The 72,089-nt window shown below is 42.1% G+C and overlaps 1 protein-coding gene and 1 pseudogene across 3 annotated transcripts; one reads left to right on the top strand and one right to left on the bottom strand.

Moving 5' to 3' along the window:
- Positions 1 to 5,553: 5,553 nt before the first annotated feature.
- LOC147611925 (TATA-binding protein-associated factor BTAF1-like) lies at positions 5,554 to 48,761 on the bottom strand. Of its 3 annotated transcripts, XM_086783789.1 has the most exons (29): positions 48,449 to 48,713; positions 47,982 to 48,231; positions 47,635 to 47,729; positions 47,273 to 47,493; positions 46,750 to 46,807; positions 19,587 to 19,665; positions 19,098 to 19,444; positions 18,752 to 18,860; positions 18,034 to 18,637; positions 17,687 to 17,819; positions 17,500 to 17,568; positions 17,198 to 17,409; positions 16,855 to 17,095; positions 16,286 to 16,447; positions 15,757 to 16,179; positions 15,190 to 15,636; positions 10,226 to 10,345; positions 9,671 to 10,135; positions 9,015 to 9,556; positions 8,439 to 8,940; positions 8,140 to 8,208; positions 7,731 to 7,835; positions 7,410 to 7,634; positions 7,040 to 7,300; positions 6,891 to 6,940; positions 6,672 to 6,781; positions 6,503 to 6,585; positions 6,082 to 6,291; positions 5,554 to 5,997 (listed from the first exon to the last, which is right to left on the bottom strand). In XM_086783789.1, exons 2-29 carry the CDS (start codon positions 48,031 to 48,033, stop codon positions 5,821 to 5,823), a joined length of 6,171 nt encoding a protein of 2,056 aa, XP_086639915.1. In that variant the 5' UTR covers positions 48,034 to 48,231; positions 48,449 to 48,713; the 3' UTR covers positions 5,554 to 5,820. The 3 variants fall into 3 exon arrangements, with proteins under 3 accessions (XP_086639915.1, XP_086639914.1, XP_086639916.1); XM_086783788.1 differs by having other exon boundaries at positions 47,982 to 48,761; XM_086783790.1 differs by lacking the exons at positions 19,098 to 19,444; positions 47,273 to 47,493; positions 47,635 to 47,729; positions 47,982 to 48,231; positions 48,449 to 48,713 and having other exon boundaries at positions 46,750 to 46,788.
- On the top strand, positions 43,244 to 44,943 carry LOC147611926 (uncharacterized; annotated as a pseudogene).
- Positions 48,762 to 72,089: the final 23,328 nt, after the last annotated feature.

Consider the following 72,089-nt stretch of genomic DNA (forward strand, 5'->3'; position numbering starts at 1 on the left):
CAAGATCTGTGAATTTGGTCTTTGACCAATGGTTTAGATAACTAAACCCCAATGAGATGAGATCTTTAGACAAACCTTCATTGGCCAATTCTCTCTAATCAAAGCTTGATGGAGCCCAATATCTAAAATCTATAAGCTCAAGCAAGAAGAGGGGGAGTCCATATAAGAGATTATATTGCCAGAGCCAAATATCTTCTAATGAGGTGCAATCCTTGGGAAAAGCTCGATGATCAATGATTGATTAACTCATGACTGGTCTAAAAAGTAAAAGACTGCATGACCATCTCTATAGGTCTAAAAACTACACCTTTGATGAGTGTTGTTGTGAGGCAGAGAAACTAGTAGACAACCTACATAATAGAAATGTTGAAGTCATTCACTCAAATCAAGAAATAGGGAAAGGATCATCTAAGGCCTTCAGTCTCAAACGAATCCAAACATCAAAGGAAAATATGCTTGTCAAGGACATAAGTATTGAAGAGCTGACTGACAAATTGCTTAACCGCCTAGGCTGACAATGGCAAGGACAGCCTCAAGGGCAACCTCAAGGCACTCCGCAACCCCAAAACCCTCATACCTTAGAAGATACATGGTTTGGTGTGCTATCTGTTGAAGAAATCATACAAGCATGGAGTGTCCAATGTTAAGACCTAAACCACAATAGTATTGTGCTCATTGCCAAAGGTATGGGAGTCATGACACTGCTCATTGTTGGTACCAAGGTAACCAATGTCCTACACTACTTGCATCGAGACAAGTCCTAGCCTTACCTAGTTCCAAAAAATAACCAACAACAACAAGAACAAAACCAAGTGCCTATATACCAAAACCCTTCACCCCCCACGAATGTATAGACAACCACAAATGCCATTGCCACCTCCGGTATTACCACCTCAACCAGTTCCTCCTAGGACAACACCAGTACACAACAATACTCAGTGACGTTACCTACAAATACAGAGAATCCATAGCAAGAGATTCGCGAGTCAACAATACTCAGTGACGTTACCTACAAATACAGAGAGTCCATAGCAGGAGATTCGCGAGTCATATGACTCATGTGATCCATTGTTAGCATAGGCTTGCTAACATGGTGGAAAACACATGCTTCTACACACATTAGTCATGGAGTACACATGCATGGAGTAAGAGACATGGATCAAGAACAAGATAAAGACACAAGCAAAACATCAAAGTGTATTCTCCCTCCAATTTGCATACAAGAGGGGCTTTATATAGCCATCCAACCATGTGACTCTTGGGATACCCATGTGGCTATTGGGCTCCCATAACCTCCATAAGATCCTAACTCCCCACTAGCCTTCTTCTAACCACTTCTTGATATAACATCTTTTGATGACCAAATCCTACAAATCATTAGCCTAAGCTAATGCGAGAAATGCTAGGGGGTGTTTACACCCAAACTAATGCCAACATGCTAGGGGGTGTTGACATCTATCAACACCTATCTTCCCCTTTTTTAATTGGGAGTGTACTATCTCCTATCAATGTCAAGTATATCATGAAATGTGTGAATAAGTGGCTGCTAGAAGGTAGAATGCAAGCCATCTCAAGTCACACAATATAATCATGTGGAACCACATAAAACTGATGGTAGACCAAGGAGATGGTGGGAAGATGGGATTTCACCAATGCGATGAAGAATCCACAAGCATATGCCGATGAAGAATTTCGTCTATGGGCACCCAAGTGTGCTACCATCTGTGTTGGTGAACCTTGCCAGCCTAGGCCATTAACATAGGCCTCCAGATACCATAAAAAGCACTCCATGAGGTAGGCATAGATGAGTTGGATCATCAAAGCCAACATGTTAGAAGATCCCTATCCACAACATGTGGAACATGTACATGAAGAAGTGACCTCTCAAGAGAGAAGTCAAAGCCCAAAAGTTGAACTAGGTGGTGTCATCATGGAAAGACCATCTGCCTCTGGCACGACTTCAAACAAAGAATCATTATGAGCATCATCATTTAAGATATCATAACCTCATGGGTATCATCATTACATGACACATGGTCCTTATATGAGGAATCTTGGCATCATCAGTATTATCAACAAATCATATTACCGTGTGTAATAACAAAATCATAAATCATCCTTGGATCTATGTCAATGGGATCCTTAACTTTTGAACAATTATCATGTGAGTCAACACCTCTTTAGGTTTTGATATTTTACTGGATTTATAGGCAATTAGCTCTATACCTTCTTGGATTTTTCAGGCAACTTAGCTCCAAACCTCACTGGATTTATGAGTAGCTCAGTAGGGACCTCTTTGGGCCCCTCCTCCGGCTCCAAATCTTACATTGGATTTATAGGCTCCATACCTTCTTGGATTTACAGGTAGCTTAGCTCCAAACCTCACTTTATCATTTAACTTTCATTTTTAACTTAAACTTTCATTTTAATGTTATGAGCAAAGCATGTGGACAACTTAGGAGCTTTTAGAAAGCACCATTTGTATTATGTAACAAAATGTGCATTAGCCACATCATCTCATTATGACATAACCTCAAAAAACATGTGCATTAATGTCATTAAAACATCATCGTGTGCATCAATATGTGCATCATAAAGCAACCATATCCTACATGACATACTTTAAATCATCACATATACAAATCCATCACATGTAATCACTGTTAGACCCTTATCATTAGGATCCTCAACCAAGTAAGCAATCTCATTGTCCTTATCACATTGAGGAATGCCATGCACAAGGTTAGATGCATTTAAGGATTCTCTTTGGCTTTCTTGGCCAGCTTCGGCCTTCTCTTCCTCTTTGTGGATGTGGATGTAGTCATCCACAACAACTAGCTCTATAGGTAATTCGATGTAGCCACCTGTTTCTGCTCCATGTGTCTAGAAAGTCAGCTTCATCTTTGAAAGTGTGTCTCCGAGAGTTTGAGATGTTTCCTTCTGCTTCGAGTGTCCACAAAGTGAGTCCTCCCTTGGGTCTTGAAATTACAACACCCAACAAGTAATTGTGTTCTAAAAATAATTACATTATTTTTCTCTATAATTTTATTATGCTTTTAACATTTTTATTTTGGTTTTCTTTCTGTTTTTCCTAGACTTACAGGCGACTCGGTAGGGACCTCTTTGGGTATCTTCTCCGGTCCTCATGCCTTATTCTTGGACTTATAGTAGTAGGCGACTCGGTAGGGACCTCATTGGGCCTCTCCTCTGGCCATCATGGCTTATTCTTGGACGTTCATACAACTCAATAGGGACCTCTTTGGGCCTCTCCTCCGGCTTTCATGCTATTTTCATTTTAATGCTTCAATTAATACACAATTTTCTTGATAAAAATAATCTTTCAAGGCAACATACAACAAATGATGTATTTGGAATTGGCCAATTACTCACCATCTATGTCCATTAGGTCATCCACCTCAAGTTTCCATTGGAGGTGAAAGATGTGTTCCATGTACTTCATGCACCCATCATTAGGGTCTATCTCATTAAAGTCACATGCCAAATGCAAGTGATTGTGGCTATGATGTACGTGCAAGTGCATTGCTTCTCTTAGAAGCAAGTTGTGAAAATATGCGGACGTCTAGAATTGATGATGATGTGAATCTCCCTTTCTAGTGCCTCTATGCAATACCTTGGCTTCATAATTGCCTCATGCTCTTGACAATAGATGCAAGTACAATTATGTCTGCTTTTCCTCTTTCTCTAATCCATTCTAAGGTGTACTTAAGTGAGTGGGGTTGCCCTAATTACCGGTTCAGGTTCACCTAAAAATGACCAGCCTAGGCACACTTATGCAAGCTACAAAAACAATGATTTGGCAAAACTCACACTACCCCGTTCCTTGTTTGGAGTTTCGATTGATCAAAGCTCCCGCAACTAGGGTACCACACTAGTGCGAGACCAAGTGTGCTTGCAACAAGGAGAGCTTGGGGCAATACCAAGGTCCTTGATGTTTACATGCAAGGTTCCTTGACCTTAATTTTTTAGGGTTTTCCATAAAAATTTCCTTGGGCAAAAACTTCTTCTATAGGAAAATCCCTCTCAGACTCTTAATTGGACACTATTAGAGTGGAACCAGATCCTATGCAACAAGATCTTCTTGAGACTCAACTTTTACGGTTTCAAGATAGACATGATGTAGACTTTGGCTCAGTACGAGCGCATCTTCAAAATGCGCATGTGAAGCTCGTCAGTTGGTGGAAAAAGCACGGTGGAGATTAACACATTGCCTTAAGGGTTCTCTCACAAGATTGTTCATCTAGAGCTTGTGAGAGAAATTGCAGTTTGTTCGCAACCATACACACCAAAAAAAGAAACCATTTATCTCTTGCATAGTTGAAACGCCTAGTGTTTGTGAGTTCTAATCTACGGCTCCTTCAAAAGAGGGAATGCACAAAATCCATAAATGAGATCAACCCTAATTCCTTCAAGGTTGAGATTCGTATCGAAGAATTGGTGCACCCTACAAATGAAGACAATAAAGTGTGGGATTTTCTTGCAACAGACAGAGCACAACTTCAACACCAAACTAGGTCGAGGACCAACACCATAGTCAACGGTAGAGACAAAGGCAAAGGTAGAGGATCGACACTAAAGCCAAAGCCAAAGGTAGCTAGCAATTGAAGAGTCAATGAGGAGGATGAGCATGACTATGGAGGACATGATGATAGGTCGAACTTTGAGGAGTGAAGCCAAAGACTCGAGACTCGAGCATCTTTCCAACTTTTCTAATCTTGACTCATTTTGTTTTTGGATTTGAAATCTGGATATTTATCATATTTTGTAATTCTCAAGAGTTACCTTTATAGCTCTATTATTTATGTCGTTTGCATTAGAGGCTTGGTATTTTAATTCTTGAATGTTGAATCCTGATTCCGGAGTCCTGATTATAATTCATGATTTACCAACCATGGATCATGCTTACTTGAAATCAATGGTGTTATATGTTTAGTGTAATTCGAAGCATTCAATTTTTCAAATGTCCATTCACAATTTTAATGTTGTTGCACTGTAGTCTATGCTGCATGCAATGTGCATAAATACAATTGTCAATGTTTACATGACTTCTCTTTGAAGATTAAAGTTCGTAAATATTTAGTACTGTTTTGGTCCTTAGAAGTCAAGAAGCCTCATCTATGATTTTAATATTTATCATCTATGATCTACTCGACAAGACCATTCCCCTAGGCCCTTCAAAATATATATTTTTTAAAATACGTATTATATTTCAATCTGCCATAAAAGACGTCGAGTATGCGTATTATACTTCGCCGTATTATACGTCTCGTCCCGTACCTGCCTTCTATGCCAGGGTTGCTAAAAACCCTACAAGATAGACATCTTGTTTCTTTATTTCAAAATAAAGCAGTTGGGCAGTGCCCCTAGGTCATCCTACTCATCCCAGAAATGCAGGTTTATACACTGACAATGCTGGTTTTCCTTTTGGGACACAATGCTCTCCCTCCTGGGACAAGGCTGCCACACAAAATATTACTCCGCTGGTAGACTAAAAGCTTCTCTATCCCCCATCACCTAAACCATATAGAGCTCAGGTTAAAAAAGGTCATTGAATCTTCAATAGATTTGCTTTCATACGCATGAAAAGATTGGTGCATACAAGGCTTGCTCCCACATCTATCGAGCTACCCTATCTTCCTCTCTATACAAAACTGGGGGCACAGCTTGGCTTTGTGGGAACAACTATATTTTACATTTAAAGGCAGTGCCCCCTGTCACCTATAATGACTCCAAAATTTTTTGTCCAACTCTGTACACATGAAGTATGGTATGATACACAGGGCAGCCGACAGCCTGGGAACTTCACCCATTAAGGCGCGCTACAAACTGATCCAGATTATATTCCTCATTGTATTGTGATTGATCCCAGAGTTCCTCTAGTCCATTCAGCATTGCCTTCAAGCCTTTGCCAGCACCTGTTCCAGCTGAGGCAACAAACTGATCCTCCTCATTTCCAGGGTGCTTTGCTTTCTCAAGGGTCTGCACAAAAAAATATCACAAATGAATCTTTTTTCTTTGAAAATTTCCTGAAAAGTTCTCAAAGCAGCTTCAGATTGAGCATACCTTTCCAGTCCCAGACATCGTAAAAAGGTCCAGCAGCTGTGTAGTATCCATTTTATCAAGGCTAGCATTCTCAGCATTTATGACAGTATTGACAACTGAGAGCTTAAATCGTTGCAAACTCATGACCTTTTCCTCCAGTGTGCCTCGCATGATTAACCTGTGAACATTGACAACTCGTTTCTGTCCCAATCTGTGTGCTCTGTCCATTGCCTACAAAAAAGCCCACCAAGTCAATGGTGTAGTTTTACATGAAACCCCACCCCCTCTCTTGCAATACATCATCTCCTGATAAGAGTCTTTGAGCAAGTGATAAGGCTTGTATGAGCAGGCACGCCTCAGGGCTCCCTCATGTGCAGCTGCTCTTGATTTGAAACTAGCATAGAAATTTCAAATGATATGGATCTTTGTGCATGAATTGTACCTGGAGGTCCCGCATGGGATTCCAATCATGCTCCATAAAAACAACAGTATCTGCTGTTGTCAAGTTCAGACCAAGGCCTCCCACTGCAGTCAACCCCTCAAGTATGAATCATCTATGATGCATCCTCTTGAAACCTTTCAAGCTACAAAATCAGGTGTTTGAGGATTACCATGTGTTGTCAAAAGAAGTACATCAATGGTTGGATCAGAGTTGAAGGCTTTGGCAATGTCAAACCGTTTATTGGGTTCTATCGACCCATCTAATCGTAAGTATGTCACACTGCAAAGCAACCCATATTGGGTCAGTCCCAAGTGAACAAATGCCAAGAAAAGAGCACAGTTAGTAGCATTCACAAGCTAAGTACTTTCAAGACGGATTAGAAATAGACCTCTTCATATGGGTTTGGAGAAGATCTTTTTCAATTATGTCCAAAAAGCTCTGCACAATCAAAACAAACCAACATAACTCCAACTGCAAGCTAGAAAACTTCCACTTGTTAAACCTTAGAAGTTGTCAGACAACAAAAGCTTGACTAACCTTCAGCTGTGCAAATATGAGCACACGGTGCTGCCCACCTTCACTTAAGGCAGGAGATTCACCACTTCCAAATTGAGAACCTATGCCACATTCCTCCAGAACATCCTTGAGTGCCAGTAGTTTAGGAGAGTGGTGCAGCTCATGCAGATTAAGCTTTGCATCTTTGCCAGGATCTGATTGTAAGGAACCGTCTTGAACTTGCTGTTTATCATCTAGGACCAGCAACGGATGGCTGCAAAGCTTCCGTAAGTACTGGAGTGCCTGAAAAAGAGATTATTCTGCTTCTTAACTACATTGCAACCAAAACGATGCTTCAACTGGGAATTAACCACCAGCCCACAAGATAGCAACTCATGTTTAATGGAAGAACCTGGAAAACGTGTGTTGACATCCTGGAACTTGACTCTTCGACATCACCTGAACCGCCATACTCTTCCACAATATTTGCTACCTCAGCTTTTGCCTGAGAACGTGAGAAGTTCTCATAAAGCTTCAGTTGAAGAGGGCTTAAGTCACAATATCTGTCTTGAATTATCTTTGGCGGAAGATCAGCCAAAACTTCATCCTTAGTGCGCCGCAGAAGAAAAGGCATGACCTTCGATCCAAAAGTAGTGTAAAAAAGTGGGTTAAAAAATGGGTTTGATTCATGGACATAAAGGACAAGCTTTGTTATCAGGAATTGTGAGGGTACCTGTTTGTGTAAGGCTTCCATGGCTAGTGCACCTGCCTCAGCTTCCTTAGCTGAACATTTTGCATCTCTTGCTGCCAATATTGGCTTACCATAGGTAGACTGGAACTGAAACCAAAAACCATTTCCCCAAAAAACAAGCCAATGATCACATAAAACAAAACACCGTCATTTGAGCAATACAAGTGTCGAGGATTAGAGAAATTTGATTAAAGCTTTGGTCTTATATCAGTAAATGTTTATACACAATACAGACATGAAAATTAAACTTAAAACAATGAAGATATTTATTTGCTTTTTCATTGTTGTAACGTTTTCATTACAAAATTACGTTTGAGACAAAATTGTTCATTTCAAAAGGTAATCAATCCAATGCTAAAATGCTACTAGCATGCACTACTGCATATCGTACCTGCCGCTCTGTTCCAAGAAAGCCTGGCATGAGAAAGTCGAAAAGAGACCAAAGCTCCAGCACATTATTCTGCCAACAAACAAAGGCCATGCAAGTGTCAGTTTAAAGACCTGACAGTACAGGCACAGAATATGTATTACAGCACACATATATACCACTTCAAATAATAACACAGCTATATTTCTGTTTCTGATGGAAAAGTATAGCAATGTTTCATGCATCTTGGACAAAGATATATGAGTGATTTTTTGTAAAAAATACAGGCACATGGAAATCTCACAACCAACTGTAAACAATACCTGAATGGGGGTACCACTCAATATCAAGCGATGCTCTGCTTTTAGCTGCTTAACTGCTAATGTAACCTTGGATTTAGAATTTCTAATGATGTGACCTTCATCCAGGATGCAGAAATTCCAAACAAACTTTGAAAGGAATTCCACATCTTTGCGCAGCACATCATATGATGTCACAATAAGGTTGTGCCAGTTAAGCTGGGGATGCAATTGAAGGCGATCTTGAGGTGTCCCTATATATTGCAAAGGACTGATGATTGATGTTTGCAGAAACTTTTCTATCTCAAACACCCAATGACCAACTAGAGTAGAAGGGCATACGATTAGAGATGGCAATAGCTTTATCCCTGAGGCAGATTTTTGAGCTTCTAGACGTTCTGCAATGTCAGAGGCTACTATAGCTGAAGCTTGCAAAGTTTTTCCAAGACCCATGTCATCACATAAGATACCATGCAACTTGAATCGCTTCAAAAATGCTAGCCAATTGATACCCTCTTGTTGATACCTGCATAAGAAAAACGAAATTTAGCTGATCACAAGAAAAGCTAAAAAGAGCGAATGCATTGGAGCACACATTACCTTCTTAAAGGAGTCTTCAGGTCTACTGAAAGCTGGTAATCATCCACACGGCTGTTGTCAAGGAGTTGTTCCAAAAACCTTGAATCTTCTGTGCTTCTTGATAACAAGGAATCATTAAGCCCCAGTGGTGGACCCACTCCCTTTGCCAAAGGAAGCAAAGGAACAAGGGCAGCAAAGCTGTGCGTAGCACTTTGCCTTACAATGGCATCCATATCACTCATGCATCCCAATAAAGGAATAATTAATAAGGGTGCATATGGAACTAAATTTGCCCCAATATCTTTAACAAGAAACATCAGCAGCATGCTTGCACCTTGTCTGGCCTCGACTGAGAATGAATCGTCAAGCATCGGAACACCATTTTCCAAAACAGCTGCCATCAATGGTTCTCTCCAAGCTTTTGTCATAGCTGTTAAACACCTTGTTGCGGTCAACCTAACAGCTGCATGTACATGGCGGACACAACCAAATATGGCAGGCAAAAGCATTACAAGCTTCGCATGTAAGCTTTTACCCAAAACAGGAGTGATGGAGAGGAGGACCTGTAAAACCATATCCTTAAAATGTAAATTGTGTGCGCTTCTTCTGAGACAGACAACGACCATAGAGACTAAGAAAAGATTAATTCAACTTATGCTACAGGTCCCAGGAGTTGCCTGAAGGCTATTGATCAGTGCTTGGGGTTCGCCTTGCTGGTCAAGGGTCCCTGCACAGGTCAAAGCTTCTGTACCCTCTGTTCCCTTTAGATTCAGAGCTTCAGTTAAGCAATCCCAGAGCTTTGGCAGTTTTTCAAACAGTGAACCACCAAACTTGTCACATAACGACTTCAACGCAAACTCTGCTCCGTGTCTGGTAATAGCACCCTCCATCCTCGACCTTTCTTCTGCAGTGGACACAGCTTGTGGCCTTTGCCTCGATCCAACAGCTTTGAAAGTTTCAATGTCATCAAGGTTAATGAATGATGCGTTAGCTTGTGTTGCCTGGGGGGTTTCAACTGGATCAGCACAAGTAAGAGTGCATATGTTTTTGGTCAGCTTCTCATTTGGGCTGGGCTTCCGTCCTATACACTGTGCAATGGTTTCTGCTAATGCATCAGCTGCCAACTGTTGAAGTAGATCCTCCTGCCCAAAGTCGGTCTAATTTCAAATGCCAACACATAGGACAACGCATGCTGACGATCTACATGTGAAAACTAAAGAGTAGTACCAAACCTGTTCTCTTTTTATTGCTGCCATTAAAGGTTGAATAACTGGATTAAGTTTGACAGGTAGCTCTCCCATCCACACTACAGCTCCAGCCACAGATGCCAGAACACTCACATGCAAATTGCTCTGAAAAATAGACACAAAAAAATTAGGCCAGCATTTTAGAGGAAATCTAATAACCACCCTTAAAAAGAAAAAGAAATCTAAGAAGTGCACTCAATTCCTTAGGGTAATCCAGATCATAGCATCCTCCCTACTGGTCAACCTTTCCTTATATAAAGACCAGGCTCCTGCGCATGCCTATGCTCAAACATTCACTACAACTGATGTCCTGCCCTTGACTGCTGCAGCTACTTAAACATGGAGAAGATATTGAGCTAATGTCAAAGCTAGTGTTTTTCCAGCTCTGGGAAGATACTTGGCGACTCCTGTAAGTCTCCTTCCCCTACTCCTATAGCCAGTACTTTTCCTCGCGGTAGTGCATTCCTAAATTTAAGCATCCTCAGTCTACAAACCCTAAATCTCAGCCTGTCACACTGTTAACACTTCCCGATGGTGTACAGAGATGGCTTTCCACTTCCTTCACCTCTCACCCATAACCTTAGCAGTAGTAAAACCATTGTACTCTCTTATTGTTTGCTCTTGCTAGATCTTACTTTATGCATGCATTGTCTAGTGGCTGCCAAGTAGCCTTAGCCTACACAACACTCTTTGAATTTTAAGCCTTCACATAGGGCCCAAAACTTGTCCCCTGAAACAGCTGGCATGCTTGGGTTGACAAGTCTCCTTTTGTACAAAATGCTTTCTTCAAGTGGCACACAACAGGCCCTCTCATAGAGATGGAACATAAAGAACCCACGAGGAATGCTTCCCCCCTCTGCCATCGGGAACAATCTCCAACCTGCCCTCACTATGAATCGGGATGGTGGATTTGTCACCAACAAAGATGTGACATGTTTGCCTTCAAAGATCCTATAACAACTCTCAAGACAGAGTCATGTGCCTGGAAGCACCACTATCTAGAATCCACTCTTGAGTATCCCCAATGGTAAGACCAACCGCCTCCCTGCTCGAAAAAGATGACACTTCGGTGTCCATAATCTCTTAGTGCACAAACGCAGGAATCTTTGCGGCTATAGCTGAGGAATTAGCACCTTTCTTAATGCTCCGCTGAGGACATTTCCTCCAATAATGACCCTTCTAGCCACAATGGTTACAGGTCTTCTCGGCCTTCAAAGCATCACGTTTTGAGTCAGGCTTCTTCTCAAAAGACTTCACCGGTGAAGACTTTCCTTTGCCCTTGTTGTTGTTGTTGTGCGGCCTTTCGATCGCTGACCAATCAAAGCCTCAGAATCTCCGCCCTATGGAGGGTTCAAAAACCACTCTTCTTGGTCCAAACCCATCGGCACAATCTCCTCCCATGTAATGGTGCTGAGCCTCCCACTGGTGATCAAAGAAAAATAGAAAGCTGAGTACTGAGGGGAGATAGATGAGACAGCAAAGTGATGACCATATCCTCTGATGATATCTCCTTCCTAGCCTGAAGAACCTCCTGCTGAAGAGCCTAGAGTTTGTGATGTGCTCTCACATCGTCGAAGACTTTGCAGGATTCATCACTCACATCTGCACTTCCAAGAAAATTCTCTTCATGGACGATACCCTATTGTACAAAAAAGCCAAGTGCTGCCAAATCCCTCGAGCCAACATCATGTATTTGATGTGGTTAATCACTTGGGGTGTGCAATTAAGGAAGATGAAAGAATGCACACGGGCATTGACACGATCCCACAACTGTGAGCAAATTTGCCATCTCGGGGGTTTACTTGGTCTTGTGAAGGGAGGCTGGGTGGGGAAAAAAAATATGAAGAAGAGGCTGCAAATAAATGCAAAGTGTCTGTCCAACAGTGATGCCGCCTTCTACCTTCTTTTCCATGTCCCGAACAGCCCAACTAAAACCGGCCAGACGGGCAGTGAAACAAACACTCGCACATAAAACACTTCAACGCCATTGAAGACCTAGAAAAGGAAAACAAACAGGGGGAGCTAGAGTGCTCCTGCGAACAGTACACAGACACCGATTGGCCCCAAAACGCAGTGGCGCCCCTTGCAGTATTTCTTTAATTGATTTTAAGAGCTTTGATTACAATAAGGCTGGAAACTCAGCCGTCACAGTAGAACCCCTGAAGCCTGCAAAGAACCTGCATCATGGCTTCTTGTCCACTCGGCATCCACAAACAAGTCCAGTCATTGTTCACATCGAAAGACTCTCAGAAGCTTTCTCCCATGATCAGGGCTGCCACAACCATCCATAGCCTCTCACACTATGAACAGCATCACACCCTGACACATCCAGTACTTGTGCATCACAACACAGACTCCCAAACTGTCTCTCAAAAGAGAACTCGTATCACAGCACAACATACCATACAATCGACACACCTGTACCAACCCTCTCTACCTTCCAAGGGTACTATCCATCTCTATCATGGATTCTCTGTCCCCTGCCCAATCAGTAGCAAGGCTGTACCAAACATGTCTCCATTCCTGTACCTTTTGCCTGCATGTGACCTATCTCCTGAAGAAACCCAATTCCTCGAGAAACCTACGACCTGTTTCCACATGAAACCCTTAGGCTTGTTTCCCTTTGAAACTTCTATCCTGTTTCCATACAGAACCATTCATGGCACCATTCAACAACAGTGCCAACAACAGCATACATCTAGTTACCTGTTCCCTCATGAAACATCTGGAAACATAGAGATGCCCATAATTGTAGGTCCCTCTGTTCCTTTCTAGCAGGAAGAAAACAATCTGCTCCATGAGCACGCAGCCATGCGAGCTTGCTTCACTCCCATGCCAAGAAACATAACCAAGTGACCTGTACTTGCAGCCGGAAACCCAAGTACATGGCTGAATTTGCAACCAAACAAAAACAGCCCATAAACAGTCTCAAAACATTCCTGTTGCAAGGAGGATCAGCACACTTGTGCACCTCTGCAGTCCTGGCCGCCTGAGAGTCCAGGGAAACCAGCCCCTCATTTCTGCAAAAACACGGCGTCCTCCAAAAAGCACACACCTGGCTGCCTGTGTGTCTAGAGAAACCAGCCTGTAAGCTGCAGCCTGACTCTTGTGCAAAAGAGCATGTGTTTCAGCCGTCTGCGCCTGCAGTCCAGCCCACCTTCTGTTCTGCAACCCAACAATCGCCAGACAGAGAGAGCACGTGTGCTACCAATCCAGCCCACCTCTTGTCCTGCAGCCCAACAGTTGCCAGACATAGAGAGAGAGAGCACGTGTGCTACCTGCAGCCGTACTTGCTCGCCTGTTTTTCCACCAGAGAGAGAAGCATGTATCTGCTCCCCGACTAGCCTATCAGCCTTTCCACACATCCAGTCGCAGCCGACTCTCACAGGAGAAAAATCCCCACACGTTGTTCAGCCCCTGCCCGATTGCCTTCTCACACACAAACAAGAGAGAGAAAAGAGGCGTGAAAGGGCAGTCCTCCCAAGCGGAAAGCACACCTTCCTCAAGAGATATGCGCCTCCCTTTTTTTCTGCCCGCCAGCCCCTCTTTTTTTCCAAAAAAGACACACGTGGCCCCAATAATAGCATAAGGGCCACGTTTTCTTTCACGAAGGGCATTAAAATATTTTTTAAAGGTTTTTCAAAACCTTTTGAGTTAAAGTCTCTTTGCCCCCTTCACACTTGGGATTGTCCACACATGGGCTTCCTTTTTACCTCAAATCTGATGCCATTCACACTGTCCACCATGTCCCCGTGCACACCTGCATACTGTCCAGAGAAAAACACAGGGTCGTGACACCAACAATACTCCAATCAGCACCAAAACGCAGAAGTCCCGAATGCTCTCACCATCTCTGAATCTTCAAGCCACTTGGGGCTCTGATACCATGTCAAAATGGGCAGCGGAAATGAGAGAGTACTGAGAGCAAAAGTACAGAAATGAAAGAGGAGGAGGAGGTATAAACTCTACTATATACACCAGAATCCGGTACAAGACTAAGTGGGGGGGCCAAGTGTGGTATATATACAACCTAGGGTGCTGGTCGACCACTGCAAAACAGGCCGATAGCAACAAGAGAGACACACGCCTTGAAAAAATACCAGTCGGCCAGCAACAAATGAGTCGGCCAACAGAAAACACCAGTCGGCCAGGAGAATACCAATAGGTACACCGGTCGGCCAGCTCATACATCCCCCCAACTCCTAGCAAAAACTGGGAAAATATGGACAATGAGGAAAAATGGAGAAACTCCTACACAAGCGGGCACACCCACAACAATGGCCCTCACTCCCTACTCAGTAATATGGTACAGACAGGAGATGACTGCTAACATGCTTGAGGTGACAAGTCTGCTTTTGTACAAAATGCTTTCTTCAAGTGGCACACAACAGACCCTCTCATAGAGCACTCAATTGCTGTTGCACAGCTTTCCTTAATGCTGGCCCTCTTCTTTGACAAATATTCCCAAGTATAACTTGTATAACTCATGGTACAAGAAGTCATACAGCCAGCACACATCAATTTCAGTAGGTTTACATGCAAATCAACATGCACCATAAATACATCGTGTGGGACAGTATCATTTGATCAAATACAGGCAAGGACATTTACAGTTACATGTAAAGGTAGTGCTCCTTTGAGGAGGGTCCAAGGTATGTACTATAATTCACAAATGTGGTCTGTGAGTTCTCCTGCTCTTATTGTTTTCCTCTTTCTGATGCAAGTTTATCAATAGGTCTTTTTCCACAGTTATAGGGTAATCAGGGGAAGCTAGTAGTTGATGAAGCCCTTAGTATTCCACATGAACCAAGAAAGGATACTTGACAGGGAGAATGCATTGATTGTCTGATGAGAGCATAACATAAACATCTACAAAACCAGAGAACACATCTTTCTTCGCTGCCACCTTCTCTGGGGCTGCTACCCCACAAGAGACGTTCAATGCATACCTGTAACAACTTCAAGTAACCAGCTGTAGCGAGCAAACGTTGTCTACAAGACTCAACAAAATTTAGACCAGAATTCTGCTTGTCATTCATGGAGCCAAGGACACTTGAGCCCTCAACTGTGACCTTCATTGCTATATCTATTGCAGCCTCTGCACCAATGGCTTCCAAAGGTGGAAGCCCTGCTGTAAACTCCTTTAAGCTTATTCCAGCACTTTCTGCATGCTTTAATAATGATGCTGCTTCACCTCGCATTTTTCCATAGGTTCTTTCTAACTCAGCATAGGGTAATTGACAATCCGGGGTGGGAAAAGTAGGATCACCGCATGCTAGCAGATTTAGAAGCTGTAAGCGGACCGCTTTAGTAGCTCCAGAAGCCTGAGCAAAGTTTAAATCGCTGACATTCTTTCTTAGTTCTCCAAACCACGATATCAAAATCATAGATGCAACCTGATAACAGACATCTGAAGTGAGGTCAAGAGGTTAAGGTGTGGCTTATGTTCACACACAAAACACCAAATCATTTCTATACTTGTATTTGCATGGGATAGCTGAGAGTAGCACTAATACCTGTCGCTGAACCCCCGAGGTTGAAGAAACATGTTTTGTAAGAACTTCAACCATCGTACTGTACGAAGAATCTGGCAGTGAGGCTGCCATGATTCCAAGTGCAAAAGATGTAGATACCCTCATCTGCACGACTGACTTCTCAGTGTCTGAGCCAACTACAACTTTTGAAATCCCAATAGCAAATGAAAAATTTGCATTCCTGGCCTCATCCTTGTTCCGATAATGGGCCGCATCTCCAGAGGCTGAACTCTCCCTTCTGACTGTCCTGAGCTTCGCAGCGGCTCTGTCATGGCTTCTTCTTGGGAGTGATGTTGGTGAAAACATCTTGGACGTTTCTAAGGGAGAACCAGAAGCAGTGCTAGCCAACTTGACCCAAGAAGCAAAGAATTTCTCAGTAGCTGCTGCCAAATCATTTTTCGGGCTCTGAAGAAAACAGTCGCAAACAAGTATTTTAGCTTTTCCAAGTGCTCAGTCTCATTGGCACAAGCATTGGCGACAAACTGTGTTACCAAAACAGCAGTACTCGTACCTGAAGCAAGAGTTTCCAAACACGCTTGGAACACTCAACAATAACTTCATCTGCTTCAAGCAATAGATTTTGATAGACCAAGCGCAGTGCATCACCCAGTATAGGGACCACCCAAGAAAATCCAGTAGCAGACTCCTCCTTTCCAGCGTCAAGGATTCGCTCCTAGAATTGAGTAAAAAGATCAGTTTGCGCTGCTGATACCATTAGAAAACTGTACCAAAGATTTGCATGCATACATAACATCCCTAAAGTCTACTCAAAAAGCCTCAACTTATCAACTGGAATCATTAAGTACATAGACTCCATTCTATGGTGTCCCTAGTCAAGTAGGCTCCTTTCTGTGGTAGCCCTAGTCAAGTATCCATTGGACAACAGTATGTGCAGCCAACAAACGTAAACCACTTATACATGGGTAACTAAGACAAACTATCAAAAAGACAGGTGTAATACTTTCATGAAAGGATAAGACATATGAGATGGAATTTGCTGCATAAAGAAACAGGTCTAATATTTTCATGAAAGGATAAGACATATAAGACAGATTTTTCTGCATTAAGTGCATGGCACACCAGTGTCGAAATGGCAGCATGGCGAACGGATGAAATATTGTGCCTCATAAACGGCCACAATCGAGGTGCCAGTGTTGATAGCAAGAAAGGGTCATCCATCGGTTTTGTCTCATCTTTGGATTCATCATCTAGCTGAATTGCCTCATTCAAGTCAAACATGCGTCTCAGTTCAACCCTCTTTGCAGAAGCTCTAGGTGTCATTTCCTGTTGTGTATATAACTCTGCCAACAGATGCATCACTCTGCAGAACCAAGTCCACAATAAGCCCTGGCAAAAATATATGCCATGTATATAGATTTTGTAACTCGTAGTCTTGAGTATTTCAGCAAAGATGCCACTACACCTGCTAGTTGAAGGGCTGAGATCATCTAGATCTAAAAGAATATCCCAAAGCTTGAGAAGAATAGTATTGAATGCACTTTCTCCAGAGGCTACTATGGCTGCTGCAGCCGGAGTCATTGCTTCTGCTGCCACAGCTCTGACATCATCGTCTCTATCTTCAAGCCCAGCTATACAGGCAGGTAAAACTCGAGGAAGTAACTCAGGTAGCATTTCCTGAAAAAGTGTTAACCCATTGATTGTTTTACTGAGCTCTGCTAGCAGTAATAAAGAGGTCAACCAAACCTATGGCTGAAGATACAGTACCTGTCTAACAGCTACCAAGTATTTTATCCCCAGAAGACTGCCATGCCTGACCTCCCATTCTGGGCAACCCTGTGAAAAAATAACAAACAAGATGGTCTCAACTAAGCTGAACTCTAGCCCCTTGATGCATGCAGTCTGACAAAGTAAGACTGATGAGTAAAAGTTATTTCTGAGACCTGAACCCCACCTGCATCTGTAGAAGAATGCTGAGGGTTTCATGAACTAAAAAAGGGTGCATCTGCTTGAGCACTGCACCCAAAACCTGTGCACATGTTTCCCGAACTGGTGCAACTACTTGATCTGAGACATAATCACCAAAACTATAGAAGAGAATGTGCAAGGTTAGGTTTGCTTTCCAATGGCACTTGAGATGTAACTCACCACACATAACAAAGCACATTCTAGTAAAAATTCAAGACACAAGCAATGAAGCTATAGAATTAGCATTTAGGGGTTAGGGTTTAAGACTTCGAAGGCAATGCTTGTTCATCCACAAAGAAAGATATCATCGGTATTGCAAACAATAAAACATACCGGTCTAAGGAGAAAATGCAGAGGAACCGTATAGCACAATCCTGCAAAAATTCTGTATTACGACTCCAAGCCTGCTCTGTTGCTCTATATATCTTGAGGGCTCTACTGCCTTCTGGAAGACTAGAAAGCACATCCATTACACTTTGAAGCTCTTTCTCCCTATATATATCATTTCTAAAAACCTCAACACCTCCATCCAGAAGTGGGCCAGGTTTTATATCTTCATTTAAGTCCAGTTCAGGTTTGGCAGTTGCACGAATTAGACCAGTCTTGAGAGCAGCTGTAGAAGAATCCAACCACTCCTCCGACTTCATGGCCTTTGCATCTGCAGGGCCAAATTCATTGCCCTCATGAGACCCATGACCAGAGCTCTCATGCAACCTGACTCTCTTCAGATCAGAAGTATCTTCCAAAACCAAGCCTACATTTAAATCTATTTCCTTCTCTCTTGTTGGAGATGCAATCTTGTCTTTTCTGTTATCATCGACATCAACCTTTCCATCTGAGTCCATGTCCAAATCAGCAACTTCCACAGAAGCACATGCTGCTTGCACACTAAGGATCTCTCTCAAAGCCATAATGCTCCCATGCCGTATCTCCCACACTGAAAATGAGATAGAAAAGAGACATTTAATCAAATGGGATGATATCTGCCGCTGCCATTTTGGAAGACTTTTCAGATTCTCTAAGCACATGCAAACCACATCAAATAGCTAACCAGAGTCAAACATGTCATGCATGAGCTGCTCCACAAAATGACCAAAGGGCCAATGTCCATCACCAGATTGCTCAGCAATATCTTCATCAAGAACTGCCTCCATCAAGATCTGCAAAAGAAAACACTTAGGCTGTTTACACACAATAGACACAGAGGACAGTGCCCATCAAGATGGATGGAAGGATTTTCCCAAAAATTCCCCATTTACACTTGGGATTCAGCAAGAAATACACTGCAGTAGTACTTCCACTTGGAAGTGTAAGAGGCCTTAATCAGTGACTTCAAGCTAGCTTGCGTCAAAAAATGTCAACCCCTCAAACAAACCCATTAAAAAGGTCTTGCACACCTTGTCACCACCCTGTGATGGATCCACTACAATGGATTTTGTACTCTTTGCCCGTTTGCAAGTAGGCTCATCTATTTCATCATCCTCACACCAGCCCTTAGGGGTGTCTTTCATTGACCCCTTAGCCTTCCTTTTCAGTAAGTTCCTCTCTCGTGCACTGAGACTTCTAGGAATGTTCCCAGGGACCATGTTAGCGACCAGCTGTTGAACTCCCTGCTTGCCTTCTACACTGTAACCAATGCCACCATACATCCCAAGTCTATTGTCACTGCTTGATCCTCTTTGCATGAGATCATCATCACGAATCATGTCATTAACATCCATGAACTGCTCACAGACATCAAGACCTGTCCAGCAATTTCATGTGTTTCAAACCAAAAGATGGGTCACATTTAAACCTGCAAAAAGTCTCCAAACAGAAAATATATACTTGTACCACCCAAAAGAATGATTGCCCAAATTAGTCAAGTCAAAGCACAAAATAATCACCTAGTCTCCGGTGCAGGTTCTGCCTTTGGCGAGCCAAACGCTCAGCTGGAGTTTTGTCATCCACCCCTACATCATACTCCTATGCACAACAACAAAATGAGTTTACAAACCAGTGAAAAATTCAGTGCAAGCCTGCCTTTAAACTTCAGTAAGCATGATTTTGAATATTCAAATATAATATGGGAGAGAGAGAGAAACATCTATTGACATCTACAAAAGACCAAAGGGTCTATGAGACCACAATGTGTCCATGAAGTGACAAATGCATGGAAAAAAAACATGCTTTAAAAAATCCAACTAGAGCTGAGAGACCATCTGACTTTACCTACTAGATAATACATAATCAGTTTACCTACTTGATAATAGATAAGATGAATGAAGGTCAATTCATTTCATTTCCATGAAAGAGCAGCAAGCATTCATGCTCCCCATTCGCAGAGCTTGAGTGCCAATGGTTAACTGTAAGAAACAAACAAACAACAGCTCTCCACTTGGATGCCAAGTGAACAAAACCCAAACCGCAAGGTGTTCTCTTTCATAGTAGGGGGACACCCTGGTTCTCCCTTGAGCTCCATCGGTAGTTGGATTCTGCAAATAGTTCCCACGCTTCTCCATTGGCTCAGCATCATGGGGGAACTACTAGAGTACTGAGCTCTTCCCCCATGCTTCGCGAGGATAGGAATTAGCTTTTGAAGCTATTGAAGCCTCCAAAGCATAGTCACAAGGGAACGTCGTTCCAAGCTCTTGGAACGGGGGAACGCGTTCCATAGAGATAGCCGTTCCCGTTCCCGTTCCAAAATGGCACCGCAAGAAATATAAGTGAACTATGTATCATGTAGAACACATCTATGCATTATCATGGCCACTACTGAGATGGTTTGAGGTTCTTTCTTTACTATGCCTCTTTCCAAAGCATTTACAGATATATAAAGTAAATTTATAAACACATTTATGCAATGATGTGGCGTTCCCGATTCCGTTCCCTTTTATTCAAGCTTTTCGTTCCCGTTCCAAACAGTCATCCGTTCCCCAAAACGTTCCCGTTCCCTTGTGACTATGCTCCAAAGTTCAATGGAAGATGGATGGTAAATTGTCACCGATTGGGCACAAGATGACTCCAGTCTCCTACTCTCACTGCAGCAGGCAGTTTTTGCTGTTTTTCACCTTCACCTTGCTTGCACAGCCCTGAGGCACCATTGCCTTGATGTTAGGTCTCAAGGACCCAAACCCTAGGATCTTCTGACAGAGAACCCACTGAGGATCAAAGCTTAGATCAACTTACATGGGAACACATCGCATGACTGCAATAGATTGTAGCTAGTGACACACCACCCAACTGTAGGTTCAGTTCCATGAGCCACCCCCGAGCCTGAGGTTTGACTGCCGTGAGGCAGCCAAGTCCCAACCTGGCGTCCCATACTACAACTTGAACTACCTGCCTGCTGCCCTGTGGCCTTGAGGTCTTGCATGCCCCAAGCGTGCTCTGCCACCACTGCGTGGATACCTTCCTTTGTGTCGCCCCCAAGGTCATTATACAACAATAACCCTGCTATTATTTGTTAGAATTTGTGCATCTTAGTGTTTTGGGGACCTACCATTTATTTGGTATTTTATCTATTTTCTCCTATTTATTTTGTCCAGGGCCAGTCGGCCAGCCCTAGAAGCAGTCGGCCAGGTCTCTACTCCACTATATAAGGAGTCCCCCTTTATTCACTAATTCATCCATTTTATCTATTTTATCTATTTTATCTATTTTTTTTAGTCGGCCAGCCCTAGAAGGAGTCGGCCAGGTCTCTACTCCACTATATAAGGAGTTCCCCTTTATTCACTGATTCATCCATTTCCCTTCCACATAGTTCAACACTCAGTTGCTGGCCATTGCCATTGTAAAGCTTTTTTTCTGTTATAAAAGGTGATCTTGTCCAACTCTCTCAATCTCCTTTGCACTCTCTCATATGTTTTCTGTTTATGCTTCCGCCTGTGCTATCTCCTTCATGGTATCTTACGCTTAGGTCCAAGTTGCTCCAAACTCTGCAAATCTGCCCACCTTTCCCTCCTTTTGTTGTGCGTTTTTCTCCATCTCTCTCCCGTCTGCAGATCTGTAGAGCAGGAGCAGGAGCAGATATAGGTGCAAGAGAGGGTGCCCGATAAGGAGTGTCTTGAATGTAGCTGAACTCGTATGGTCCCTCGGCCATAAGCCACCGCCGTAAGGGAAAAATTACTGAAAGACGGTGAGGTGTATCCAACGAATATGAGTTGGTGTGTCTTCAACCCATAAAGAGTAACATTTGCCACGTAAGTATGTTGTGCCTGATAAATAATGAAGTGGCGGATTTCTGATGTATAACAATGCCACATCTTTGTTTCTCTGTTTTTTGGATTTTGACTATGTTTAAAAAAATTTGCTTTGTTACAGGAAGATCAAACCTGAGGAGCAGGCTTGAAGAGAGTAGTCGCTAACAAGTGGTGTGGATAGAGGCACCCGAGTTGCATGAGCCAGTATCAAAGTCGATCAGCGGGACCTGTAGGCAAGGACAACCGCCATCATGTAGTCGAGAGGCAGCACCATGAGAGAAGGTGAAGAGGGTACCCAAAAAGGGAAGCACTCTGCGCAGCCTGTATGCCGAATTGTTACGTGGGCACCTCTCCGTCTGCAGGGTTTTTTGTTTCATACGCTGGTCGGCCAGCATGCGTGGTTTGGTGGCTGGTTGAGGCCACATGTGTGAAGGGGTTAATTATAAGCCCCTAAAATTGTAAGGCTAAAAGTTAAAGCCGTGTAGCTGTAAATGTTGGGTTTTTTTTTTTTTGTTTTAACACTTCTGACACCAAGAGTCGTGTCTGTTCGAAGGAAAAGGTGGCGCCCCCTTGTGGATAACAATTCAACCTACAGGTGCATGAAAGATGCGATTAGAACCTCCAAGGAGATAAGGGGCAACTTCCTAGCACATGGATGCAACCTTGGTCTGAGTCTCTGCTTCCCATTGCTTTTTTGTGTAGAAAATTGGGGAAAATGACTAATCAGGCAAAATTGGGCAGAGGGGCCAAAATTGGATGAGGCATTCTCTCTTGCTTTTCCATACAACTCTTGCTATACCTAATTCTACGGTTAATTTGCTGATATAGGACTTCTGATTTTTAGGTTTTGGGTTAGGGTTTTTTTGATGTGAACATCCTACAGGTTGGAACTTGTCGCTCTAATACCACTGGGAGGAATTCTTAGTCTATTAGTGATTTAAGACATGATTAAAAAGTCTTAACACTGAAAAGTAAGATGCTTAGAGCGGAAAGATGTGTGTTTGCAATGAGACACAAGTCCTTGTTAAATAGGGCCTGAAAAGGTACAAATGAAGAGGCACATCTCTAATGAAAGGGTGTGACTCTTGAATGAATAGTTATGTCCTTTGGACATAGAGATGTGTCCTTTAATGAATAGATGTGTCCCTTTGAAGAGACGTGTCCTTTGGTGATGACCCATGTGACACGGTGTGACCCTTCACTGGTGTCCTTTCATGCTTAAGAGTAATTAGGGATAATTAAGGATAATTAAGAGAGATTAAGTCACAATCGTGACAACAGATCCACAGCACAACTTAGCTGTCATACCCAATGGCATCTTGCATTGGTTGTCAGCAAACACTAGGCCATTTAGTCCGAACAAGTTCCAGGATTTTTTAATCCACACCTCATCGCCTCCTTCAGAAGCTTGACAGTAAACTCACAATGATAACTGATAGAAGGGGCTAGCCGTGTGAGCATGAGGATGTTTCTCGTGCTCTCGCTGTGAGGCAGCCAGTCTACGTCTAATTGTTTCTAAGTCCGAGGCCTACTACCTCTTAGAAAGGACACACATGTGATAAAAGGTGCTAATATCACAAAGAGTAGAGGCCAAGCTTAGTAAGGCCTACGAGAAATCATGAGATCTCCAAATATCAAGAACCTGACGTGATAGCTCTGCATCTGAGAACAAATGATCAAGGATGCGTACATGAGGTGTTGATCCATGGCGACTCGGATCTCTAATGCATAAAACCACTGGGCAATGATCTGATTTTGAAGTGCCTGCAACAATAAAAGTATGCTCCCCTCCGTCAAACAACCAATCATCCACATAAAATCGATCTCACCATGTATAAATACTGTTAGCACATTCATCCCCAGATTCTGCTCATCATTGGAGTCCCTTTTTGGGGACCTTTTCATGGCCCTTGGTTGTGGACTGGCCACCCTATTTTTGTACATTTTTTTGGGATTTTTGAAACCGATCCCGTCAAGTGGGAAAGACTCCGTTGGACACCCACACGCTCAATAGCACAACTTTAAAACCACAAATTTGAAATGGACAACTTAAAACAACTTGAAATTTAAATGAAATGAAATGGAAAGATGGACACCAGCACTGGGGCCGGAACGGGCCGACCCCCCCCCTCAATATATGATATATTTATTGGGAGTATTTAATGAATACAATGCTCCATGGGTTCCAAGAACCAGATAATGTCCATGTACATATGAAAACAGTACCAAACAAATATGCTCGAATTTCGATGTAGAAGCTCGAAGCAGAACGACCACTAGTGTGGTCCAATCTCTACGGTCCTGTGCTTTCACTGGACTCCGCGGAGAGCGCCTCACTGGTGTTCCGAGACCACGCACAAACAGGTGCTCTCGTACTAACGCCTGGCTCTCCCGATCTCAGCACCTTTGGACCGAGGTTCTCCAATAGAGCTTGGACAACCCGGCATCGAACGGGTGTTTGGCCGAGCGGAATGAATCCCTTATCAGATTTAAACATAAAATACTTTATTGAAATCTGAAATTCACTTACTTGTAGATGGTTGATGGAAAACCAACACTTGTGGTGTTTGTGTAGAATATGAAGCCACCCAGGAGATATGAGATCCTCTTGTAGCCGGTTGAGAGGATGTGCAGCCTTCTTGTGGAGGAGGAAACATTGGAGAAGTGGTCTTTGGATAGTTTGAATCATCCACGGGAAGAATACAACGGTGGAAAGTGAAACATGTGTAGTTGCCTGCTGTGAGTAGGCGCAACCACCTGATGAAGATTCAGCCGCCTGAGAGGATGAGAGAAACAGCCACTAGGAAGCGCCTGGCTGCTGTGTACTGCCCCCTGGCTACAACCTGCCCAGCTACCTGTCATGGGCTGCCTGCTGGAGGTTTGGCGTAGCTTGCTGCAAATGGGGCGCACAGCCTGTTGGAGGTGGCCCACGTCTGAGAGCAGAGGAGAAAGGCAGCGCCGCCTGTAGGAGCAGTAAAAAAAACATGCGCCTGGTTATTCAGAAACGCAGCCAGCATACAGGGGTGCAGTCGCCAGCAGTAGAGGTAAAAGCATGCGCCTGTGTGGGAGAGGTAGCATGCGATAAGGGAAAACAGTAGGCGCATCAAGCTTCAGCCGACCTGGTTGCTGTAGGAGCAGAAGCGTAGGCGTCGTTTCTTTTTTTCTTCACGTGGATGGAGTAATCGGGTGGTGTCACGCTTGAAGGAGAGAGTCGATTTAATAAAATTAGAGTGGAGTTTACTTCGGTGATTCCCACGTTTGCATGTGGGTGGGGAGTTTGGGTAGGTGACCATGCCCACCCCCACACTCACTTAAAGTGGGGCTCCCCACCTTGGCCCCTAAGTGGGTGCCCAAAGTGGTGCCCACATTTAAATGAATGTGAACACTTAACCTTATAAAACAAAGGGGTTAGAATAAAATACTAAAAACAACATGTGTAACATACTTACCACCTGTTCACATGCACCAAAACTCGTCAGAATACGGAGCAGACTTCACGACTCACTGGCAGGCGTCCCCGCTCAGTAAGTAACACGTCAAGCAGGCAAACACACAAATACATGTCATGCGAAAACAGTTTCAAACACGCAAAATATGTGTGCATGTGCAAATAGTAACATGGACATATCTCCCGTTCATGGAATAAGTACAAAATATCTGTCAGCACAAAACTGGCACGACATAAAAAACATAAAAACCTGGTCTTCCTATGGAGTGACAGTCCCATAGGTAAGACACAGTTCCAGGCACGAGTCTCCCTATGGTGTGACAGTCCCATAGGCAAAACACGGCACGAATACTGGCTCTTCCATGGCGTGACAGTCCCATGGGTCGAACACAGTCCAGGTCATACACAGGTGGCACTGGTCTGGCTCCCGTCCATACGACACCAACCTGCTAACACACGGGTGGCACCAGTCTGGCTCCCGTCCATGTCAGCAAAAATACTGGCCTCTTCACACGAGACACCGGCCTGGCCTCAAGTGAACGAGACGCAAAAACTGGAGATGGACCAAATGGTCGGCCAATTGGTGACATCCCCCCGGGCTTCTAAAGAGTTGACCTCAACTGAAAAGCCTCAAGATATGCCTGCAACAACTGTGGGTAATGTGCAAAATAATCCTCATTTACCCACTTGGCATCAATAGGCAAATAATTTTTAAACTTCACAAGGTATCTCCTGGAAAGCTTTCCTGCAGGTAGCTTTCTGTCCTTGTGAAAAACAATCTGTTCTGGCTGGAGGATCTCCTCAAGCTCTTCAATCTCTGGCGGATCTTCTGTGACAGGCTCATCAAGATCTGGTCCCACATATTTCCGAAATAGACTCACGTGAAAAGCATTGTGAATCTTCCAATGACTAGGTAAAGCAAGCCTGTAGGACACTTCATTGATTTTGTGAATCACCTTGAAGGGTCCATAATAGCGAGGAGAAAGCTTAGGATATGATCCTTCTCGTCCTGGCCTCTTTCGAAGCCTAGCCTTCTCAAATTTCAGCAATAGCCAATCACCTTCTTTGACTTCCATGTCCCTTCTATGCTTGTCAGCAGCCATTTTATGCTTATCCTGAGATCTTGCAATGGCTGTCCGCACCTGACCAAAGGCAACATCCAAGTCATGAACATATTCATCAGCTGCAAATATCTCATCCTTAGTACGAAGGATGGGTGGCAATACCACTCTGCCATAAATAATCTCAAACGGAGCCTTTCCTGTGGAAGCATGGATCGTATTGTTGTAGGCAAACTCAACAAGTGGAAGATACTTCTCCCATGCAGTCTTTTGATCTGCCACATAACATTTCAATAAATCCAACACAGCTGAATTTGCAGCTTCACTTTGGCCATCCGTTTGGGGATGATAAGCTGATGAAAACTCAAGCTTAGTACCCATATTATCAAACAAAGCCCTCCAAAATAGGCTTGTAGTCCTGGGATCTCTATCCCCAACAATGGATTTAGGCATACCATGATGCTTGAAAATATTAGCAAGAAAAAGCTTTACCATATGATCAGCTTTGATGGTTTTCTTGATAGGCAAGAAATGAGCTTGCTTGCTAAACCTGTCCACAATAGTCCAAATAGCATCATTCCCATGCTGGGATCTAGGCAAATCCATAATAAAATCCATCGTGATACTTTCCCAAGGTTGCGAGGGAATAGGCAATGGCTGAAGCAAACCTAGAGGCTTTTGCCTGTCAAATTTCACCTTTTGGCAAGTAATACATGCACGCACATAAGCCTCAATGTCTTTACGCATGCTCGGCCAAAAGAAATACCTCTGAATCATGCGAGTAGTAGGCATAATACCTCTATGACCAGCATAAGGTGGAGCGTGACATTCGTCCATACTTTGGACGCAAATCCTTCACCACACATAGGCAATTATCCTTCATGAGATAACCCTCGTTGATAACATAAGAGACATGTGAATGACCAGCCATCAAATTAGTCCATATATGGCAAAAATCAGCATCCAAATGATACAAATCTCTCATAGCAGATAGATCTCCATGAGAGGCCACTGAGACTGCAGCAACATAAGGCCTCCTAGATAGTGCATCGGCCACCACATTTTTTTTTCCTGGGGTATGCACAATCTGAAAATGAAACATGGAAAGAAAGTTTGCCGTTCTCATCTGCTTCTCTGAAAGCTTGGTTTGAGATAGAAAATATCTCAAGCTTTGATGATCTGTCTTGACTACAAATTCAGCCCCAAGAAGGTAATGTTTCCAAATCTTTAAGGCATGAATTACAGCCAAGAGCTCTTTCTCATAGATATCCATATGAAGCTCAGCATCATGCAAACGACGGCTCTCGTATGCAACTGCATGCCCTTCTTGATTTAGGACAGCTCCTATGCAATCACCACAAGCATCACATTCAACCACGAATGACTTGTGTAAGTCAGGAACATTCAATACTGGACCACATATGATCGCATGCTTAAGCTGCAAGAAAGCATCCTGTTCCTTTGAAGTCCATTTGAAAGCAGTTTTCTTCTTCGTGAGATCATGTAGAGGAGTGGCAATCATAGCAAAATGCCTTATGAAACGCCTGTAGTATGAACATAATCCCAGAAAACTACGTACTTGATGTACGTTTTGCAATTCTGGCCAATTCCGAATAGTCTCTATCTTTGCAGGATCCATTGTAACTCCATCCTTGGATACAATATGTCCCAGATAATGGATCTCTGAAAGAAAAAACTCACTTTTCTTGGCATTGACGAAAAGTTTATGCTTTCACAACTCTTCGAACACTGTGACCAAATGAGTTCTGTGTTCCTGCTCATTCTTGGAGAAAACCAAGATATCATCAAAGAAGACTCCTGTGAACTTGCGATGGGGTCGGAATATCCTATCCATCATACGATTAAAAGTAGCAGGAGCATTGGTGAGACCAAAAGGCATTACCAAGAATTCATATAATCCGAAGGCTGTCCTGAATGCAGTCTTATGGACATCTTGTGGCACCACGCGTATCTGGTGATAACCACTCTTCAAATCAAGTCTGCTAAAGCAAGCTGAGCCATCAAGCTTATCCAAGATATCATCAATACGTGGAATTGGAAATCTGTTCTTGATGGTAAGCTTGTTCAAAGCTCTATAGTCTACACACATACGGAATGATCCGTCCTTCTTTTGAACAAGAAGCACAAGAGAGCAGTAAGGTGAGGAACTGGGCTGAACCAAACCTTTCTCTAAAAGCTCGTTTACCTGCTTCATTATTTCTTCTTGTTGTGCAGCACTCACTCGGTATGCAGGTTTGTTAGGTGGAGAACTACCTGGCACAAGATCTATGCGGTGATCTTCGGGCCTTTGGGGAGGTAATTGACCTGGCAACGAGTCAGCAAAACAGTCGTTGAATGCATTAAGAAAATTTAGCCTATCATTAGACATAGCATCCACATTTTGACGATTTGGCACAAGACTATCACGCACAAAAACCAAGTACGCTGAAAGACTCTTTTTCATTGCTTTATTAATTTGGATGTGTGATACAACTGGGATAGAATCCCCTTCTTTGCCAACATCAATAAAATGCATGCGGCCTTTATGCATAAAAGAAATCATATTGGACTTGTAGTCTTTGCGGGGCTCAAGCCTATGGTGCCACGGCTTGCCCAACAATACATCACATCCATTCAGTGGAGCAACTAGAAAATGCTCATTATCAAGGTAGCCCTGGATATGGATGCGCAACTTCCCTATCAAAGGGGTAACCTGCACCTCTTTACCAATAAATGCAGCTTCGGCTTCAATCTGAGGTCCCATGTTTTCAACCTCAATACCCAATGCAGCTGCCATTTGCATAGAGATGAAATTGTCAGTTGCACAATCATCAAACATGAAGAGTGCGGGCTGATCCTTGACTTGCCCCCAAGCCTTGCAAACCATACGCTCTTTTGCATCATGACCTGTATTTCCTTGCACATCAGGAACTGCATGTACATTAGCTTTGGTGTGCTTATCCTCGTGCTTTGATTTGCGATCTGGGCATTGCCGAAACATGTGGTCTTTGCTACCACAAGAAAAGCATTTTCCATCCTTGGCAGATTGCTCTCTTTGCTCCGAGGTTAAGCCGAATTTGTTCTTCCTTGGGCCCTGTTCTTTAGATGTGTTATTTTCAGCTTTACCATCCTTGTAAGGCTCCCGGAAGTTCTTTTTAGGTGGTTGTCCACCCTTTTGCTGATTTGGGACAGCCTTGTCTTTTCCCTTGGAACCTCCTTGATCCTGCTTAATCTTGAGCACCAATTGCTCCGTAGCAAGAGCAGAAGCTGTGAGTTGTTGCAACGTATGTTTCGGATGCAATTCAATACCCGATCTATATGCTGGTTGCAGTCCAGAACGAAACTTCCTCTTTCTTTCATCCTCAGTGATTTGCATAAAGGGAGTTACTTCCAGCAACACTTTCCAGAATTTGTTAACATACTGTTGCACACTTTCATTGTCTCTTTGTTCCAGCCTGTCCCACTTTTGAGTGAGAGTTTGCTCTGCATTGGGTGGCAAGAACTGAGCATAAAATCTATCCTTGAATTCCTTCCAAGTAGAAATGGGATCCTTGGTGATCTTTTCAGTGATCCACCAATGAGCAGCAGTCCCTTTCAAAAACATGCTAGCATGGCGCACCTTTGACTTTTCTGTAAAGTCCTCATCGCTAAAAGCAATGTCGAACTGTGCCACAAACGCTAACACCTTAGAAGCATCATGTTCACCATGAAAAGCATCAAATTTGACAGATTTGTCACCTGCTTTGAATTCCTTGAGCTTCCTGGCATGAGGCTCATGGTCTTCTCTTTTTCTTTTCCCCTTATCCAACGGGGCAGCCCTGTCTACATGGGCTCCATGGGCCGTCATAGAAGCTTCATGGGGCACGGTGGCATGTGCTCCACGAACTCGAAACTCAGATGCATGTGACTTACCTGCATATGGCATGGTCTCTCCATGAGACAACTCAGAAGGCAAAATTTTTCTGGAAGTAGACCTGTCACCATGAGATACATGTCTGGCATGCATGTGACTCTCATGCCCTCCATGAGCACTGGCATACATATATCTGTCAGGCTTATTGCCTTGGGGAGAGGATGCATGTCGAGAGGTGACTGTCACCTCTTCCTTTTGCATAAAAGATTTCAGCCTTTGGGATGCGGGATCTCCATGCTTCAAACGAGGTGGATTTCTGAATTTCAGCTCTCCGTTATCCCCCTCTTTGATATCACCTTTGCGAAGGAGATAGGCAAGTGCCAACTCCCTTGGTTTCTTGCCCACTTCACGAGCCATTGATTCAAAAGTTACATCTACCATAGCATCAGCCTTCCTGGCTTCAATAGCACTTTGTAGATGGGGATCTTCATGTAAAAACTTTAACTCTTGCTCTTGAGCCTGCAAAAGTTTTCTCATATGTACCATTTCAGCCCTCATAGCATCAAGCTCTTGTTCAAGCATAACTGTCTTTCCTGGAGATAGTTGACCCTTTGATTCACTATCCATAACCCTTTCAAGAGGCTTGTGTCTTCCTCGCAGGGCATCAGACCCACGAGAGGCACTAGATGGACCCCTCGAATTTGGCACTTCCAAAGGGTTGCCTTGGCTGTCCATTGTGTTTTAAGTTTGCTAAAAGCGGGATGTCCAGTACACAGGTTCATTTCCCCACTAGGAAGAGGGAAACAACCGTGCTCTGATACCAATGAAACCGATCCCGTCAAGTGGGAAAGACTCCGTTGGACACCCACACGCTCAATAGCACAACTTTAAAACCACAAATTTGAAATGGACAACTTAAAACAACTTGAAATTTAAATGAAATGAAATGGAAAGATGAACACCAGCACTGGGGCCGGAATGGGCCGACCCCCCCTCAATATATGATATATTTATTGGAAGTATTTAATGAATACAATGCTCCATGGGTTCCAAGAACCAGATAATGTCCATGTACATATGAAAACAGTACCAAACAAATATCCTCGAATTTCGATGTAGAAGCTCGAAGCAGAACGACCACTAGTGTGGTCCAATCTCTACGGTCCTGTGCTTTCACTGGACTCCGCGGAGAGCGCCTCACTGGTGTTCCGAGACCACGCACAAACAGGTGCTCTCGTACTAACGCCTGGCTCTCCCGATCTCAGCACCTTTGGACCGAGGTTCTCCAATAGAGCTTGGACAACCCGGCATCGAACGGGTGTTTGGCCGAGCGGAATGAATCCCTTATCAGATTTAAACATAAAATACTTTATTGAAATCTGAAATTCACTTACTTGTAGATGGTTGATGGAAAACCAATACTTGTGGTGTTTGTGTAGAATATGAAGCCACCCAGGAGATATGAGACCCTCTTGTAGCCGGTTGAGAGGATGTGCAGCCTTCTTGTGGAGGAGGAAACGTTGGAGAAGTGGTCATGGATAGTTTGAATCATCCACGGGAAGAATACAACGGTGGAAAGTGAAACATGTGTAGTTGCCTACTGTGAGTAGGCGCAACCACCTGATGAAGATTCAGCCGCCTGAGAGGATGAGAGAAACAGCCACTAGGAAGCGCCTGGCTGCTGTGTACTGCCCCCTGGCTACAACCTGCCCAGCTACCTGTCATGGGCTGCCTGCTGGAGGTTTGGCGTAGCTTGCTGCAAATGGGGCGCACAGCCTGTTGGAGGTGGCCCACGTCTGAGAGCAGAGGAGAAAGGCAGTGCAGCCTGTAGGAGCAGCCGCCTGTAGGAGCAGTAAAAAAAACATGCGCCTGGTTATTCAGAAACGCAGCCAGCATACAGGGGTGCAGTCGCCAGCAGTAGAGGTAAAAGCATGCGCCTGTGTGGGAGAGGTAGCATGCGATAAGGGAAAACAGTAGGCGCATCAAGCTTCAGCCGACCTGGTTGCTGTAGGAGCAGAAGCGTAGGCGTCGTTTCTTTTTTTCTTCACGTGGATGGAGTAATCGGGTGGTGTCACGCTTGAAGGAGAGAGTCGATTTAATAAAATTAGAGTGGAGTTTACTTTGGTGATTCCCACGTTTGCATGTGGGTGGGGAGTTTGGGTAGGTGACCATGCCCACCCCCACACTCACTTAAAGTGGGGCTCCCCACCTTGGCCCCTAAGTGGGTGCCCAAAGTGGTGCCCACATTTAAATGAATGTGAACATTTAACCTTATAAAACAAAGGGGTTAGAATAAAATATTAAAAACAACATGTGTAACATACTTACCACCTGTTCACATGCACCAAAACTCGTCAGAATACAGAGCAGACTTCACGACTCACTGGCAAGCGTCCCCGCTCAGTAAGTAACACGTCAAGCAGGCAAACACACAAATACATGTCATGCGAAAACAGTTTCAAACATGCAAAATATGTGTGCATGTGCAAATAGTAACATGGACATATCTCCCGTTCATGGAACAAGTACAAAATATCTGTCAGCACAAAACTGGCACGACATAAAAAACATAAAAACCTGGTCTTCCTATGGAGTGACAGTCCCATAGGTAAGACACAGTTCCAGGCACGAGTCTCCCTATGGTGTGACAGTCCCATAGGCAAAACACAGCACGAATACTGGCTCTTCCATGGCGTGACAGTCCCATGGGTCGAACACAGTCCAGGTCATACACGGGTGGCACTGGTCTGGCTCCCGTCCATACGACACCAACCTGCTAACACACGGGTGGCACCAGTCTGGCTCCCGTCCATGTCAGCAAAAATACTGGCCTCTTCACACGAGACACCGGCCTGGCCTCAAGTGAACGAGACGCAAAAACTGGAGATGGACCAAATGGTCGGCCAATTGGTGACAATTTTTCCCAGGTCGGGTACCTTTTTCCCAGTCGGCCAAGTTCTCATGTCCAGTCGGCCAGCCCCTCTTACCTATAAATAGGTGGGCTGGCCTCACACTTTTCTCATAGTCTAGTCTTTCTTTTTGCTCCCTCACTTATGAGACTCTTCATGTCTCTTGCTTGGGACTATATCACTTCAGTATATTCAACATAGTTGCTTCATCTCTCTCTCTCTCTCTCTCTCTCTCTCTCTCTCTCTCTCTCTCTCAGCACACTCTAGTGCTTGTTTGCTTCCGCTCTGTGCACTCATTCATGGTATCATCGCTCCCGGTTCAGTGTTAATCTGCTGCCCCAGTCAGCGTTAACTTTCTGCCCCAAATCTGCCTCAGTTTTCAGCACCTTAACATCTGCGTTTTCTTCTCAGTTCTGCTGTTGGTCAGCTTGCTTCTTCCAGCGCCTCTCCACTGCAGATTCAGGTCTTCCCTCACTGGTTTGATCTCTGAGATTCCCTTCTTCACCTGTCGGCTGCTCCTTTTCAGGGCTGCAGCATCTATCTTACTACGTTTTATTCCCTGCAGGTGGCTCTTGTAGTTTTTGTTGTTCTGAGTTGAGGATTGGTGGCTTCTGTTACCTATGGTGGACACTCCTTCCGAGATTGTCCATTTTTCTGAGATTGAGCCCAAGCTTTTGTGATGGCTGCCCCGACTACACTTCATATGTTCTCGGATGGCTGCCCCAACTACACTTCATATGTTCTCTGAGTCTGCAAAGTTGGATGGCTCCAACTACACTTTGTGGGAAGGTGAAGGTGAAGGTGAAATCAGCCTTGTGTGGCATGGATCTCTGGGATTGGTTTGTTACACCTGCCAATGCCGCCCCTCCCACCCTTGCTTCCGGTGGGGTGACTCAGGCATAGATTGATATTTGGCAAGGCAAATGATCGTCGTGTTTTCTCTTTTCTGATGTTGAATTGTCAGGATTTTGTTCTCTCTCATGTGCGTACAGCAGACGCTGCACGAAGTTTGGAAGGCATTTGCATATCTTTACGAGATTAAGTCTCCGGAACGGATTTTGGCGTTGGAAAAGCAGCTCATGAACTTGTCAGTTTCTGCCTTTCCATCTTTATCTGCTTTCATCTCGAAAATGAACGATCTCCGGAGACGAGCTTGCTATTTGTGGCAAGGATATCTCTACAGAGGATATGGCTATTCGGCTTCTCTCCAAGCTTCCAGAGAGGTTTGATGCTTATTTTCAGTCTCTTGTTTCTTCTCCTTGTCCTATTCCAATTACTTGGTAGGAAGTTCTCCCCTCCATTTTGCAGATTGAGTCTCAGGAGCGGACTGGCACCTCTGGTGGTTTTGATGGAGCTTTGGATAAAAGGAAGAATCAACAAAAGAAAGGGAAAGGGGGTTCTGACAAGAACTCCAAGGATAACGACAAGGATAAAGACAAAGACAAAAGCAGATCTTCTAAAAACAAGGACATTGAGTGTTATTATTGTGGCAAGAAGGGTCATAAATCGCCCCAATGTCACAAGAAGAAGCAAGATGAAGAAGCAAAGAACTCTTCCTCTACAACGGTGTCTCAAACCAAGAAGGATGATGGTATTCTTCTATTAGCAAGTACTCGTCGTGTACTTGCTCTTGTGACTTCTCAGTCGCGGTCGTGGATTGTGGATAGCGGTGCTACTGCTCGCATGACACCCCATCGAGATTGGTTCGAGGACTTCACTGCCAGGACAGGCGAGATCACTTTGGGTAATTCTTCTTCCGTGCCAGTGCATGGACATGGCACCATCCCCATCTTCCGCTTCTCCGAGGACAAGAGGTACTTCTCTGACGTTCTGTACATTCTAGATTTGGCATTTAACCTTTTGTCAGTGAGTGCTCTTATAGCTCAGGGTGCGGAGGTGATCCTCTCTTGTTATGAGATTACCATTCGTGATAAGGAGACTGGTAGCATCTTGGCTCAGGGAGTCCAAGATAGTGGTTTTATAAGTTGACCGCTTTGCTTTCTTTTGGTTCTTCTTCAGCTCTTTGGCATGCTCGGTTTGGCCATTTGAGCTATCAGCTTCTACAACGAGCTTCGAAGGATGGGTTGGTTGAGGGTTTACCGACCATCAAGGCTCCATCTTCTGTTTGTTCCTCTTGTTTACAAGGGAAGCAACACCGAGCCACCTTTCCGAAGGAGGCGACACACAAATCTTCGACATCACTTGCTCTTGTTCATGCAGACTAATGTGGTCCTATGAGTACCGTGTCTTTGAGTAAGGCATTGTACATGCTCGTGATGGTGGATGACTTCTCCATATATACTTGGGTCTTCTTTTTGAAGTCCAAGGATGAGGCTTTTCAGCACTTTTGTGATTGGAGGGTTGAGGTGGAAAAAGAGACCGGTTCCTCGGTCAAGCCTCTCAGGACCGATAGAGGGGGTGAGTTTACATCCCAGGAGTTTCAGCAATATTGCAAGGCTCATGGCATTCGGAGACCATTTACTACAGCATATACTCCATCACAGAATGGAGTTGCGCAGAGAGGAAGAATAGGACCATTATGGAGATGGCCCATGCTATGCTTCAGCATTCTTCATTACCTCGACGTTTCTGGGCTGAGGTGGCTTCTACTGCTGTCTACATTCAGAACAGGTCTCCTATTGCTGCGCTTCCAAATAAAACTCCATATGAGGCTTTCCATGATGGTGAGAAGCCCTCTGTTGTTCATTTTCGAATATTCGGTTGTTCGGCGTATGTACATGTGCCTAAGGAGCATTGCTCCAAGTTGGACTCGAAGTCTCAGCGCATGACTTTTCTCGGATACAACATTGTGTCCAAGGCATATCGTCTATATGATCAGCAAGCCAGCAAAGTTGTTGTGAGCCGTGATGTGGTGTTCGATACGACTCCTACATCTTCAAAGAGGGGTGGTGAGCTTCTTCTTCCTCCGCCTCCTCCTCCTCCTCCTCCTCCTCCTCCCTCTGCTTCAGTTACACCTCCAGCTATGGACTCTCAGTTAGATGATGATGACTCTACTCCTCCTCCAGCGAGTTCAAGCAGATCTGTGCCTGGATGGTATTTTCAGACATTTCGTGATTCTGGGTTACGTGAGCTTCCTTCTGCTCCTCTGCTTGGTTCTCTCAGGCAATCTTCCAGAGTTTCAAGGAAACAAATTCATGAGGGTAACATGTATGCTCTTATGTCCTCTATCATTCATGGTCCTTCTCATCCCACTTTTGTGGACGAGGCTCTTTCACATGAGCCTTGCCGCCATGCTATGTAGGTAGAGCTGGATGCTATTGAACGGAATGGCACTTGAATTTTAGTGCCTAGGCCACTGCAGGGTAAGGTGATTGGTGTGCGCTGGATCTTCAAATTGAAGTTCCGAGCTAATGGCAACTTGGACAAGCACAAGGCGAGGTTGGTAGCCAAGGGTTACGCTCAGCGCCCTAGAGTCGACTTTGATGAGACCTTCGCTCCAACGGCTCGGATGACTACCATTCGCACCGTTCTGGTCTGACTCAGATTGGGCTGGAGATCCAGATACTCGGCGTTCGACCACCAATTGTGGTTTTTCACTTGGGTCTCGAGCCATTTCATGGAGCAGTAAAAAGCAACCTACTGTGGTGCTTTCCTCTACAGTGGCACAGTATCGTGCAGTTCGTTATGCTGCATGTGAGGCAATTTGGTTGCGGAGATTATTGGAGGAGCTTGGCTGTCCTCCTACCGCATCTACTCTTCTTTGTTGTGACAATCGGAGTTGCATCGCCATCACCAAGAACCCTGTGTTTCATGATCATACGAAACACATTGAGATACAGTATCACTATGTTCGCGAACGGGTTCTTGTTGGAGATTTGCGTTTGGAGTATTGTCCTTCAACGGAGAATGAAGCAGATTTGTTCACCAAGCCGGTTTCTCAAGCTTCCTTGGCTCCTCAGCTTCGGATTCTCGGAGTATGTTCAGCTTCTAGTGCTGAGAGGGGGTGTTAGCACATTCATCCCCAGATTTTGCTCATCATTGGAGTCCCCTTTTTGGTCCCTTTTCATGGCCCTTGGTTGTGGGCTGGCCACCCTATTTTTGTACATTTTTCTGGGATTTTTCCCAGGTCAGGTACCTTTTTCCCAGTCGGCCAGCCCCTCTTACCTATAAATAGGTGGGCTGGCCTCACACTTTTCTCATAGTCTAGTCTTTCTTTTTGCTCCCTCACTTATGAGACTCATTCATGTCTCTTGCTTGGGACTGTATCACTTCAATATATTTATAGTTGCTTCATATTCTCTCTCTCTTGCACTCTCTCCTCAGCACACTCTAGTGCTTGTTTGCTTCCGCTCTGTGCGCTCATTCAAATACATCGTGCATCCCTTCTCCTGTTAGACCATGAATAGAGAAAAGTGGATGGTCTCCTCGGAATGTAATCTTGATGCCAACAATCTATGCCATGAATGGAGAGTATAAACCTCTCCCAAGATGCTTCTTCAAGAGGATGCATCAAGCCCTCATGTCTACCTATTTTATCCACTGGCATCTCAACCATATTAAAATCCCCACCAATAATTCAATGGTCAGCATGAGGCATCAACGTAGTGAGAGATTTCCAAAAAACAATCCTCTAACCTCTATGGTTAGGAGCATAAAGGTTAAGAATAAATGCGTATAACACCCTGCATTCCACTGCGCTCTCGCAGTGGAATGACACCATGTCCAATGATGCAAGGCAAAACCACAACTGAAACATAGATACAAACACCACCTTTGGTACCACTGGCTGTCGACCAATTTGGGAGTTTGAATATTGACATTATACTCTTTTGATATAATTTAGGATTTGAAATATTGTGCTTTTTAATATTAAAAACTAGAATCTTCAGGCTTCGCTCTTAAGTCTTGAAACTCTGCATCTCAAAGTTTACACTTTGGAATTTCTATGTTTTAATCTTTTGAATTCATTATTTAGTTATTGTCTTTTGATTTCTTTCTTAACTGTTTGTGTATCAATTTTAATATTTTTGAAATTATGATTAACAATTCTACACGAAGCTTAGAAACCAAAAATCAAAAAAGCGGTACTCTTAACTCTTCTTGTGACTAACTCATATAACGCTACAACTCCCTATATCAACTCTGAAGGGAGTGCCAACTCATGAAGGTGTCTAAAAAGACTTGCCAAAGGGACAATATCAAAGGCTTCGCCGAAGTCTACAAAACAACTATAAACACATTGCTTCTACAATTTGGCCTCCTCAATAATAGCGCTCTATGTAACGAGGGTGGTCTAGTGTGGAGTAGAGACGTTGCAATATTCTTTGAATGTGGCCCTTAGTAATTTATCATGCCGCTTGCTCGTGTAAGAAGTGTAGGTAGGTGGCCTTGCACTCATCGCCATACCCGTTGTGTTGAGGCACGGATCTCATGGGGATTTGGCATTGGAGCCACGCGTGCACACAAAAGAAGCTTTAGGAGTGACATAAGGAATGGTAGTGAGTTGGCTTGTGAGGATGGAGAGCGACGCTGAAGTGACGAGGGCTGAAAGATGATCCTAGAGATGGTCTTGATATACATTATCTAAGCCGTTATGAATCCGAACTTACGTGCAAGAAGTATAGTCACAAGAAACATTGCAAGGTTTTTTTTGTTTCGAGGTTTTTGAAGTTTCATCTAGAAATGTTTCATCCCAAACTTAAAAAACCGATACGTTTTTAAAAAACAAAATATAAATTAATTAGAGCGTTTAGAGACCATTATATACAATGCACATTACATATGATCAAAAAAACATTTTGATTCATGAATTTGAACGCTTGAGACTTCAAAACTTTAACAATTGTAGCATGTGTGGAAGCCTTGCTTACTTGATCCTCAACCCTAAGCCTGATAAAGAACAATGATGCAAACTTTAATGACGATTAGACAAAGAGAGAAGAGAGAGAGATGAGCTGTGTTCAATGCATTATATGGTACAAAAAGGTGATGATGTCTTTACAACTTCTGAGACCTTCGGCTTGACCAAAAGGTTACTTTAGACCTTCTACTGACTACCTAGGACCTAATCCAAAGGGGGATTAGATGATATGTACAAATGAGAGCTTGACTATTTATAGAGAGAAGAGGAAAATTCGTAATCCAATCGGTTTTGCCTTTTCGACCCACAAAACTTCATCCAAAGATCATCTTTTGTGTGGAAATTGTGCCCAAAAGGTGTCCCTTATATGGGTGTATGTTTTGGGCACTTTGGGAGCCTATTGGGCTACAAAATCGGCTCTAAATCAACTCCTAAATCTCCCTTAAAACGTTGCGAATCGGGGAGTCATGATGAGGTTATCCATGTCCACAGCTTTGCACGTGACAACCATAAACTTCAAATCCATATGCAGAGTCCAAACTTCAAACTTCATATTATTTAAAAGTTCCAACTTCAGCAAAGTCCAAATTTCAAACTTCAAATCTCAAAAATATATAAAACTCAAGAATATGGTGGCACCATGACAACTCTATAATGCCAACAATCAAAGCGATAAAAAGATACATCATGATAAATGATCATACATCCTAAATGCTAAACCCACAAATGTAGATAGTAAGGTGGCAAGTCTATGTTCTACAAGCGATTAGCTCATCTCTCACTGCTCGCTCTCTCGAGCTATCATCATCTAGCCATCACTACTCTTGTCGTGGGATTTTGCCTCACCAATCTCAAGAGCACGTGAAAGCTCAATCAAGAAACCAATGTGTGGACACTATTGAGTCTTTGGATGCTCATCGGGAACATAGTCACACAAAAAAAAAACGCGTTTCTAAGTTTTGAAACGTCGAAACTTCGAAATGTTTTTAAAAAACCTCGAAACCTCTGCAGTACGACAGTTTCGCCCAAATTTCAGGTTTCTTTTTTTTATCCATATCTTCCTCATCGCATTCGAACTCCTCTCCTAAAAAACCTCAAAACCTTTGTAATAAGGTAAGTTTTGCCCAAATTTCAAGTTTTGTTTTTTTCAATTTTTTTTGCTTCCATCTCTTCCTCTTCACCTTCCATCTCCTCTCTTCCTCGTTGTCTACTCTTGACCTCTGTTCCTTCCTCTTTTCTTTCACTTCCTCCCCTTAACTCCTTTTTTTCCACTTCCTCTCCTTTCTCCCTCTTGAGCTCCCACTTTCTCCCCTTTGCCATCTTCTTCTACTTAAAGCTTTCACTTCCTCTCCTTTACCCTCTTCTTCTCCTTCTACCACCTCCCTTTCATCACAATTCATAATACACCTCTCTCTCTCTCTCTCTCTCTCTCTCTCTCTCTCTCATATGCACGGGATACTCTGGCCCCGATACTTCTACACATGTTTAATAGAGCTACGTGTGAAGGTTTCCCAGCTAGTTGGACAGATAACACTATTGTGCCGTTGCTTAAGAGCGGGGATCCCATGATGCCCAGTAACTATCGTACGATCATGATTGGCCATTATCTGGCGAGGTATACGGATCCATCTTGGAGCATGAGATGAGCCGGTGGGCAGAGAGGCAAGAACATAGAGCAACTGGACAGGCTGGTTTTAGGAGGGGATACACCACACTGGATCATATACTCACCCTCAGAGCTCTTATTGAGGAAGGACGAGCACGAGGACGGAGGATATATTGTTGTTTTGTGGACTTCCGCAAAGCATTTGATATGGTACCACGTGCCGAGCTTATGAGGAAACTACAGGATATTGGTGTCCCTAAGGAGATGCAATGGGGAGTATACACTTTGTATGAGTCAGTGATAGGCAGAGTACGTGCCCCAGGGGGCTTGTCGGCTGCAGTGAACAGTACTATTGGGGTGAAGCAGGGCTGCCCGCTTTCACCCACGCTCTTTGGGCTATACATTGATGATTGGGTGGATAGATTGGGTGGCCCAAGGGTGAGCCTAGCTGGGGTGTTGATACCCATCCTACTATATGCAGATGACATTGTGCTTATCTCAGACACTCCTGAGGGACTACAAAGACAAATAAATGCATTGCAGTCTTTTTGTGTGGGCAAAAATCTCACAGTGAACCTTAGTAAAACCAAGGTTATGACATTTAATACCACACAAGCATGGGTGACTAGAACACAGAAGCAGTTTACGTTTAGAGGAGAGCCAGTTGAGTATGTCAGATCCTATGTGTACCTGGGGGTGACTGTCACCAGCCTGGACATTTCCCAGTATGAAAGGGGTCTAGTGGACTCTAGGATGCTAAATATTTGGAAAATACAAGCTTTGGGAATGGGGGATTATCCTAGAATACAAAGGACCACACTCCTAAAATTTAGGAGAGTTGCTATTTTTGGCCCGACTCCGATGGAAATTCTGTTCGCGTCATTACATCAGGAATTGAGCAGATACCAAGAGTTGGCAAAGTGCCTATGACAAAATGTCTACTAGTTGGGATATTTTTAGAGATAAAGTTTATGGAAGGACCCATCTCTTAGATTGGGACATGTGGCAAGAAAGTGGACCAAAGTGAGACAAGTGACCCGACACTTGTTAGAAAGTGGATCAAAGTGAGACAAGTATTGTGTGGCTCTCCACTTGTCATTGTAGCCTTCTCTTGCCATTTTAGCTCATGGGAGGCCCAAATCTATAAACTGGAGCCCTCTCTCTTCGTTAATGGAGGCTCTCTTGCTGCACACTAGCCTCTACCACCGTTGAAGGCTTCCCTAATGATGGCTACTCTCTCTTTCTCTCTCGCTTAAAGGCTGCCTGTCATGTGCATGATCAATGCCATGTACAATCCTCAGGTGCTGATCCAGAAGAGGCAGCCAGATAAAGACTATGAACCAGATAAGAACCAAAAGCTGGAGCAAGGAGTGTAGATAAGGTAATAGATTGGACTTGGAGCCAAGAGATGGAATGATGCGCTATCGGCTGAAACTGAACCAGGAAGGGCTGTCGGCTGCTGGAGCAAGGAGTGTAGATAAGGTAATAGATTGGACTTGGGGCCAAGAGATGGAATGATGCGCTATCGGCTGAAACTGAACCAGGAAGGGCTGTCGGCTGCTTACAGAAGGTGGGCCGCTGGACCAAAACCAGAGGCGGCTGGACCAACCAGAGGGCAGCGCTGGATTTTATGGATTTAAGGGGGCAAGACTGCTGGCCAACCAGCAGTCGGCCAGTTCTCCAAGGAAGTAGAAAAGCTATAAATAGGCCAGAATGCTCCTAGATAAAACCATTCAACCCTCTAGGGGTTTGGGTCAGTAGGAGTCCCATAGGGGGTGTTATTCACCTTTTATTCAAGACAGCCTAGGGCTGTGTGTAAGAGTACCTTTTTGTACTATATGAAATATACTGAATTTCCAGCACATCTCTCTCTCTACTCTCTCTCTATATCTGCGTTTTGCATCAGCATGTTCCCAAGAGTGTTCAGGGCTGAAAGAAGACTCCCAGAGCTTCCACGTGTTACACTGCCCATGAAGAATACCGGCTGTTGGGGACTGTTTTGGAGGCTTCCATCGCGAAGAAATACTGAAGGCAAGGGTATTTAATCATTTATTATGATTTCTAGCCATTGTACTTGTGTGTACCAACCTTTGTACCTGCTGTACCAGCCATTGTACTGGCTGTACCAATCCTTGTACTTGTTGTACCACCCATTGTACCGGCTGTACCAGCTTCTGTACTTGCTGTACCAGCCATTGTACCTGCTGTAGTAGTCACTGTACATGCTGTACAGTGACTAGTCACTGTACAAATGCTGGTACATGCTGTACCAGCATTTGTACTTGCTGTACCTGCTGTACCAACCACCGTACCAGCTGTACCAACCATTGTACCGGCTGAATGGAGAGTTGTACTTGCTGTACCAACTCTATTGCATGAATACCCATGGTTTTTGGGGAAGAATCAGTACCCACACGGAGGTATATGGATTATATTATTGGCTCGGCATTTCTACAGCCTATGTTCCGGCTTGGTTACCTCGTGTTGGGCTGTGTTATGGCATTTGTATATGGATAATCCTGCATCTCCCGTGGGGAGAGTAAGGCCCTCAAAGCTTGTACGTGATATTATTCTCCTTGGGTAGTAAAATACTCCAAGGGGGGGGGGGGGGGGGGAGGGGGGGTCGGCCCATTCCGGCCTCTATGTGGTGTCACATGTGCAAGCTCCATTTTCAGCATTTGTGGATGTTATGTCCAACTTTTATGTTTCATGCAAAGTGATGATGATGGATATATGTTAAGGTTGTGGCCATGTTAAATGTTTTAATATGCATTGATGGTATCAACAAGTGTGTCAAAGGTCCTAGTCCCCCGGGCACCCGCCGCGAGTTACAGTGACCTTCAGAGGGCCGCGGTTTTCTATGAGGGAGGCAGCAGAGGCTAGACTAGCACAAGGATTTGCAGCTTTGGGGACACTTGAGAGACAGTGCGCAGACATACAAATTCAGGAGCCACGCACAAAACTATGGCTATTTGAGACTCTGGTTTCATCAACACTTCTCTATGGAGCAGAGATATGGGGGCCTAGTCTTTTCCATAAGAGGAGGGAGACATTGGCAGGACAGGACAGACCAGAGAGAGACTATTATGATGGATGGCAGCATATGGAGAGGCCATTAGTGATGATGATTACACGCATGATTCGAAGCAAGTCATCTATACCACATGAGATCATCAGGGCAGAGATGGGGGCTGCCCCAGTGGTTACTGAGGCTTTGTTCCGTGCAGTTTCTTTTCTCCATAGAATATGGGAGCTCCCTCAGCAGAAATACCTCGCCTAGCACTCACTTCCTCCAAACAGCTTGCAGATGAGGGAGACACCCAATGTTGGTATGCCCAGATGCGCACATGGCTGGCCTTGCATGGCATGAGTATTGATGCACTCCCGCCTTTTGCTTACAGCCTGGACTGCCCGTTCTTAGATCTCAGCCGTTCAGAGCTGAATCGGGTGATCAGGATGGACATTGTGAGACTAGATACAGAGAGGACATGGGTCAGGTCCCCCACAGCCATTGGGCACGAAAATGGCACACTACCATAGTCATTTTCTACACCTCTCTTCGGACGGGTTTATTATACGCCATGCTTACATGGACACACCTCTCACATGGTATTCGGAGTGCTATTGGACAGATTCGCACATCTTCACACCGGCTGCGGATAGAGACAGGTCGATATGAGGATATATCACTAGAGGACCGCATATGCCAGCTTTGCCATCAGGAGGTGGAGACGGAGGAACACTATGTGTGTCGTTGTACTGTCTACTATGAGATCTGAGGGAGGTACCATTGCCTGTTCCATGAAGGCTATGGACCTTTGTGTCGGATCATGGACTTTGAGGACCAAAGGTGCTTAGGGCTCTTCATACTTGAGCTTAGACGCCACAAAGAGAGCCTATTGAGGGACAGGAGGACAGTGGGACCAAAGCCGCCTAGACAAAGAGCCCTCACAGATTTTTTCAAAGCCAGCACTGTAACCCCACCAGCCTCTACTCCCCCATCTACAGGCCTACCTGGTAGACCACCCTCCAGAGGAGTCAGCTTGGACAGAGCCATTGCCATCTGTAGAGCGAGATGCCCACGCCCACGACCACGAGGATCGCGTCCACGACTCCCTCACCATCGGCAGATTCGAGCCATCATAACCTACCACCGAAGGAAAGGAGCTGGTATTGTACAAAGGATCATCAATGGATATAATCCCCAATGATGAGCTGCAAGAGCATGCCTGGGCAGCCACAAAGAAGTTGGAAGAGGGCAGGCGATGAGGCCGCACCAAGGGCCCAAATTGAAGAACTAGAGGGCCTGGTGGAGGAGTTCAAGGAACAACAACGGCAAGACGGGTTGACAATAAAAGCCCTCAAGAAGGAAGTGGGATCCACAACCCCTGCAAAGAATACAAGAGGAAGAGGAGGTAAAATGACGATCAATAAGTTGAACGTTGCTCTAATGAAAGCCCATGCCAATCTTAAGAACAGACAAGATCAGCTGGATACCACAACGAAAACGCACACGGAAGAGAGCTCTCTTAGGATGTTACTATTTTCATTCTTTCTTTCAGATTTGTTATGATGAGACATCATCATCATCAGTTGTACCTTGTTTTGGTCTCATGGGCCATTTCGGCCTTTAGGAGACGTTAATATCTCTCTCTCTCTCTCTCTCTCTCTCTCTCTCTCTCTCTCTCTCTCTCTATATATATATATATATATATATATATATATATATATATATATATGAACCCCTCGAATTTTTTTTGTGATGGATGAAACCTTTTGAAAAAAAACCTTAGAAACCTCAAAACTTTCAAAACCTAGAAACGTTTCTTGTGACTATGATCAAGAAGCATCCCCCGCATAACTAATGAAGCACAACCCCACAGCTGCAACCTTGACCTCTACTACAACCTGCAGGTAGCGTCACCACGTACTCGTGTGGATGTAAAGGTGCGAATAGTAGAGGAGATGTTGACATCTGGTGGTGGTGGTGGTGGAGGTAAGTTAAGATCTTTGTCCACAATGGCTCGGTTGTAGCTAGAATGGCTCAAGCTTGGGACGAGCAATACGCCTGAAAGCATACCTCATCCTCACAAAGAAAGCCATATGTGAGGCTCTCATCACTGCGTCTCTGTATGAAAGAGAGATGAATCTGCTCACCACAGCCACCCAAACCTTATACTAACCTTAATAGATATGAAAGAAAGATAAGTGCCAAAAACCATGTGGCATAGAGAGAGAGAGAGAGAGAGAGAGAGAGAGAGAGAGAGAGGTATATTTGAAAGAGAGTATGGAAACAAAAAAAAAAATGTGTTTCAACCCCAAGAAACACGAAACCTAAGAAATGTTTTAAAAAACCTACAAAACTTGCAAAAAATGTGTTTTGCCAAAAAATTTGAGGTTAAATTTTTATCTTCTTGCCCATTTTGATCAATTTTTTATTGCACCTGTGTTCCAAGTGTTTGCGAGTTGGTTTCGACCTCCTATGTGTGCCCATCCGTTACCAACTCGTGGGCAGCTCATGAGCACCCCTTGCGGCCTTGGCCTTGCCTTCTCTTCTCCTTCTATTCTCTTCTCCCTTCTCCTTCCCATCTCCTTCTCTTCTCATTTCCTTCCTTTTCTTCTTTGAAGCTCCATCTCCTTTCTACCGAGTCCAATCTTCAACATATCCGGGTCTCCCTATTTTAAATTTTCTCTAATTTCCACAATGCCTTGCCAAAATCCCAATAATCTACCAGCGATGTATGGGAAGACAGCATTCAAAGTTTCAAAATTTTAAATTCATGAATCAATCATCCATATGCAATGTGCACTACATATAATGGTTGCTAAATGCTTTAATTATATTTACAAATTAATTAATATTTTGATTTTTTCCAACTTATCGTTTTTTTTATTTCAGGATAAAAATTTTCTAGGTGAAACAAAAAAAACCTCAAAACTTTCTTGTGACTATGAAAGAGAGTGAGAAAGATTCGATCGAGTGTGCATGCACCCACACACATAGATGTTGACCCATGGCCTAGATGGATTTTGTGATTTATTCATGTATCAAAAGGCATGTATCACAATGCCACCTACTTAAGTAAAAAAGAAAACAAGAACTCCAAAGTGTTTCTATGGTGCAACACATTCCAAATGCATGCAACAAGAAAAGATACTAGAACACAAACCTGCCCTCCTGATGAGAGTAGTAGAGCTCCATAGTCCATGACTTTTTGAATGTCGAAACTGCCAAAAGTTAAGTTCTCATAAGCCATAGGCACACAGCAAAAGTACTTCCAAACTTTCCGTTGAAATTGTGATTCCATAAATGTGAGAGTTGACATAAAACATAAGAAGATGCAAATGCGTTTCATGCAGCTATGTATTGTAGCCTATGTGAGAGTTGACATAAAACATAAGAAGACACAAATGCATTTTGTGCAGCCATGTATTGTAGCAGCCTATCACACATGAGCATGCATATAAAAACATAAACATGTTTTGCGAAGCGCTTATCTTTCTGTATGTTTAGAATCAGATGTTGCGGTAAACACAAAAGTTTTAGAGGACAAGAAATCAGCATATACATACATGTTTATGTATATCCATGCTTTTTGAGTGCACATGTACACACTCACACATGATAGCAGTCTTGGTTCACCAGAAACCTACATAAGCAGGGTTGAGTCATATTAAACAGAAAATTCATACCTGTGAAATGATAAAGCTTTGGTTGAGTTACACTGAGTGATCCAATTGGCAGCCAGAAGCTCATTTAGATCGATATTAAGGCCCAGGTCTAACAAAAGTTTTTGTGCACAGGCTAAGAGATCTTTCAAAGAAAGGTGATTCACATTCTCTGCGATGGCCCCAACTGCTGCAGCAGCAGCTACGCGCGTGTCCCAGTTTTTACTGTGAAGGAATGGGCACACCTGGAGTAGAGGTAGCAAAAATGAGCCTTCAATTGACTGTAACATTGCAAGACAATTGAAGATATGCATACATAACCCCCAGCCCCCCAAACTCACAGACCCACATCCCCCACAAAAAAAAAAAATTGAGGTTGCCCTTACCTTTTTTAGCAAGGCATGAAGGTCCTCTGGTCGAGACCTAGCTATTTCTCCGATCTGCCTAGCCGCTGTCCGTCTGGTGGCCAAAGTTGATCCAGCTACAATGCTGTCAAGGTTCCCAAAATGTAATTAACGCTTGCAATCTGCACACAAAAAGCATGTCATACTGCCAAGACGACATGATACATTTGCAAACTGCACACAAAAAGCATGTGATACTTCCAAGAGAACCGAGACTCAAAATAGGTTAGAAATATGCATACAGAAAACATTGCAAAAACGCATGCAAGCAGCATGCATAACCCTACTTCGAAAAAAAGGAAAGAGAAATTGCAGCGCGTCTAGGATACTGTCAAGGAGGGTGAGCAGGCGGTTGAGCCGAGAAGACTGTTGCTGGGCCATTTCTTTGCAGATTCAGATAGTTGAACCGAATTCGAGAGACATGCGAAAAGCCTCCTCCAAGGGTCACAATTCTTGTGCCCGCCGCAGCTTCTTGCAGGCCATCACCGCACATGATGACCTGTGCATGGTGAAAACCCTAACCCTATCTCAAGTTGCAGTAACCGGCAAGCGTTCCGTTTCTATGCCTGAGCGGCGACCCTGGCCAAATAAAGCATTTCAAATTTTGATTGGCTTGGGTTCCAAATTAAGAGTAAGCTAGGGTTTTCCAGCATTAAAAAGCACGGCAAAGCAAATAAGCATAGGTTCACTGTTGGCCAAAGACTGTCAGAGGGTTTACGGCAGGATAAATTAGGGTTTGCAGAGGTCAGGCTAGGGTTTGCAGACTTTGAAGAAAGGCAGGCATGAAGCAATTTACCTCCATCGAGAGGGCAGGGGTGTCGGATTTTTCAACTGTGGCAACAATGCAGGAGCCCCGCCTACAGCGAAAGGTTGGCCGTACTAGAAAACACGGATTCGGGCAAAAATTTGCTCGCGGGGCATCAAATCGACTATCGGCGAGAAGGTGGGAGAAGCAGCGCAGCCTGGAGCGGCACCAAAGAGCAAGAAACACAGCAGAAACGGGATCCATCGCCATAGATTGACGCGTAGTTTTTATCTTTGCAGAGAGCAGGGGGGAAGGCAAGCAGGGGTTGCGAACGCCGGGCACTGACGGCGTCGTGCCGTTTGCAGACGGAGGGCGCCACGCCGTTAGTTATGACGGCGAATGAATATAAATTGTTTTTTTAACGAATCCAGATAATCCTATCCTTCCTATTCCTCACAAGCTACAACTTAGAATTTAGCCATAAGTTTTTGTTTTTCGAGCCGGGTCAAAAATGAGCAAGCTCGTTCTAAGACTCGAACAAAGAAACGTTTTTGTCATAAGCTTCGAGACTCGAACAGAGAAACACTTTTGTCATTAGCTTCGAGACTCGAACAAAGAAACGCTTTTGTCATAAGCTACCAACAAACATATATCTATTGGCTATGAAAGTTTTCTAAACACTTGCTTCTTGCTCTCAAAACAGTAACACCCCCTAAGCCCCCTTTTCACACAGCACCACCCCCAACAATCGAGACTTGCCTAACACTCAACCAATATTGCACATTCACTGAGATGATTTTTAAGTTTTCCATTTCTCCAAAATTGCACAAAAGATAGAACGTGGCGTGTGAAGATTATAGCACATTTCTAGCTAACACCTCCTCTCTTAAAATGCCCCCTATCTAGGAGACACATATAAAGAAGGCCCCCTCCAACAAAAATAGGATTTTGTGCACTTTTCTAAGGAGTTTTCTATGATGCAAAGGAGCATGGCAATGTAGGCCCATGCACACTCAATGCAACTATGACAAAGCATGTGAGCATAATTCATGTAATACTGAATTTTCCAAAGGATATGAACTTTATGTGGCACTAGTGCCAAGGCCACAAGCGTAGAGGTGATAAAGCATGATTTGTTATAAAGACATGTCATAAAGGTCTAACGTGACACACACAAGTTGTACATTTGGATTTTGATTTGTGGAGGCAAATGAGATTTCTATAGTGTGGCATGTCTTACCTTCACAACAGCTATGAGCATTATACTTATTTTTCACTACATTACTTGACTCAAAAATGTTAATAACAGCATAACCAATGCTGAAATTATGATCGTGTGCATTATAATTGTAACAAAATCACTTACATCAATTGTAGGGGGGGCATAGGATCAATGATTATACAATGTATGCATAGATTGGATAAAACTTGGTTGTGCCCATCCCTAATTTTCTTGCACATGAGCACACTTAACTAGAAGCTTCTACAACTGGTGGTGGCCCATCTCTAATTTTTTTTGCACATGAACACACTTAACTGGAAGGTTCTACAACTACATCTTGACCCTAAACCTTAGGGTTAGCAATGGCACATGATGTGAACCTACATGATTATGTGAGCTAATTACTATAACATCAACATACATATACAAGGTATTGACCATGGGTTAGTAATGCGTTAGTAGTGGCAAAATAAAGGCACATGGATGTTTAATCTTGAGAAAACATAAACGAGATGTAAACCTACATGATTGTGTGAGCTAATTACTAAAACATCAACATATACAAGGACATTTTTGTGTGAGCTAATTACTAAAACATCAACATATATATAAGGACATGACTATCAATTAACATGTCTAGGCCTCGTGGCATAAAATGATCTTCATATGATTCATGCATAACCAAAATGTGCCTTCTAGAGAAGAGGCATCCATGTCACACCTATGCAACTTGAAAAAGAAGACACAAATCTTTTATATCCTTACTAGACATTGCATATTGCCAAAACATGTCGTTATGCATGTCATGGGCACCCATAGTAAGACTCCTAGAGGGAAAGGGGTGGAGAAGACCAAGATCACATCTAGATAAAGTTTCAACCATAAATTTGTATAGTGGGCTTTGGTGGTAGGCCACCAACATGGTTGGTGTGTTGGTCAAGCCCTAGGCTCATGAGTGCTTTAAGAGGACCTATGGTTGGTGTGTTGGTCAAGCCCTAGGCTTATGAGTTCTTTGGAACCAATGGTTGGCAATGAGTTAGCCAAGGGTCATGATAAGATCTTCACTTTTGATACATATTATGAATGCAAGTTGGTGATTGAGGGCTTCATATTAGAAACACATTTGAGTCTTAAGAGATTTAGGAGCCCATCATGCACATGTGCCTTTTTCAATGGGTATCCAAGTGGATCAATTATTATTTACACATACATGTCTTTTTGCTCTTGTGCAAAATCTCAATCTTGTTCTCGTATAGTGCCTATAACACAACAACTTCTTGGGCATTCAAATGCAGAATGGAGATAACATTTTTTTGTGTTTGGAAGCATGTAAATGCCTTTGTGAATTTTCCATTGCCAAGTGCTATGTTGTTTGGGAGCATTTATATGTTGTCAAATGCTACATTGATTTCCAACAAATTAGAATTTACCAAGTCTTTCATGTGAGTAGCTATGTGTCTTGATTATATCAAGAATCTCATATGAATCTAATATCTAAGTCAAACACATTTTTCCCCACACAAAGACAAAGAGATTCTTGAATACCATGAAAGATCCTTTGGGATTATAATATTGTGATGGAGCTCTTAGGATTATAAGTGAATCTTGTGATGGAGCTCTTAGGATTATAAGTGAGCCTTGTGAAATAACTCTTAGGATTAGAATATTGTGAAGTATCTCTTTGCACTAGAATATAATGAAAGAGGATTAGAATAAAGCCAAAGTCACTTATTAAGAGAAAAGAAGAATGTAGTTCTTGGAAGATGTTCAAGTTGACATGTCTATGATTTCATATCTAAGAACTTCATTCTTATAAAGCACAATTATGTATGAGTTAATCTGATAATTAGATAGTAATTATAAAGATGTTGTGAAGTTACTCCTACAAAATAATGACGTATAATAACTAGGTGAATTTCCCTTAATAAAGTTTATCCATGGTGGGAACTTCTAGGGGATTAATATTAGGCCTAGGTCATACACAAAGATAGAGGGCTTTGTTAAGCACCCTCATATATTCTTTGATATTGATGTGCCTTGGACATTTAAAATATGTTTTTACTTTTATAAGAGGATGACATGATTGGTTGAATTGATTCTAGTCTAAAAATAACATAGGCATGTGAGAATGGTTTTAATCTAAAAGGAGCATACATATGTACTTCTTTGTCGTTACCTTTGCCTAAATAGCTACTTTCATATGCAATGGATAATTTTGTCATGGCTTAACCAAAAAACATGTTATATGGCAGCTTCTAAGGTTATTATTGTCTCCATCTTATAGATGGCTTGTCTTGTTATTATTGTCCCCATCTAATCTTGTTACTATTGTCCCCATCTTGTAGATGGTTTGTCTTGTCTCCATCTTATAGATGGCTTGTCTTGTTATTATTGTCCCCATCTAATCTTGTTACTATTGTCCCCATCTTGTAGATGGTTTGTCTTGATATTAAATGCTAAATAAATTTCTCATGGGTGTGTTCATCCTATTAAGATATGAATCCATACAGCTTACTTAAAAGACCTTATGGTATTTAGAATGACAAGACCACCTAAATCATTGTCTTTGTTTTCCCCTAAAAAGGTGAGTTAAAATATGTTAAACCTTTATGACATTTACTTTATTCTTTAAAGCATGTATAGAATTTAGCATCTACAAAGGAGTTATAGGTTGCATCAATTAGAATTTGTAGCTTAAAAGTGTACAAAATTGAACAAATAGTACTAAACAATTCACATTATGTCATAAGTTGCATAAGTTGTGAGATCATGTTTTTCCCTTTGTTTTTTTGTGTCTAAACAATTTCATGTGAAATTATTTGTGCAAACATTGAACAACCTTTTTTGCCTCTCACAAACGTTAAATTGTCATCTCACAAACAAATTTGTTTGCCTCTTCCAAATATAAAATTTTGATTTTAAAAATTATTATGCATATAAAATGGTAGTAGATGCTTGTTAGTATGTTGTTTCATGGGAATATCTTTTGGTGAGCAATTTCTAGGTGAGCGGTTGTGTGTGTTAAAGATTGATAATCCCATAAGACATACACTTTTTGAAATGAAATTGTATTACATGAAATGTAAGTCACAATATAATGTTGTGATGCATTTAGCATCGTCCCCCCAACCCCAATGCACCATAAAATATTGAAAAGCCAACTTTCATAATACTTAGCAAATAGTAGAAGGAATTCCACACCATTAAACTGATGGGAAGATACTATACCTGCCACCCATCATCCCATCAATAATTATAGTTAGTACTTGAACCTCATTACATTCAAAAGCAGGTGTCACCACCCCTTCCCACATGTAAAAGATGTCACGATCTAAAATTCTAAATACTACTCCTATCAACCATGGAAATATATTCAAAGTTATTGAGTACATAACAGCCTTAGTTTTTATCTTTTCTCTAAAAGTAACTATGAAGGGTCATAATTATTGACAGCAAGGTGTAAATGGACACCTTGTCCTACTATTACATACTGGATCTTAATGTCTTAACCTTATGTATGCAAGAACATGGAGAAGGAAAAATGAGATATAACAATTCTATTGAAGAGAAGAAGGTTTGAAAATTTTGAGGTAAACTTTGTCACAATACCAAGGGACCGTTATAAAAATTCTTATTAATATTTTAGATAACAAAAAAATGTTTGAGAATTTTATGATACTAAAGAACAATTTCCTAGAAAAAATAATTAAAGCTACCATGGCTTATTTACAAAAATAATTAAAGCTTCCATGGCTTATTTACCCAAAGAAAACTTCTTACTAAATCATTGATAAAAACTCTGTATTTCTTATCAACTTACAAGTATGTAAATTCCTAGACCAATGGTATCGTTATCTTAAAGCTCAGGATATTGATACAACTACTAAAACCCTGAAAATGATTGAGAAAAACCTATCTATATATGTACCATGAAATAGAAAACTAGATAACATATGTCATTAAATAGCTAGCACCATGGTGCTCGAGCCAGGCTTATAAGAACTTGCAAGCCATGATGGCTTATTCCACTTTAGTGACTTGGTTGAGCATTACCATGGCTCATATGTCTAGAGGTTTGTGTACTACTCGTCCACACCCACTCACAGCTCGTCATGGTCTTGGGTCACCATAATGTAGACCTCCAAGTTGATGTGTTCAATTTGAAATGATTCACATGTCACATCACATTGGAATGTTTTCCAACATGTTGATGTGTCTCAAAACCTTGTTTTGACAAGTCATTTTCAAATGACTCTCCATGACCATGATGGCCATTAATGATCATGGGAAATCTTTTCCCATAACCATGACCATGACCATGACCATGACAGCCATGAATGGTCATGGGAAATCTTTTCCCATAACCATGACCATGACCATGACCATGACAGCCATGAAAGGTCATGGGAAATCTTTTCTGCTTCAAGAAAATGGGTTGCCATTTTTTTGGGGGGAAGAGATCCTCCCAAGTCCATGTAGGTTCATCGAGGGTGACCCTAAGTTGAGTCTATAGGGTTGGATCTTACCTAAGAAACCAAGAGTGGTCTAGCCATGGGATTAACGACACTCTGAAGTGTGAAAACATGAAATCCTATAACTAAGGTTCACATCGCTTGCTTGTTGAAATGATTGAATTAGAAGGGTTTATATAGGCTTTGTGGGTGCCTGCATGTTATCTCAAGGTGGTGATTGTTAGATTTCCATATAGATATTTGCTAGCACATGTTTGGCATCCTTTTGTATCTAAAGTTAGTCACTTTGTATACTACTAAATATGTGTTGACTTTGCTATAGCCATACATGGCTACACAATATGATATTATGAGTAATCATAAACACATCCATCACTCAAGTGAAGGCACCATTCATCAACCCTGTTATGAGTAATGATAAACACATCCATCACTCAAGTCAAGGCGCCATTCATCAACCCTGTTATGAGTATTAAAGCAATTATATCATACACAAGTTATCAACAATCACAGTGATGCCAGAGACAAAGTCAGTTTCACACACAAGAGTGCTATTCAGTGGTTATAATGTTAACATGGAAATCACAAAGTCAAGGCATTTCTACCCTCCTTCATGTTAACATGGCAAGCACAAAGTCAAGGCATTGTTCAGCTCCATAGGTCTATTTTGTGAGGTCCTCTACTTTACTTGTTGGTTGACACTTACCAATACATTCAAAGGTCTTTAGACCAATCACCCAAAAAAATGAAAGGGTACCCTTTTTTATTCCAGTAAATGTATATATATGCTTGTGTGAAAAACCCATGCTAAATTATGTGTGTAAGTATTACACATTGCAAAAGAAGAAAGAACATGATATTTTAGATCAATGCTACTAAGAAATTGAAAATTTAAGAGCTTTTGTAATGACATTTTTTCCATGAGAAATAGGATTTACCTTTAAATTAATACCTCACACAAGAAGCTTAAAAGATTTTTTGTGTGCGTCTATGTGTCTATGTGTGAGTGAGATCATAACCATGTAAATTAAACAAAATAATATTAGAGTGTAAGTAGAAGGTTCCATATACTTGATAGATTACGAATTAAGAACATACAAATGTAGACCAATTTCAAAGAAACTCGGTAAGGATTTGTATAAGAGAAACTAGGTGTGTAATAAGTGAAAAAATATTTTCATAGTATATGTGTGTAATAGTGTGTGTGTGTGAGTGTCCAACTAACCTCAAGGTAAGGACCACCACTTCTAGTGAGGCAAGGAGTATCGAAACATCAAAATAGTAGTATTAAGAAAGTGTCTAATATTACCGATCATTTTCTCTCTCCTACAATCATTTCTAAACAAATAATCAATTTTAGAATTTTATGTATGCACAAGATGAATAATATGTAGAAATCATTTGTGAAATGCAAAATTTATAGCTCATGATATCTCATCTATTACTACATTTATGATTGAGTGAGACATTCTAACAAGAAGTTTGTCCTTTTTCCAAGCAGTGGAAGAGTGAAATGTCCCCAAATAGGGCCTTAATAGTGTGATTTTAGTGGTAAGAAAAGTTGTACCCACAATTGTTGTTCCAACAATGTCATGAGTGGGTTCTAAGGTGACAATATTAAGAGGTAGATTATCTTTCCTCCTACACTCACTACTAGGACCTTGAAACTAAGATCCTTATTAATGAAACACAAGTCATCAAATAAAATGGAAGGGTAGTTTGAAATCTCTTAGAAAATCAAACTTATGAAGAGTCATTAGTATTTTTGTTAACTCGATTTATATCTTAGAAAATTTAAATTACAACATAGGGGAGAGCAAGAGTATCCCATAGGATTCTTGAATTCGTTATTTAATTATGGTAGACATTTTTTTGTGGAAATTAGTAGTTATACTTCTATCCAAGAATTGTGTGAAAGTTAAGAAACCAGAAAGATGTTATATTTCCAACCAAATTTTTAAGGAAGAGAAAAGTAAACTACAATTGGGCTAAAATGTAAAATAGTTTCATAAAACATTTTTTTGGGTGGAATAAATGAAAATGCTTTATTGGCATAAGTAGAATGAACAAACCTTCCGTTAGCCAAATGAGATTTATTTACTGAGAGTAAACCATTGGAGAGCGAATGATGATAGAATGTATCTCATGGGGTTCTTCCATTATTTTTCAAAGAAAAGTTGTTTAGTAGTGTCAGAGAAGATAGTTACTTCACTTAATCTCTTAGCTCCTCTCCATTCTCTTTTTTTAAAGGACCCCTAAGATGAAGGGAGCCTTTCTTGGAAGTGGTAGAAGGTGTAGGGGTGTGTAGAAGCCTTTTGGAATAAAATTTAGCTTTAACTTCGGCTAGAAGAGTAGGTTTAAGAATTTGCCCAAATATGTGAATGTCAGTGGGAGAGTTTGCAAGGGTGTCTTTTTTTAAACAAGAATTTAGCTGCGTGTTTTTTTTTGGGGTGAGCTCTTGTTCCATGGATTACTGATGTGGTAGTCGAATTTCCAAGTAAGCATGGCACCACGTGCCACATCATAAGCATATCATTATGAATATAAACATACATCATGGACATACCATTATAGACATAAATATCATGGATATACCATTATAGACATAAACATCATGGATATACAATTATAGAAATAAACATCATGGATATACCATAGATATAAACATCATGGATACACCATTATCACAGGATAACCTAATAATGTTAGAATTGTTGCTCCTCCTCATGGATATACCATTATAGACATAAACATCATTGATATACAATAGACATAAACATCATGGATATATCACCATCATAGGGATAACCTTATAATGTTAGACTTGTTGTTCCTTCTCTTTCTCTTCCTCCTCTTTATAATGTTAGACTTGTTGCTCCTCATTCTCATCTTTCTCCTCTATAATCCTCCTCTTGTCTATTGTTGCTACTCCCCTCTGTCCTCATGTAGCATTGCTTCTCCTTCTTCTGCTCACTCACTACTAATGATGTTCCTTCTATATTGTTAATGGTGCTCCTCCTCTTCCTCCTCCTCCTCCTCTATTAGTGCCTCTCCTCCTTTGTTAGTGCTTCTCCTCCTCACCAATCCTAGATGTTGCACCTTCTTCTCCTCACCATACAGTCAAACTTGTATGTCCTCCTTTTCCTTCTCCTCCTTCTCATGTACATCATCATCATATTCTATTGGTTGTAATTCTCCACATCTCCACATTACCGTCATGTACTACTCCTCTCCCTCTATAATAATGATTCTCCTCCTCTTTTTATTGTTGCCACTTCTTGTCCTTGTAATGCTCCTATTTCTCTCACTCTATAATAGGGCTTCTCCTCCTCTTTTTATTGTTGCCACTTCTTGTCCTTGTAGTGCTCCTATTTCTCTCACTCTATTATAGTGTTTCTCCTCCTCTTTTTATTGTTGCCACTTCTTGTCCATGTAATGCTCCTATTTCTCTCCCTCTATAATAGTGCTTCTCCCCCTCTTTTTATTGTTGCCACTTCTTGTCCTTGTAATTCTCCTATTTCTCTTCTTTGTTAATCCCCATAAGTTTGTGTTGCTGTTGTTGTTTCTCTTTATTCTTCCCTATTGTTGTTGCTACTTCTCCCTTCTATCCTTTGATGTTGCTCTATTGATGCTCCTCCTCTTTCGTCTCCTCATCCTTGCCTTTGGTTGGTGCTCCTCCTTGTATTATGTACCATCATGAACATACCACAATCACAATGGACAAAACACTCTCCTTCGCTCACTCTCTTCCCTCCCCCTCTCTCACTCTCCTTTATCTCCCTCTCTTTCACTCTCCCCCTCTCACTCTCTCTATCCTTCTCTTTACTCACTCGCTCTATCCCCCCCTCTCTCACTCTCTTTATCCTTCTCTTTACCCTCTCTATCCTCCCCCTCTCGCTCTCTCCTTCATTTCTCTCTCCCTCCCTCTCTTTCACTCTCCCACGCTCCTCTCTCTCTCTCTCTCTCTCCTTCTCTTTGCCAACTCTCTCTATCCTTCTCTCTTTTGTAGCTCTCTCTGTCCTCTCCCTGTCTCACTCTATCATTCTCTTAACTCACTCTCTCTATCCTCTCCCCGTCTCTCTCTCTACCCTTCTCTTTGCTCTCTCTTTCTCACACTTTCTGTCCTCTTTGCTCACTGTTGCCTCCCTCTCTCTCTCTCTCTCTCTCTCTCTCTCTCTCTCAGAGTCTTTTTCTTTGCTCACTCTCTCTATCCTCCCTCTCCCTCTCCCTCTCTCTCTCTCTTTCTCTCTCTACCCTCTCTTTGCTCTTGCTCCCTCTCTCTCTCTCTCTCTCTCTCTCTCTCTCTCTCTCTCTCTCTCTCAGTCCTTTATTTGCTCACTCTCTCTATCCTCCCTCCCTCTCTCTCTCTCTACCCTTCTCTTGACTCTCGCTTCCTCCCTCCCTCTCTCTCTCTCTCTCTCTCTCTCTCTCTCTCTCTCTCTCTCTCTCTCTCTCTCTCTCTCTTTCAGTCCTTTTATTTTCTCACTCTCTCTATCCCACCCTCTATTTGCTCTTGCTCCCCCCCCCTCTCTCTCTCTCTCTCCCTCTCTCTCTCTCTCTCTCTGTCTCTCTCTCTCTACCCTTCTCTTTGCTCTTGCTCCCTCCCTCCCTCTCTCTCTCTCTCTCTCTCTCTGCTCTTGCTCCCTCCCTCCCTCTCTCTCTCTCTCTCTCTCTCTCTCTCTATCCTTCTCTCTCTCTCTCTCTCTCTCTCTCACTATTTCAGTCCTTTTCTTTGCTCACTCTCTCTATCCTCCCCCTCTCTCTCTCTCTCTCTCTCTCTCTCTCTCTCTCTCTCTCTACCCTTCTCTTTGCTCTCGCTCCCTCTCTCCCTCTCTCTCTCTCTCTCTCTCTCTCTCTCTCTCTCTCTTTCTCACTCTTTCAGTCCTTTTCTTTGCTCACTCTCTCTATCATCCCTCTCTCTCTACCCTTCTCTTTGCTCTCCCTTCTCCTCTCTCTCTCTCTCTCTCTCTCTCTCTCTCTCTCTCTCTCTCTCTCTCTCTCTCTCTACTTCTCTTTGCTCACTCTCGCCTCCTCCCCCCCCCCTCTCTCTCTCTCTCTCTCTCTCTCTCTCTCTCTCTCTCTCTCTCTACACTTCTCTTTGCTCACTCTCGCCTCCCCCCCCCTCTCTCTCTCTCTCTCTCTCTCTCTCTCTCTCTCTCTACACTTCTCTTTGCTCACTCTCGCCTCCCTCCCTCTCTCTCTCTCTCTCTCTCTCTCTCTCTCTCTCTCTCTCTCTCTCTCTCTCTGTGTCCTCTTTGCTCACTCTCTCTATATTTCCTTCTCATTTCTCAACATAGCATACTTAACTCATGTTTCGCATACATATCCTCGAGTCTACAAATGCTTCACTACCTTATTCATTCACACGATATAGAAAATATCGATTCTTTATTGGTTTGTATGACATGTACATAACTATCGTTGGAGGGGAATGATGTCTTATTGCCAACATGTGTTGCTCTCGCCCTCTTTCTCTCTTTTCTAATATAAAAAATAAGATCATGACACAACCATAAACAATTGCTAAACCTAGTCACTTGAATATTCACAAATAAACATGTTTACTGCACTACAATGAAATCTTCATCAAGACACCCTCCACTACATCCCTTCAGGATCAATACAAACAATGTTCATGCCTAATTTTTGTGCTACCATAGCACAATCTCCACATCCAACATAAAGCTCTACTATCACTTGCCCTTGCTTTACATGACACTTCAAAAACTGGCTATCATAAAAGTCATATCCACGCTAAGTTCCACTTGCAAAGAAAACATCTCTCTTAATTTCACTAAAAAATGTAACGCCCTTATTTTGGAGCACAAAATGTTAACTCCATACCTCGCCATGCTATCCCATCTGGGCGTCTACCCCAGTGCATCATGTTGCAAGGATCAATGATATAATCAGGCGAGAAAGGTTGTGTATGGTTTTGTCCAACTATGCTCGTGAAGGTCGCAGTGACGTCGATGAGGGTATATATTTGCACGAGTATGAGATGATTTTTTTGTAGCAAAAAGTGATGCTTAATGGCAACCTCTATGGTTAGTGTTGCTTACCTCTTGTCCAAAGGCCCTTCTAATCTGCGTTGTACATCACACATTTACCAGGGTGTCTAAGCCAGAGCGCTCGGCATGAGCTATAATAGTTGCCACTTGATACCACACAGTACTGATGACAATAATAGAGCCATTGTCGTCTAACATGGTCTCACAAATCTAAAGCGATGCATGCTCCTCTCCATCTATGTGGCATCAGAATGATATACGCAAAAAACGTAAGTATGACATACACGCAACATATGCACAACCACACATAAGGTCTTAATCATCTCATCACTCACATGTGTAGAGATTCCATGGTGGGACAATGTCATCGGGTAGCCATAAATAGAACCTCCTGTGGGACAACCTCACCAATAATACATTCACACGTTGTGCTTGTATTGATACCTTTAACATTAAAGGTCACGTTGATCTTCTGTAACATATCAAAGATATGTTCTAGCTCCTATGGACACTCCTGGTTTAGAAGTGCATGACCTATCTTTAAAGAATCCCTAATAAATGCCATCATCTTTGTAGAATAATATCCTACCACACCATGTTGAGTAGAGTTATACATCAATTGTCATTACAGGATATAGAAGACTCACCTTTACAATCCTCTCACATGTGGTCACAATTGATTATTACACTTGTTAATGCCAAGGCCTCTATAATGGTAGAGAAACTAGCACTTTGATTTTCGCTCACAGTGCCCCCAAGGACTATTGTCGTGGTACGATGAGACACTTCTACAAAGCGTACATTTTGTAAGTGCATGCACCATACAAATACATTAGATTATCATTACCAATGAGTAAAATCATACTTGGCAAATTCATTTGGATTGGGGTCAGATCACCCAGGCTAGGTGGATTAGTATGTCGCAATGGTGCATTTGGTGCTTCACCTCTTACCAAGCTTATTTGAATCCATAACTTAATCTATGTTAGTATCCAAACAATGTAACAATAATACCAATGTAACAATGTAACAATGTAACAATCTATGTTAGTATCCAAACAATGTAACAATAATACCAATGAACCACAAGTAAAAGAGTGTCCTGCCTATGTTGCTGCATGACCCACTTCTTCAACTTTTGGGGTTGCCTCGATCTTGGTGGTGCTATCCTCATAATCACTTTTGTCATATTCTATTGGAGAGGTATCAGAGTCGTCCTCTTCCTGTAGTGTCTTTCCTTTTCTCTTTCCCTTTGTTGCATCCTTCTTTGGCACTTTTTTCCCTTCATCATTATCATCCTCTTCATCATCGTCATCCTCTTCATCTTCATCATCCCCTACATCTGTCACAAGACCTTTGCCCTTGCCTTGAACATATGATTTGTCACGTAGACTTTTAGGCTTCACAATAGAATTCACGTTTCGAAAAGATATAAGAAACAATATTTAAAATAAACTAAAATATCTAATTGTATAGTTTATACCATGGTTGATTGCTTCGCTTTACAAGTCCGAGTATACATCTCCTTCTCGCTCTTGGGAAATTTGCCACTTGGAAAGTCAAGCAACAATGGGAATCTCTTGTATATCCCTACATCCCAAAGGTCTCGAAGTTGTTGCTATGTATACATAGTGCTCTCATATTTTGGATTGCACCAATCTTTTAAGATTGTAGGCATATCTGTAATATATCTCTATGCATGGCACTTAAAAATCCATCTACACATTGTTATTTTCGTTCAGTTTACGAATATAAGAATACAACTAAGTAGTAAGTAAGCTTTGTAGAATGTTACGCACCTGAACACAGCACACTTGGTAGCCTTGAGACGACAGTAGGGTGTGAAGCTACCACACCTTGTTTCTTTAGGGATCCCACCATTTCCTCAAATAGCTTCCCAAAATATAGTCTCTTAATATCGACGAGGTCCTCCAAGAATGCATCTGAGAAAATTACCTTGTACTTTTTTGATATTTTTACAAGGACGGCTACACCCTGCGCTCCAATCTCATGCCATATGACTTCTCTTCAAAGCCAATCCTTGAATAAACTTGCATTTGTTGTGTTTCCATTGAAATAGAGTGCTTTGTAAATATCAAAAAGATAGGGAAAGTAATTATTACATACTTTTAGGGATTTGTGAATCCTTTAGCCTTTATGAATTTCCATCAATCAAAATATCCAAAATTTGTGATTTGTGATCATTTGGCAATGAGCTAGCTGCCAAGTTGTATATCCTATTCTCTGTCAAATAATCCGGTTTCTCATCCCAATTAATTTGCACTAGTCGTTTGCAACATAACACCAAAATTAGACTGCAACATTAAAACCATAAAATGTTGTTGCTGCCTACAAAATAGACAAAGGAAATAGTGTAGGATTTCTTGCTCAAAGAAACCTTCCCCTTGTGCAGGGCTTGCAATTACCCTCAACCGCCTTGTAGCATGTCTCCACTTTCTTTCATCTGTATAAAACGTAGTTCTCCATTTCTCTTCAAACTCATGTGTAGGCAAACTATCTACTAGGGGTGCAAGGTACTCATCCTATTATTATAACATTAGTGGATAATATGCAAATGTTAATCATATATTGCAAGTGTCAAAAGATTAAAGGTTTACCTGGAATACTATTTAGGAAATTTTTGAAAGCTTGCAGTTATACTACCAGGATGGGTGACCCTTTTTTTCTATGTCGAGGCATGCTTGTCCATCCATGCTTTGTTCATCTCTCTAGTGTGCCTCATAATTGTTTCTTTGTTTGCCAACCTAAGAGCCCTAATGAGGCACACTTTGTCCATAAGGGAAGAAGAAACATAGCTCACTTCATTCATCCTATGGCAAAAAAATTTAAGGTTATGATGAAAGATTGAAACATAGTATGTCGAACATTCCAAATTCAAAGAGACTTAAGACATATATTATCTTACCTGTTTAAGCGAGCTATCACTGTTAGAATCTCCCCCCTCGCTATCCTCACTGAATTCAATAAGAATAGCATCAACACTAGGATATATTGATGTGACATTCTTGAATGCTATAGTTAGATAGTGCAAATCTAATTAGTCCTAAAACTATTTTATAAAACAAAAGACCATATTTAAAAAGTAGGTAATTTAAGTAGACTCACAACTCGATGATTGCCATCCCACACATACATCTTGTTGCTCATTAATTCTCACTTTTTGTGTTTGATCATACTCTCAAACTCCTCGTTTTTCAATGCTAGATGTCATCCCATGCAATAACATCATCTTGAGTCACTTTTCTAATATGATTATGGGATGAGGAGATAGAGCAAATGAGCCTGCATCTATCAGCAACATAGCCATTCGTATAAAATTCCCTTGCTAGCATCTTGTACCTAAACTGCACTCTTCGTATAGAGGGGTTAGGCACACAAGTATGCACAAGGGAATAGGTGGCAAAGGAGTGGATTTTATCACCTGCAATGCATACACACACGTTATGCTTGGTAATAAAAAAAAACCTTATGTAAGATTTGATAAAAAAGTGGTGAATAATTACCTTCACTTTGTTAAGATTGTCTTGTAGGAGTTCTAATCACAAGTGAGTTGCATGAGTCACCATGAAACCCTCTTCATTCTTGCCTTCCTTTTCAATTCCCTTGTCTACATCTCCTCCTACTTCCTTATTTTGTTTACGGGGAGACGGTCGCATTTTGCTTGTTAGGGAGAGCTTGCCGAGTGCATTTTACTTTTAGGGAGGGGGGTGCCGTGTTCACGTGTAAGGAGGGCGGAGGGGAGGGGGGAGCCACGTTCACGTGTAGGGAGGGGGGAGGAGTGGCTGCTGCGTTCGCACGGGGGAGGGGAGTGGCTACCATGTTCGTGTGTAGGGAGGGGGGGGAGTGGCTACCGCGTTTAGGGGGGGAGGGTAAATCATTTAAGGGGGGAAGGCATGTGCGCCCCCACTAAAGGGGTGGGACAACCCCCACCAAATAAGTGCCTTAGTTGGTGGGGGGATTGGGTCGTTAACTAAGGGCAACGGTTGCCCTTAGTTGGTGACGCCCCCCACCAGTTGTCGCCCTTAGTTGGCATGCTCTCCCCCCACCAACTAAGGGCAACGGTTGCCCTTAGTTGGTGACGCCCCCCACCAGTTGTTGTCGCCCTTAGTTGGCATGCTCCCCCCCCCACCAACTAAGGGCGACGATCGCCCTTAGTTGGTGGGGGGGAGTGTGTGTGCCACCCCCCACCCTCACTAAGGGTGACAATCGCCCTTAGTGAGGGCCCTTAGTCACCCCCCACTAAGGGCGACCATCACCCGTAGTTCATAGTTGGTGAACTAAGGATGGTGGTTATCCTTAGTGGGGGGTAACCCCCACTAAGGATGACCCACTCTTTTCCAAGCACATACCTAAACTACCCACTCTTTTCCAAGCACATTCCTAAACTACCCACTCTTTCTAAGAAATACCTAAACTACCCACTCTTTGCATGAACATGCCTAAACTCAACATGAGTGACTCACATGTCTCACACCAGCACTCTAATGTGTTTAAGTTTAGGCTTTAAATAAAGCGGTTCCAATGTGTGTGAACACAAGTGCTAGTGTGTGTAAGTTCTTTGTGTGGGGTATGTGCTCCCTACTTGGGGTTAAAATCAGTGGCTTAAGAACTATATACAAGGATGTACTCTTTACTTGAAATAAAAATGGATGGAATCATAAAAAGGTACAAGAGTTATTTGATGTGCTTTTGCTTTGCAATAGTGCTAGATGACGACTGCTGGCAGTAAGGTTATAGCCTAAATTGGGATCAGAGAAGACATGTAAAGGATATGCAATCATTATATGAGAGTTAGTTATGGAATAATCATTATATGGGAGTTAGTTATGGAATAATCATTAAATGGGAGTTAGTTATGCAAGCATTTATTATATAGTATAATTATTGAAAATAAATTTTAGATTTTGTGTATTAATGACACTATTTATAATGATTGAAGAATGTTTTTATTTTTGTCAGAATAATGATTATTTTTAAAAAATGAGTATATGATTTATTTATTTATTTTCTAATATGTATATAATTATTTTGAATTCATTGTCATTAGTTTGCTGTGTGTTTGTGTGTTGGTTTTGTGAGAGCTTGTGTGTTTGTGAGCTAGTTTTTTGAGAGCTTTTCTTGCCATGGAGAACACTTCTTTTCACATTTTTTGTAGGAGGTTTGGAGAGTGATCCTATTGTTAGAATTGTACAGGGTTGTTTTTATATTACTAAAGCTGATAATTTTGATGGAATATTATGTCCTCACTTTGGATTGAAAGTTTTTGCAATTAAACCACAAGATGATGCTGTATATCATCTTTACCTATCCAGTCAGCCCATGATCTCAATCAATAATTATAAAATTATTGACCTTAATAAATGTACATTCTTTACTGCTTCTTAATATCTAGTACACAAGGCATAGAAGATATCTTGCCTAGAATGAAATTATCTTGTATGTATACTTCTTTACATTATTCACGTTGTTAATTATACTCACATGCAATGATATGTCGTCACATGCAATGACATGCAACACTATGCAAAGGGCGTGCAAAGGCATGCAATGACATGTCGTCACATGCAAAGGCATGCAATGACATGCAACACTATGCAAAGGGCATGGAGTATCATGCGATGACATGCACATGTAATAACATCTAGATGCTATGCCATGCAATGCAATGTATTGTAATGGCACATACATGCATTGACATGCAATTGGATAATAAATACATGCATTGGCATACATTGACATGCAATTGGATAATAAAGGCATACATTGACATGCAATTAGATAATAAAGGCATACAATGACATGCAACACTATGTAAAGGGCATGGAGTACCATGCAATGACATGCACATGTAATAACATCTAGATGCAATGCAATGCCATGCCATGCAATGCAATGTATTGTAATGGCAATGTACATACATTGACATGCAACTGGATAATAACAGCATGAAATGACATGCAACATTATGCAAATAACATGCAACACTATGCAAAGGGCATGGAGTACCATGCAATGACATGCACATGTAATAACATCCAAATGCAATGCCATGCTATGCAATGCAATGTATTGTAATGGCACATACATGCATTGACATGCAATTGGATAATAAAGGCATGCAATGACATGCAACACTAGGCAAATGACATGTAACACTGTGCAAAGGGCATGGAGTATCATGTAATAATGACATGCACATGTAATAATATTTAGATGCAATGCCATGCCATACAATGCAATGTATTGTAATGGCACATACATGCATTGACATGCAATTAGATAATAAAGAGTAGGCAATGTCATGCAAACATAAAAATACAAATGTATTGTAATGGCACATACATGGATTGACATGCAATTAGATAATAAAGAGTAGGCAATGTCATGCAAACATAAAAATACAAATGTAGAAAATAAACTCACATGCAATGCTATGCAAATGCATGTGAACATGAGGGAGAGAGAGAGAAGTCAAGTGAAAGAGAGACAGGGACCAAAGGGAGGAAAGAAGAGATTATGCATAGGGAGGGTGGGACAAGGAGAGGGAGGGTGGGAGAGTGAAAGGTAGGGAGGGAGAGGGGGAAAAGGAGAGAGGGAGGGAGGGAGAGTGGGAGGGAGGGAGAGTAGGAAAAGGAGAGAGGGAGGGTGGGAGAGTGAAAGGGAGGGAGGGAGAGGGAAATGAAGGAGGGTGGGAGAAGGAGAGAAAGGGAGGGTGGGAGGGAGAGAGGGTGGGTGGGAGAGTGAAAGGGAGGGAGGGTGGGTGGGAGAAGGAGAGAGAGGGAGGGTGAGAGAGTGAAAGGGAGTGAGGGAGAGGGAAATAAAGGAGAGAGAGAGGGGGGGAGGATAGAGAAAGCTACCAAAGAGAGCAAAGGATAGAAAGAGTTAGGAAAGACTAGGATAGAGAGAGTGAGATAGAGATGATATAGAGAGTGAGAAAAGAGAAGGATAGAGAGAGTGACATGGGGAGGATAGAGAGAGTTAGCAAAGAGAGACAAGGACAGAGAGAGTGAGGGAGGGTGCGTGGGAGAGTGAAAGGGAGGGAAGAGAGAGAGGGGGAGGGAAGAGGGTGGGAGATAGAGAGAGAGAGGGTTGTGGGTTGGGCTAGGCTGGGGCGATGGTTGGCAGAGATGGTGGTGGCAATAGTTAGAGAGAGATCGTTCAAGTAGAGAGAGAGGGTAGCCAAGAAAAGCTCTCCAAACTCCCTCAAAAATCACACTCAAAAGATAAATTTCTAATACAGCTTCAAATAGGCTTTCTCCTCAGAACTATAAAAATCTGAAACTATTATCATTATATTCTTAAACACTCTCATGCTTATTAATTGTTTTCCATCAATGTAATCTTTACCAATTGCATGATCCATACCAAAAGATCATTCAAACTTTGCAAAAAGATATTTCAAGATTATAGAAACCACAAATTGATTACTTAAGTAAACATAAAGTGAAGACAAAAAGATTATGGACCTCCGTGATATTTATAAAGAGAATGCCAAGAGACATCAAACCTATAGTATCACCCAAAGAACTCATCTTATCGGTGCTTTTAAATATAGAAGCATCATGTAATCAACTCTAGCTACATGCCAACACCTATATTGGTACACAGTGTGACCAAAAAGATGTAAACTATAGTTTCCAATCCAACTGTATGCTTTCTATCTTTATGTAAACTATAGTTTCCAATCCAACTGTATGCTTTCTATCTGTATGCAAGATCTTGACCTTTCTCCAGTTTAAAAATATGCAATGTATTAAAAATAATAATTTATTAAAAAACTCCAAGAAAATAAAATTAACTTTTGATACCTCTAATTATTTAATAAATGATATAATTACCTCATTAACATCTCGTGACTTTGTTAGGACTTTTTGTGATTGTACTTTGGTGCTTCTACAACCTATATATGAAGAAAATGATAACTTAGATGAAGAAGTTTAATTACATAAAAATAGAAAAAATATATTAGAGAAAGTACTATATTGAAAGTACTTTTCAAGATGCCATAATTCTCTTCAACTCATTTAATTGCTCATATAGTTTGTCCATTTCTTTATATTTTTCCTCAAGCCTCTTTAAAACAAGGCCTTCATTTAATTGTGACATCTTCTTCTAATAGCTTTTTTACAATTTTCTTTTTGATAGGTGACACCCTTTATCTTATGATTATAACTTTCATTTTTTGAAGTCTCAGTGTGAGCATCCGAATAGAATCCAAGTTAATGAAAACAACTTAACAAATGTTAAAAGTCAAATCACAAGAGAAAACTTTACAAAATAATGTAAACAAGTTAATATCACAAGAGAAAACTTTACAAAATAATGCAAACAAGTTAATATCACAAAATACCTCTAATATCTCATGATCTATTTATTTGGGATGCAATACTTGAACTTTTTCATTTCTCTCTTCTTTGTGTGGGATCTAAAAAAACTCATTGTGTGTAGAAGATCTTTGTAGTTTAATTGCCTTAAATTTAAGATATATACTAGACAACCTTCATAGTATGTATTTCTGAAGAGAGAGAGAGAGAGAGAGAGAGAGAGAGAGAGAGAGAGAGAGAGAGAGAGAGTACCTAGTACTAGGTCCCATGCAAAGGCCCCTTGTAGGTGTATTGTCTTGTATTGCTATATATAAATTTAAGGACTTACTTGTGCTAAATTTGACTCACACAGAAGGAACAATCTGAACTTGTAGAAATACAAGAGTGATAGATTGATCTAGCTTCTTGGTTCTAATTTTGACTCACATAGAAGGATCGATCTGAACTTGTAGTAACACAAGAGTGATAGATTGATCTAGTTGCTTGGTTCTAATGCCCTCCTGATACTAATCATACTTGTACTTTTCTGTATAGGGGACATAAGACGTGTGTTTTCCTATGCTACTGGTATCACACGACTTCAACACCTTAATGGCTTGTGTGTTTTCTTGCCCTAGGCTACCTCTTGGCATGCTCAAGGCCTAGGAGTCTTGCAACATATAAGATGGCCAAGAAAGGGGCTCAACCCACCTATTTGTAAGGATTGGAGCAAGCCAACTCTAATGTAGGGCTAGCCCTTTTGAAAGGATTTCCTCTTTGTCACCCTACCCTACCCTAGCCCTTTGCTCCTTGAGAGGATTTCCCCTTTGTTGGTGCCCTACCCTACCCTAGTCCCTTGCCCTTTTAGTTGTGAGCAGCATTAGACACGCCTATGGCCTCCTTTTTGAGTGACCCATGGGCTGTCCTACAACTTTCAAGGCAAGAAAAGTCCATGTCTCCCTTTTTGTGTATCATTAGGCTTCCTTTTGTGCATCCAAATAACATTCACCTTCCCTTCACATCACAACTAGAAGAATCCAAGTTTAGGTGTGCAAGACAATCTTCATAATATGATGCAATAGAGAGAGAGAGAGAGAGAGAGAGAGAGAGAGAGAGAGAGAGAGAGAGAGAGAGAGAGAGTCGCTTTACGTTGACTTAGAGGGTTATACACCCAATCGATGGAGAGACTTGAACCCAGGTGGGTTCATGTCATCCCAAGGGCAATTCCACTAGCCGATCTACCACACTTGAGTGATAGAAAGGTAGTGCGAATTGCCCTCTCTTACACACACACACACTCACACTTGGAGACGGAATCGCTTTACGTTGACTTACAGGGTTATACACCCAATCGACGGAGAAACTTGAACCCAGGTGGGTTCATGTCATCCCAAGGGCAGTTCCACTAGCCGATCTACCACACTTGGGTGATAGAAAGGTAGAGAGAGAGAGAGAGAGAGAGAGAGAGAGAGAGAGAGAGAGAGAGAGAGAGAGAGAGAGAGAGAGAGAGAGAGAGAGAGAGAGAGAGAGAAGAGAAGTGAGTACCTAGTATTAGGTCAAAATAACCCTCTAAAAGGTCAAAATAATCATCTAAAAGGTCCCCCACATGTAGGTGTATTTGCTCATATTGCTATAGATGAATGTATGGGACTGCCTCTAGCCCAAAAAAGAACTAGATTGAACTTATAGAAACACAAGACTAAGAGGCTAGTTATCATAAAATCCTAATTTTTTGGAGTATTTTGGACTTGATTACCCTTGCTATTATGCGACATGCTTGGCATGCAGATCCTGATTATGCCAGGATGTATGGAACTTTAAGCCTCATAGTTCATTACGATTATCTTGGTTATTTATGAGATGGCACGCAAATCTTGATCATGCTAGGATGTATGGGACCTTAAGCCTCATATGTTATTATCATTATCCTTGTTATTATGAGACATGCTTGGCATGTAGATCCTGATCATACCAGAATGTATGGAACTTTAAGCCTCATAATTTATTATAATTACCCTGGTTATTATGAGTTGGCATGCAAATATTGATCATGCTAGGATGTATGGGACCTTAAGCCTCATATGTTATTATCATTGTCCATGTTATTATGAGACATGCTTGGAGTGTAGATCTTGATCATGCCTAGGATGTATGGGACCTTAAGCCTCATAGGTCATTTTCAGATCTTAAGCTTAGCCCATGGACGTAGTGCTTGAGAGATCTTTGGGCTTGGTCCACCATTGGGGCTTAGCCCACTATGTTATTAGTCATGTAAACCTACATACTAGATATCTTTGTACTTTGGTGTAAATGCTCAAAGGGGTTTTGAATGGTGCCAAGGTGTTTTTATCGAGTCCTTAGAAAAAGCCAAGCAATATACCTATGTGTAGTTTTGCCATTTACACACGTACACATGGTGCCTATGAGGATTTCAACCATGTGCACATGAGGTACTGTGAGAGACAACATGCAAAATACTTCTCCAAGCTACATGTGCATCATGTATTTATATGTGTGCCATGACATTTGTTTTATTTGTGTGACATTGATTAGTTTTCTTGGAGAATGCTTGGATTTATTGCATGTGTTGTCCATGGTTGTCCATGGTCGGGGGAATGCTTGGGCACACTTGTGGATGGGTGTGTGTACAAATTTTTTTGAGAGATTGATATGGTGTTCCTCACGTGTTTTGTAGTTGGTAGAATATTTGTTATTTAATCATTAAATGTGCATATTTACCACTAGGTGACCGATTATAAAATGATTATGTCAACTTATTAAAGCATTGAACCATGGATAAAGGTTATACATGTGGACACCCTTTTTGCTAGGCACCTATTGGAAGAAAAGCAAGTTATTAAATGATTGGGGCAAGTTATTACAGTGCTTTTGAACTAGGGACAAAGATTATACATGTGGACACACTTTTTGTTGCTAGGCACCTATGGGAAGAAAAGCAAGATATTAAAGATTATGACTTATTTTAATATGGCAACAATAAAAGTAAATCTAACTTACTATAAAAAGGTGGTTTGAGGGTTAATTTGTGCACATCAAAATCATGGCTAGTTAGTTACATATAGGCTTCCCTCTAAGCTAGTCGACTCTCAAGAGCTTGGCTAGTTAGCTACGCATAGGCTTCCCTCTTAGTTGGTTGACTCTTCTAAGGTTAGTCGTTGGAACATTCTCTTTTTGAGTGGGCATAAGGTGTTCCAACACACTTTCACGTGTGAGGAAAAGCTAAAAGTATAATGTTTTAGGGCCTTCAAGGCTAAAAAAGCTAATTTACAAGACTATCATCACCATGGAATGATATCGTACAAATCGTATGGACAAAGTGGTATGGACATGTATGGAGTGTATGGATACTGGTACAAATATTTGGGCTTTGTGATTGGAAACCATAGAATGGTTAATGGTAGATAAGGCTTATGACATTGGGTCATGGATTTGGAATGGGACTACTTTATGGTCATGTAGGTTGTGCTGTTTTGATGGTCACATGCACTTGAGTGTCACTTGGTCTTGCAAAAAGCAAGGCTAGGAGCCTATGAAGACATTAGAAGAGTAGGGGAGATTGCCGAGCATGGATACATAGGGTGTGTTTAGAACTTAGGGCTTCCAAAATTACATCAAACAACTGATTAGAAGCCAAGAATGTTA

The sequence above is a fragment of the Cibotium barometz genome, chromosome 46 (genome assembly GCF_041138505.1).
Source record: "Cibotium barometz isolate CiBa-2024 chromosome 46, ASM4113850v1, whole genome shotgun sequence".
NCBI classification, from domain to species: Eukaryota; Viridiplantae; Streptophyta; class Polypodiopsida; order Cyatheales; family Cibotiaceae; genus Cibotium; species Cibotium barometz.

Bases quoted from the DNA above. Each gene is read 5' to 3' on its own strand.
- LOC147611925 (XM_086783788.1), bottom strand. From the start codon at position 48,033: ATGGCCCAGCAACAGTCTTCTCGGCTCAACCGCCTGCTCACCCTCCTT. The intron at 9,557-9,670 runs GCAACTCCTGGG...ATGGTTTTACAG, and splicing joins CACTGATCAATAGCCTTCAG to GTCCTCCTCTCCATCACTCC. The intron at 6,292-6,502 runs GTACAATTCATG...GCTTTTTTGTAG, and splicing joins ATCCCATGCGGGACCTCCAG to GCAATGGACAGAGCACACAG.